We start from the raw sequence: 72,089 nt of genomic DNA on the forward strand, positions 1-72,089 counted from the left end.
GCAGAAGCTGAGCTCCTTGTCTTCTCAGTTTATACTATCCTACTAGTTTTAAAAATCTGAAGCTCAAATTTAATTAGAACTCAAATTCAAGGCAAAATGTACTTCCTTGTCCTTGGCTGAACCCTAGAAAATGTCTTCCAACACAGGGCCTAAATCAGGAAACTCAATATTGAGAGGAGAGACTTCATCAAGCTTCAGAAATGACTGCCCTTCTCCTGTTGTGTAATGGCAACTTATTTTAGATTAAGCCCTTCTCGATATTTGTAAAAGTAGGAATAAGATGTTTAGAGTAAGGAGAAAACCTTTAAAAATGATCATGTCAATATTTTAAAGACATTCATTTACAATTATTTTATTAAACAATCATCTTTTACATGTCATTAGACCTTACCCCTGAAATGCAAAAAACAGTTTGAGGTATTAAAACTGAAGGAACATTTCCATATATTTCTTAAGTTTTTCACACTATAGCAACCAGGATATTTAGTAGCACTAGATATACATATGTTTTTATGGTAACTATAAATTTAGAAGAGCAAAGCTATATAAAATAAACTGGGTTTTTGTCATTACAGCTCCAGTTCCTCCATTTATGATGAAAGAGTGGCAAAAACAAAATGAGACAAAAATTGCTTGCAAAATATGTCCATTATTTAGTTTTATAAAATTGAGTCTAGACTAAAAAGTCAACCTCTGACGTAGTAGCCATCCAAAAAGGATAAAATTCAAACTGACATACTGGCTTCTATGAAATGAATAATATTCTATTCAGAGAACTTAATCTTCAGGTCAATGGCTTATTTTCACTTTATGTCTTGAAATAGAAAGTTGAGGCAATTATGTAGTTAGTTATTATAATATAAACACTTTCTCCTGAATATTCAGGAAAATTGGAGAAAAGGTGTTTTTTTGGAGGGGGGGTAGATACTCCATTTTAAACAAATCTAAAATCCTATAGTTGAATAGAAATTAGTTTCTCCAGCAACTCTTTATAGTTAATGCAGAACTTCTACTAACTGCTAGCTGTACATGCTAATTTTGGTGTTTGTCATTGAATTCTTTTATTTATTCAATTGTGTAAATAGTTTGAACAAAGGGAAGGTTGACTTGTTTTTTTAAGAACATAGATTGCTCAAACTTGTCTCTTTTTTTTCAAAACCGATAAAGGATCAAATGCTTCTTGCAGCTTACTATCAGAGGAAAAAATTATTTATTCCATGGCAATTATGACACTTATGACACCTTAAAGAAGACACAGAATACTTGTTTTGTCTAGTATCAGAAATTTGTTGGAAAAGGAATATTTTTTTCATGTAGATGCCTAAAGAGGTTTGCAAAATATACTATTTAACCTAAGCTTCCTCTCCATGCTGGGAAAAATAGGAACCAGTTTGTAAAAACCCAGATAGGAACACTATGCTAATGTGTTGGTGACAATGTCTTCTTTCCATAACCACTGTTTATTTCCCAATGTCATGATCTGGAATTAAGAATAATCTTTGCAGTCACCTCATGCCTGGAAACACAGCTGTGAAAGCAGCTGAATTGTTTACCTGGAAGGAAAGTTAACATGTGGGAGGATCTCACATAAAGCAGAAAAAACTGATCACAGACATTCTTATACAAATGAATAATGATCTAGGGTCACTTTGTATTCTTTGGAGATTTTAACTACTTGCAACACAAATGGATGTTCCAGGTTAAAATACATTTCCCAAGAGTTTTTTTACAAAGAATGTGGTCAGGCGTGGAAATCAGCCAAAACACCTGAGGTCATAGACTGAGTAATTAAATCTCGGGTGTTTAAACCCGCCAGTTCAATTAAAACAGAGCCCCAAACTGGAATTAGCTGGAATAAAACAAAAAGCAACCTTCATTTCAGGACTACCATTGCAAATCTAAATGTCATCGCATTGGGTATAATGCTTAGGGGAAAAAATGTAGCATAGTCCTTTTTTTCCAATACCCTCCTTTTATCTCTATAACCAAAAATTAAAAGAAAAGTCATTAAAATGAGTACTGACTCATCCTATAAGATCTAAGTCCTGAATACTTTTACTTATTGATAGTATACCCCTTGGTGCCAAACAAATAGGGCTGACCACATACCCAAGTGACAAAAGCAATATTATCCAAATTTTTCATTATCATCATGTTGACAGTTACACTGCAAAATCTAGCAAATCTACAAATCAAGTGCTGCTTGGCATTCAGTTCAGACTGGAACACTGACTAGGATCACAAACATTAAGGTCAGTGAAGGATACTCCCAAGAGCAGGGATCTGTAATAATCAGTCAAAAACTGGATTTCTTATGCCATTCAACACCAAACTGGTGGGTCCATTCCTGTGTAGAAGGGCCAGTGAGCATAGGAGAAGGGAAAAACTCAAGACTCCCAGAATGACCATTCCTGATATCAGTGCACTGGTGATGGCATTCAGCTGGAAAGGACGTTCAGTTGGTGAACCTACAAGTAATGAAAGACACACAGTTATAAAGTCCAATATCAAATTTCTCCTAGTTTATCTCAACTTATACCTATAAAACAGCTGTCACCAGTTTCTTGCAGAATAAAAGTAAAGCACTGGATTACAATCCATTTAACTATAATTCAATCCAACACCCAAAGAACCCATGGGTAGCCAAAAAAATCTATAAAATGCTAGGAGAAATTGACTAACAGACCACAAATGAGTTCAAAAATCATCGATGAATGCTATTTAAAATATACCAAACTTGTAAACCAGGGCTTATTACATAAAATTGTTCATGATTTTGTAACTGATCACCAAAAAATACCTAAAATTAAGAGAATATTGTACTTTTATTATCATTATATTTAATTATCTTACCAAGCTGTGAATTGTTGGTGGGAGTTTCATCTGGGGAAAAGAAAGCAAGAAAATAAAGTGACATTGTCTCTCCAAACATTTACTTTGTTAATTCTGACTCTATAATTACATCTTACCTGTATCTCCCCCCATCTCCACCCACAAACTCCATGGGAATAATGAAAGTCCTCTAAAACAAGTCTGCTTTCCCACTCTGTGTTCCATGTGTCCTAGGTTTCATATTCTATCTTTTCCCAATCCCACACCCTGCTGCTACCCTGGTATGCAAATGTTATCTGAAAATATATTATCCTGTGTTCTTTCCAGACAACTTTATTCATCATTATCTCCCAGGCAAGTTAGTGGAGGCAATAATTGTGAACAGCTATTCCATTTTTTCAGGCCCCGTAACCTAACATTTGTAATTCTGTTCCAGAGAAATATTAATTATTTAGTGCCACTCTATTTAAAGTATTATCAATTTGCAACAATTTAGCCTGCAAAAACATCACTTTAAGTTCTAAGAATATGAATTATTTAAATAATTAAACAGAAGGAAAACATGACTCCAGAGATTGAGCTGTAGCTTTATTTTTATCTGTGAAGTAAAAGATTGAGGCTCTTGATTTTTTCACTTTTTCTTGACATGATGGATTCAATAAACACATTCTCTTGGTTCCACAAATTTTTTTTGCCCATTTTATAAACGTGTAGCTTTTTAACCCTTGAACTTGTACAACTAGTAGATTTAATATGTGTGTTTTAATATGTTGGTGTGTATATGTGTAAATGTTACTCATTATTTGAACCACAAAATGTGTATGGTTGATTCTGTGGTGTATTGTTACAATAAATGCGTATGTAATGCTCTATATTTTATAAAGTGCTATTTCATATGTTATCACATTTAATCCTCACAACAGACATATGGTTTAAATGTTATTGCTACCCCCATTTTACAGATAAATAAATTTCCATCTGTCACACCCTCCATGCTAATGTAAACATATGTTTAAACCAAAGCTGAATCTCTGTCATTTCTGTAAAAGACTATAAACTAGCCAAGTATGGAAAATGTTTTTGGTTATAGAGATTAATAATATCTCAAGATAGGAAATTCCAAAATTAATATTTGAAACATTTAGTGGGAGAATTCAGTGAACTGTTTATAAAACATCTGATGCCATTTCTTTTCAGACATGTGATCTTGGCAGAAACATTGATTCTGCTGTCTGATACTGAAGTGCAATGCTCCAAATTAAGCGCATTCATTCATATTCATAGGATTCTTTAGAATGATGCAATGCACTGCAATAGGGCAAAAGGGGAAATAACAGAAATTGTCAAATGAGACATCACAGGAAAATCCTAACCTCCAACAAACAGCATTTTAAGAGGACATTTCCCCCCTATGGAATATAGATGGGGTAAATGGACTGTGAGCAATCTAACCATCCATAAGATCAGACTGCCCCTTTCCCAAGATAGCTGCCTCATTGGATCTTGGGAGAAGGATATGTAACACTCTAAAATTCCCCTTTAAATGTTATTCTTTGTTTATAAATCACATTCATTTATTTTTTAAAAAATTGTTTCTATTAAGGGATAGAAAGCCCTTTCCTGCTAAGTGTCCAAAATAAGGCAAAAGTGCTATGACTGGATGACCCTAATATTTTCTCTACTCTAAGGATAATAAAAGCCAGAATATCCCCTTTGCCCCCACATTACCACTAAAATCTCTATAGGAACAAAGGGACTTAGCTGTGATTAAAAAAAAAAAAAACCTCTCTGTATAGGGACAGAATAGTCCCATTCCAGTGAATGATTGAATGATACTAGCTCCAGGCTACATGACTAAAGAAAGAAAGATTGCATCCTACATTTGGCTGATGACTGAAATCAAAGGGGGTAATATTTGAATATTGTTTGGAATTGTATTTAATAGTGAATAAAGATAGATACGAATACTTTTACTGGTTGCTCTTTCTGGTATCCTGCAATTGCCATACCATTACAGTTGTTTTGGTTTTGTTTTTAAATCAAAGCCCCGTGCATCATAGAAAGGGATGTAGACATTTTTCAGGTGCCTTTTGTTACCACATACTTCAGTTTTCCCTCATATCAACTTGGTCTTAACATACACACAGCTAGAAGAAGCAAATTATGCCTTCTGAAATTAGGGAAAAAGAGATTGGGATATTATACTAGGTGAGTTCTTCGAAAAATATATAGCTAGCAAGAATCTGAGGAAAGCAACAGCAGCGGTGCCACTGCATTTGGAAGCCAGAATGGTAGATATATTGTCATTTTCTTCTTTGCTTTCATATAAAGTATAAGTGAGTGGGATAAAATGAACACATCAGTGCAAGATATATGCAGAATGAATGTTTTCCCCTCTTAGCACAATCAGAGTATATATATATATAAAATCCTTAACTACCTATGTGGTAGAATGGACCGTATATTTCAAGTTAAGAACCTCAAACTTTTTAGTTTCCATTGTGTTTTGTTTTGTTTTTTCACAGTTTTTATCTCTGATCTCTAAGATTCCTGAGGGAGAAACTATGGCCAGGTTTCTATTGGATTCTTAGTTCCTAGCAGTGTGTCTGTCTAGGTACGGTAAATACATATGCCGGGGCTTCTCCATTGGAATTTATGAAAACAATACAGTCAGGTGCTATGTGTTTCCATTGTTTGTATGTTTATATTCACAGAATTGTACCACATGATAAACATTCCCCATGCTCTGCAGTTATAGCATTTGGGAGCTTTAAATAAGAACATCTCAGGAATTTTGAGGATTTTGGAGTCTGAGGTTGTAAATATTATCCCCAGATCAACTAACAAGAGGACTAACAATGTTTGGTAAAAATAACCAGAATGGATTTGCTTTCATTGAGAAGAAAAACCAAAACTGTTCAGAGGTTCAACAACTTACGGAAATTCAGTTAAGTCAGGTGCCTAGGGGAAAGGCATGGTTCAATGAGTAAACAAAACACCAACGAGCTTTGAAAAGAGCAAATCAAGCCTGAAATAGACATTTCTCTATAAAATTGGCCAAAGGAAATGGAGGGGTAAATTCTAGCTTCTTAAGGTAAAAAAATAAAATAAAAAAGAAAGAAAGAAACTAAGGAAAGAAGGTAGTCCTAGTCATTAAGTGGGAAATTAAATTTACACGGGATTTGCCTGTGGATGGGTATGGTTTCAGTACTGAGAATCCTCACATCATATTAGGCTGGACCATATGAAATTGCCTACACCTCACGCCAAAATGATTAGATACTGGCAATTCATATGGTTCAACCTAATATCAAAACAGTTCTTGAATTCTAATCTCTCAAGTAGAACTGAGAAAGTCTGGGTTAAAGTAATAATAGCATTAATAACCAGCATTTTTAAGTGCTTGTGGTGGGTCAGGACTCACTCCTAGTGTTCTATGTATTACCTAGGATAGCCCTAACAGCAACCTGTACATGTTGAAACTGTTATGGTTCACATTTTATAGAACAGAAAACTAAAGCATGGAAAATTTATGAGCTGTTTAGACATAGTAAGTGATGATTTGGGAAACTGAACCCAGAAGACTAATCCAGAGCCCACATGCTTAACCACCACTCTGTGCACCTCCACCTTAGTCCAACTGCACGGCCTCCAGCCAATCACTGCAGCTTTCTAAGACTGTGTGCTCAGTTGAATTAGGTACTCCAACATAAGGCATGTTCCTAGCCTTAACACAGGTTCCTCTGGGTGTGAACCCATTTGTAAATAGGACCCTTTGAAGATGTATTGTCAGTTAAAATGTGGACTCTTTCGTGAATAGCATCTTCTAAGATCCTATTTAGATGTGACCAAATTGACTCAGGGTGGGCCTTAGTCCTTGTTACTTACTGGAGGCACTGTGAGAAGCTGTCCAGACAGCAGTTGAAATGGGAAGTCTAAGATTATGTATATTACCAGAAAAAAAGCTAAAAACTGTAACATGGGGCTATATAAGATAGTAAAACCTCGTGTAAAACCCAAATATGGGTGATATTGCATACGTAAGACTGTTTTTACAAAATATAAATATGAATATACTAGAGAGAAGGAAAAAGAATAGCAGCTATGTACGGCAGGGAAAGCATAGAGAGATTGAGAGATGATGAGTTTTGTTTGTTTTTTGTTTATTATTATTGGAATAATGAAAGTACTCTGAGAGTGACTGAAGCGATGAGTGCACAAATATGTGATTACACCGAATACATTGATTGTACACTTTGGATGGATTTATACTTCATTAATATCTATCAATAAAAATTATTTGTTAAAAAAAAAAAAGAGCTGTCCAGAGGAGCCAGAAGTGAGCAGAAACCAGATGAACAGACCCAAGGAGAGAGGGATCACCATGTGACAGAGACAAAGACGCAAGCCAAGGAAACCCAAGGAGTACAGCAAGCCAGCACCAGAATGCTACAGACTTTGGGGAGAAAGTATGACCTTGCTGACGCATTAATTTTGGACTTTTAGTCTCTGAAATCACGAGCCAATAAATTCCTGCTGTTAAGCCAACCTGTGTGTGGTATTTGTCATAGAAGACCTGACAAACTAAGGCAGTGTACTCAACTGTAAAACAGAGGAAATAGGTATCTTCAAATGAACCTGTGAATGAGTAGCTAAAAGAAAGTGGGTGTGCATTCTGTGGAAAAAATAGGGTGTTGATAAATATACAGACAGCAAAAGGGTGCATCTGAGGTCAAAGAAGTTTAGGAAACTCTGAGTTCAAAAAAGATAAACTGTCTTTTATTAAAAACTGCAAGAAATCTCAGAGCTACTTTTAACATATCTATGTACAGAAAATATTTCCTTACCATATCTGATAGATGGAAGCTTTTTGAAGAACATTTTGAGGGATTATTGTTCCAAGAATCACATTGCAGGGAAGGCTGATATATTGCCATATTGCTTTTTGCTGTAACTGCTATTGTTTATTATGTGTTGTGGTTCATGCAAAAGGATCAAGAAGCAGGACTCCAAGTCCCCAAAGCTGCCCTCTGAAGGAAAAACATCTTTTTGCTTTTGAGCTGTGGGTATAGAAGTTCCTATCACAAATACAGACAGTAAATGTCTGTTTTATTTGACATTTTTAATATCATGCTGTGCTTACTCTATGTGGAATTAAAATATATTTTACATGGCTATTATACTATTAATATTATAATTAAAGCATTGCTATTTATGGGCCCCTAAGCAGGGAAGTAACCACAATCATCAAAAAGTGAGGGTCTTCCAGGGAAGCGGATTTGGCTCAACTGATAGAGCATCTGTCTACCACATGGAGCTCAAACCCAAGACCTCCTGACCCATGTGGTGAGCTGGCCCATGCGCAGTGCTGATGCACTCAAGGAGTGCCCTGCCATGCAGAGGTGTCTCCTGCATAGGGAAGCCCCATGTGCAAGGACTGCGCCCCTCAAGGAGAGCTACCCTGAGGGACAAAAGGGGAACCGTGCCCAGGAGTGGCGCCGCACACACAGAGAGCTGACCCAGCAAGATGATGCAACAAAAAGAGACACAGATTACTGGTGCCGCTGACAAAAATGTAAGTGGACACAGAAGAACACACAGCAAATGGACACAGAGAGCAGACAATGGGGGAGGGAGGTGAGAGGAAAATAAATAAATAAATCTTTAAAAAAAAAAAAAAAGGGTGAGGGTCTTTCTGCTGTTGTTTATCAAAACTGTGAAAAAAATAAACCCACAGAGAGATAGAGAGGAAAGGGGTCTTGAAAGTTTGAACATGATCCTTTGGGGGCTTTCCTCATAACTAAGAGACACCCCCAGTATGCTGGCAGATAAAATGCCATCCTGAGGTAGAGGCAGGTCAAAAATAGCAAAGGAAGAAAAACTGTATTATCACTTTGAGGGACTGGTGTAGTTCTTTTGGACTACCAGACATAGTATGGGTAAAACCTATGAAGCTGGTTAGCTGATTAGTTGGTTACCTATGGAAGAACTAGAAACTTTTACTTGGTAATATTTACTGGTCTTTTAAGTTTTGGTCTTTTAAAAAAAATTACACTACACTAACAAATTACTTAAAATTGGTTTGGCTCAGGTATAAAGGATGCAGGTAAGTTATTAATGAGGAAAAGGTTTCTACCCAAGATAGACATGAGAGATAATGCTTTCAAGGTTTTCTTATAGCAAACAAACTCTAGAGCTTTTCTATAAAAATAAAAATATTTTCATTGTGTCTACCCCAAAGCATTCCTAATTATTGTCAATAAGAACTCAGTTTCCAAGGAGTATAATTCTATGAGCTATTTCTGACAGCTGGAAGGAGATAAGAACTGGGCCTTTCACAAACCGCAAGTCACATTCCAACCCATTTAAGACATGTACATATATCAAATCCTCAGGGAGTATGGCTAAGTTTGAAACTTCTATTTAATACATAACTACATTGCTTAAAAGTCTTGTTAGTTTGTTTTTTTAAAATGCTATGTCTATACAGGGAGTGAATGATTAAAACAATTGTCTGGATTTCTTAGGCCCAAACTACTTTTTGCTTGATTATTTACCTATTACAGGCAAAACTTTCTTTTCACTGTGGAGTGGGAGGTGTAGGAGAAAAGGTAAAAGCAATCTAACTGAAATATAATAACTACCTAACAGTTATTGTGAAACAGAGAAAATATTATTAAAATATAATCCAGACCAGAATTCTTAAAAAAAAAAAAAAATTTAGAAGTATAGAGTTAGAAAGAGTCTTGAAGACTATTTTTTTTTCAAATCCCTCATTTAAAAATGAAGGAACTTTTGCACAGAGAAGCAATGGAAAATCTCAAGTCATGTGGTGTGTTATAACAAAAGGCAGAACCAGAACCAGTTTTCTTGGCTTCAGTTTCAGTATTGTGTACCCAGGCATCTGTTTTATCCAGCAAACTCTCGAGGTCTCTTCGTTCACACTGACGTTAAAGCACTATCTCTGTGGAGAGGGTCATTCTTTGGCGTCACCCTTTGGGGACAGAGAGTAGGTCAGAGAGTGGATCTGGAGGAGTAAATGAAACATGTCCCATGCGGTTTATGTTCGTGTGCATGTGTGTGTAAGAAGTGGAATGTGGTCAGGAGAATATTGTCTTTTGTGTGAAAGTTGAGTAAACAGGAAACGAAGGTAAAATTAAAGTTGCTTAGTAGTTTATCTACTCTCACAGTTAATTGGTGCTGCTTAGGAACCACTTTGAGTTCTCATCAGAAGTAACAAGCCCTTCTGGAAACGTCTATTACTACATACAAAAGAAGGAGCACTCCTACCACTCCGAGTGATGATGGGACCAGCAGAGAGGACAGCATTTCCAGAAGTGCCCTGGGGGTTCCAAGTCGTCCTCCTCTCTGCATCTCTCCTTTTTCTGTTGCCACAAATCTGAGGTGTTAATGAAAACAAATGAAATTCCACACCGACACAAAATTGTTTCTTTATGGCCATTTGGAAAGCAGATTCTTTTGGAAGAGATACCACATGTTTAATTTTATTCATTTCCTTCTGTGCATTTATTTAATTACTTTGCATATAACTGTTACAGTGCTTCTTATCCTGGCTTGGGCCACATTTCTTATTTCCTCTCCCCAGTAATTGTGCTTTGCCTCATTAATTTACATAGCTCAATGGCTCTCCTGCAAAAGAGCTGTGTTTATCAAACTTTTCTACTTTTATTTCTCTCAAGCCTTTAATAAATTCTTTCTGAAATGTTAATCAGCACAAAGGCGAGATAATGTGGACTCTCCGTTTAACCCAATTTGATATTGCTAGTTAAGACCCAAGTAATCAACTACTATGAAGAGATAGATCCCCACTTTTGCAAAAATTGAGCGTAAACATAAATATGAAAACCGTTTCAACTTTTTGTAAAAGTATCTGAATTTTTCTTAGGTTAATATTGATGTGACGCTAGGGAAGCTTTCAGAAATAGAATTTTTTAATTCACTAGCAAATGGATCTTTATTTACATGGTTGCTGTGCCTTTCATCGCTTTTAACATCAGAAAGACTCAATCTAGTTTTTTCGCACCAGTCTTGCCCCCACCCCAACCCTTCTCATCATCCCATATACACTGCTCCATGGCCTTACAAAGGGACTGGAAGTTCTCTGATCACCCTGTCTTCTGTGTCTGTAATTTTGACTATCTTTTGGCATAGTGTCCTTCAAACGCAAACTTTTTTTTCCCCTCTGGAATTCATGCCAGAACCCCACCCAGGGTTCACCTCCTTTACATTCGTCCCACTCTCTCCAGCTCCATTTCTCTTACAATGGATGAAGGGCAGTACTCTCTTATTACTACTTACATATCTGACTTTGCAGCATATGTTCTGTCTGGTTTTCTTTCATATGATCTCATGCACCTACAGTATAAGCTAATTGAATTTCAAATCCATCTTCATCTCTGTATCCACAGTACAATGCTTGGCAAAGAGTAATCATTCAATAGATGTTTACTGGAGGAATGAATAAGTCCTATTCCAAACAGTTTGACCTAAACATATCCATTTGCTCTACAGAAATTAATTCCTAACATTTTTAACCCTTCAGCTAACATCAACTGAACAATTTAAAATGAAGTTGCTGAAAACATACTGGCATAAGGAAGTGGCAGTCATCAGCTCTGCAGAGTTTGGTAACACAGTGCAGGAAGACAGTGGACATCTTCTGGTTCTTATGTTTCACAAATCGGAACACTTCAAATGAAAACCGACCGTACTGGCTTCTGCCATTTTCAATGACTGTGGTCTGAGGGTCTTTGTCACAGCTACATTTCAGAGAATGTAAAAACAGGACATCACTAGAAAGTACCAAGATGCTGGGATTTTTAAATTCATTTCTGCAGTATTAAGGGTGCTCCATTTTATTAAAAGCTAACAAAACTTTGCCATGTTATACAAATATTTAATAAGAACCTAAGCTAACTCAACAGATATGACGAGAATGTCTTAGATCATAAAATTTAAACTGAACAGTTTTTTTATTATATCAGTGTAAAGTTTTAAGGGGGTTATACTTTCATATGGTTCAAAAAGCAAAACAATATAAAATTTACATTTTGAAAAATTTTTGAAAAGTCCTACTCCCATCTTTGTCCATGTCTATACCTTTCTACATATACATATAAACCAGTAAAGATGTTATAGCACTTATTAATGCATATACCCAGGGTATAGCCACATATGAGCAGATGTAATATATTCTTATTGTTCACCCCCACTTAAACAAATTTGTGCCTTGACTCATTTTTATTTAACAAAATATATTAGAGAATCTCCATTTTCTCATAGCTGCTTAATATTTCATTGTTTAACCAGTCCCTTTGCATTGTTTTGAAATTTTTCTTTTTTACAAACAATGCAATAATAAGTAACCTTGTACATAAGTCATTTTGAACATATGCAGGCTTAACTATAGAATATATTTGTGAAATCATTTAATTGATATTGCCATATTCGCTTCTATAAGGGTTGTTTGATTTTGAATTTTTCACCCACAATATGAAAAAATTCTTATTTCCCCAAGAGCTATGTTAACAAAGCATAAGTAAATTTTGGATCGTTCCCTATTAGGGGGAAGAGAACTATCATCACATAATTTTCATTTTCATTTTTCTTGTGATGAGTAAAATAGAAGACTGCAACAAACCAAACACAAGTAAAGACACCAAAACAGTCATCAAAACCTCCCAAAGAAAAAAAGCTCGGTACCAGATGACTTCAAAGGTGAATTCTACCAATCATACAAAGATGATGTAATACCAGTATTGCTCAAGCTCTTCCAAAAAATTGAACAGAAAAAAACACTACCAAATTCATTTTATGAAGCCAACCTCACCCTTATACCAAAACCAGATAAAGGTAGTACAAAAAAGGAAATTATAGACCAATATCTCTAATGAATACACATGCAAAAGTCCTCAACAAAATATTTGCAAGCCCAATCAATTACTGTAATAAACCACATTAATAAATTAAAGAGGAAAAATCATATCCTCTCAATTGATTCAGAAAAAGCATTTTACAAAATATGTTCTCTTTTGTTGATAAAAAACACTCCCAAAGATAGGAATAGAAGGAAGCTTTCTCAACATGATTAAGTTCATATATGAAAAACCTACAATTGGCACTGTACTTAATGATGAACAACTGAAAGCTTTCCAACTGAGATCAGAAACAAGACAGGATGTCCACTGCCAAGACTGTTATTCTATAATGTGCTGAAAGTTCTAGCTATAGCAAGGGTTCTTCACAAGCAGTCCATAAGTTTGAATTGAAAATCAAAAAAAACAAAAACAAAAAACAATATTCTTGTGGGGACATGTAAATGGGAGTGTGATATATTTATTAAATAATACACAGTATAGTGTGGACTTAGTAAGGGGTCTGTGGTTTTCACCTGACTGGTAAAGGGGTTATAGAACAAAATAGGTTATAAACACTTGAACTAGGGCAATGAGGCTAGACAAAGATATAAAACGCACCTAAGTAGGAAAGGAATAAGTAAAACTTTCATTACTCACTTAAGATATGATCCTATATTGAGAAAGTCCCACAAATTCACAACAGAGCTATGAGAACTGATAGACGAGTTTAGCAAAGTGATGAGATGCAGGATTAATAGCAAGAATCAATTACATTTCTAAACACTAATGATGACAATGTGAGAAGGAAATTAGAAAAAAATTTCCTTTTATTTTATAGTCACTGAAAGAATAAAAAACTTAACAAAGGAAATAAAAGTCCTGTGTTTTAGCAATGTTTTTATAGAAAATTATGAAACATGGCTAAAAGAAACTGAAGAAGACTTAAATAAATGGAAGGACATTCTGTTATCATGGATGGAAGACTAAATATCATTAAGGTATCAATTCTACCAACTGATTTAGAGATTCAACACAATCCAAATAAAAACCCCAACAGCCTTTTTTTTTTTTTTTTTTTTTGGAAAAGCTAATTATCAAATTTATTTGGAAGGGTAAATATCTTAAAAAACAAAATGCCAAAAATCTCTTTAAAAAGTAGAACAAAGTTGGAAGACTCTCACTTCATGATTTTAAAGCATATTACTTAGCTACACTTGTAAAAAGAGTATCGTGCTGGCATAAGGACAGTCAGATTGACCAATGGAACCAAATCAAGAACTCAGAAATAAACCCTTATGTCTAGGTCAAGAGATTTTTGACAAGGCTGTCAAGCCCCACCAACCAGGCCGGAACAGTCAGTTCAACAATTGTGCTGGGAGAACTGGAATAGTCATACCCAAAAGGAAAATGAGGACCCCTATCTCACATCTTATATAAAAGTTATCTCAAAATAGAACAAGGACCTAAATTTAAAAGCCACAACCGTAAAATTCCTAGAAGAAAATGTAGGAAAACATCTTCAAGATCTTGTGATAGGTAGTTGTTTCTTAAACCTCACACCCAAACCATGAGCAACAAAAGAAAAAATAGATAAATGGGGCCTTCTCAAAATTAAACACTTTTTGTACTTCAAAAGGTATTGTCAAGAACATAAAAAAGCAGTAGACTCAATGGGAGAAAATATTTGGAAAACACATATCAGATAAGGCTTTGATATCCATGTTATATAAAGAGATCATACAACTCAACAATAAAAACACAAGCAACCCAATTTAAAAATGGGCAAAGGACTTGAATAAACATTTCTCCAAATGGAAAATACAAATAGCCAAAAAGCACATGAAAAAATGTTCAGCATCACTAGCTATTAGAGAAAGGCAGATCAAAACTACAATGAGAACCCATTTCACACCTTATAGAATGGCCTTTAGCAAATAGTACAAAGGCTGGAAAAGATGTGTAGAAGCAGGAACATTTCATCACTGTTGGTGGGAATATCGAATGGTGCAGCTTTTGGGAAAGACAGTTTGGCAGTATCTCAGGAAGCTGAATGTAGAACTACTGTGTGATCTGGAAATCCCATTACTAAGAGTGTATTAAAGAGAACTGAAAGCAAGAATGCAAACTGACATTTGCACTCTGATGTTCATAGCAGCATTATTCACAATTGCTATACTATGGAAACAACCCAAGTGTCCATAAACCTTTGAATGGATAAACAAAATGTGGTGTGTATATATATATACACACAATGGAATATTATTCCACTGTAAGAAGAAATGAAATTGAGATACATGTGAAAACATGGATGAACCTAGAGGATATTATGTTGAGTGAAATAAACCAGAAAAAAATGACAAATATTGTATGGTCTCACTCCTGTGAACTCAATACTATGAGGAGTAAACTCACAGAGGTAAACTCTGGAGGATAGGTTACTAAGAAATAGAATGTGGATTGAGAATGTAAACTGATGCTTAATGTAAGAAGAATAACTAATAAAGTTAATTGTAAAAGTATGGAAATGAAGAAAGTTAAGAGTAACACCTTACAGTGAGTATTACACTGTGATTGTGGGTGAAAGGGAGTAGTTTATGGACATACATGTCAATTGAAAGGACACTAGAGAATAATGTAGGAAATGTATAACAGTGATTCTGGTGGTAGATGAAGACTGTGGTTAATAGTATGAATATAAGAATGGTCTTCTTTTACAAAGTGGTAAGAATATGGTGATACACAGGAAAATTACAATTGATGTAACTTATAGACATTGGTTTACAAAAATATTGTAATATTTTGCAGCATTGACAAGAAGATAGTATTTCACTACTAAGGGACAACAATAGGAAGTTAATAAGAGGGTATGGAATTTTTCTTTTGGAGTAATGAAAACATTCTAAAATTGACTAAGGTGATGACAGCACAACTCTGTGATAAAAATGAGAGCCACTGTGTGTACACGTCAAATGGATTGTACAAAACATGGAACTCTATAACACAGGGAATTCAGAGGTGGATGATGGACTGCGGTTAACAGGACCAAATTGAGAATGTTTTCTCATGACCAATAACATGTAACACTTGTTAGGTGGGTTGGGGGAAAATACACCACATGTAATATGGGCTATAGTTAGTAGTAATGTTTTGATGGTGCTTTTTCATAGCTTGTAACAAATGTTTCACAACAATCCAAATTGTTGGTGATGGGGAGATGTATGGGTGCCTTATATCATGATAAACATGTTTGTTTTGTAAATTCACATATTTTAATATACACTTATTGTTTATGTATGTTCACATTTGAATGATACACTTCAATAAAATTTTAACAAACGTATATATTACCAGAGAAATACATATTTTCTATGTTTTAGACTCATTTGTATTGCTTTGTCTGAGAATTATGTCCTTAGCCCAATTTTCTATTTTGTTATTGCATTTTCTTTCTGATTCTTGTAAGTTCTTCATATATTAGAACTTCTTTGTTTGTTAAATAAGTTGCAAATATTTTTTCTATCTTTGTTGTTTGGCTTCACACGTTACTTTCAGTGCATATGTGTGTGTTTACACAACACAGAAATTTTAATTTTCATGTAGTTGAAATTTTAACATTTTACATTCTGGCTTTTTCTATTTAGGCTAAAGTTAGGAAGATGCTCCTCACCACATTTGAAAGGTCTTTTTCTTTCTTCTACCACTTTTTAACTTGTAGTTTTTACATTTAAATTGATAATCTATTTAGCTTACATTTGGTGTATTGAGTGAAGTATAGAACCAACATTATTTTTTTCTAATGGTTACCCATTGTCCTAGGACCATTAAAAACTAGGAATTTTTAAATTAATTAATTAACCCCTCTAATTTGTGACAACATACTCCATTATATATTAAGTCCTCATATATTTGGTTATCTAGTTCTTGACTTACTGTTCTGTAATTTTGGTCTATGTATCTAGTCTTGCACAATACTACATTCCTTCAATAAATGGAGCTTTTCAAAAACTTATGACATCTGGTAGAGCCATAACCTCCCTCTTTATTTCTATGGTCACTTTCCCTGTGTCTTTTTGTATTTTGAGTATTTGTCCTTTATCTCCTTATCCTTGATTAAATTAGTTCCTGATTATTTATTTTATTTATTTTTCTGAGAAATCCCTGTTTATTGCAAAATAGTCAATCATATTTTCCTTTTTGACCCAAGTGTTACTTAAGAAAAAGTTTTTAATTTCCAAGTGGTGGGGACTTTTTGTTTTCTGGTATTGTTAATAATTGCTAGTTTCGTTGCATTGTGATAAGAGAATTATGAATTATTTCTACTTTGTAAAATGTATTAAGGTTTTCTTTGTGGTCTAATACATGGCCAGTTTTCATGATATCATTATGTTAAATTCTTTATTTTTCAGGAATCATTCGATTAGATAGATAGATGATATATAGTTAGAGACATAGCATATATTTATAAATATGTAACTCATTGGTTATGTTATTTAGATCTTTTATACCCTTGATTTTTGACCACCAGCACAGTTTCCTGTGAGAGATGAATTAAAGTCCTCTTTTTATTAAATATCAAACTATGCTTCATTATATTTCTCTAGTTTCTATTTTATAAAAACTTCAGTTTCATCTGGGACTTATCTATTGATAACTGTTATTTTTTCATTGTGAATTAAATTCTTATCATTAATAAAGTGGCTTTCTTTTCTTTTTTACACATTTTGCCTAATTCCATCTTGTCTGATATTAAAATTAATACACTACTTTTTTTTCTGTACATTTCCATAGTATAACTATACCCATCCTTTTATTTTCAACTTCTCTAAATCACCTCATTTTATATTTTTATATATACATTTGTTTTACAGTTATGCATATTTTACAGATTTGTGATTTTATTATTTTATTTGAAAATGATTTTATTTTAAGAGGTGACAAGGTCATTTACATTAATTACTATGACTTATCTGGTCTCAATTTTGTTATATTATCTTTTATGCTCTCTCTTTCATAATGCGGTCTATTTAAATTTTTATGAGAGTTCTTCTTAGGTAGACTTTTATCTCTGTTTTATAATTATATATACAATAATTCTGTAGCAATACCATTAGTCCCCATTATTAATTTTTTTAAACTTTCTTTAGTTCCCTACTAAGAACTTTGAAACAATTATCTTGTGTCCTCTTCATTCTTCCTACCTTCTCTATATATCACTACCTAGTTATGGTTAAGAGTATTATCTTTTTAATATTTGACAGCTAACTATTCTTATGTTTCTAATACTTGATTTATCTGATATTAGTGATATCCTTTGACTCAGAAATTATGAGACAATGAGCTAATTCTGCCCCACCCACTAAGACCCCCCTTCAAACTCCACATTTCCCAGTCCTGGTGCTCTCTCACTGTGGTGCTCTGTCCTGCTAGGAATGTTTTTCTCCTGGCCATTACTAGTAATCTGCTGCCAGGAAGACCTTCAAACTTCAAGTCAAGAGAACATTCAGGTCTAAACTGTTCCTATATTCCCAAATCTAATTATGGTATACCAGATTATCTATTAATACATGTGATCTCTATAGAACTTTTGGAAAATAATAGTAATGTCAAAACATAATGATCCACAAATTTAGCACACTTAAAGAACCACTGTGGAATTTTTGGTGTATTTCTTATAGTCTTTTCTATCAATATTTCACATAAATCAGGACAATTGTACATAAAGGTGCATGTGTTAATACTTTCACTTCGCTTTTAATAAAAGCATTCTTCCCAAATTATAAAGAATTTTATATGATTATAGTGCTTATGTGATCTGTAAACTTGCTGGTTCTATGTAATCTATCTAGCCAATTCTTTATTGCTGAGTATCCAGCCTGTTCCTAAGTTTTGCTATTTTAAATATCACTGATAGGCTAGAACAACACAAATATTTTAGAATATTTTCCTACTTTGTATACACAGAATCAAAGAATATGAAAACTTTTGAGTCTTTTGATTCTTATTGACATTTTTTCCCCCCAAGAATGTTGTCCAAATTAACATTTCCAGCAATAGGGTATCAGACTGTCAGTTTAATCATCTCCTCTGAATACATTCTTAACCTTGATTAGCCAATAAAACGTATTCTTTTGGTTTCCCATAATATTACTCCCATCATGTGTCAATAAGCTACAGTGAACTGAGCCAAATGCATTTTATAGACATGATTAGAAGCCATTGCTTGACTCTCTAGTCTGTTCTGCTGTCAGATAAAAATGCTGAAAGGGAACTGGAGTGATTGAAAGTTTTTATGATCAAAGTCCCCTTTTCCCCAACTGTACATTACATTCACTCTATTGCTCACTATTGGAAATGATGTTAAAGTTATTTGCATTGGTAGAAAAGGAGTAGTAGGTTATATTATACTTTCATATTAAATACTGATAAATGAACCAAAGCATTTTGGGTTCTAAATTATCCAGATCATTACTTTAATTTTTACTCCCCTCTTGACATATGATGAGACAGTCTAGCTGTGGATAAGCCATACCTTCCCAATACCTTTCTCTTATTAATAATAATATCCTAACCATGCTTTTCCTAAGTCAGTGAAATATTCTCAAATTTCCTCCACATGAATAAAACATCTTTGATGGATCTAACTTGCTTGCAACTCTCATTCAACAATAGCCTTCTCAGCATTTCATGCTGAAAACTGTTCTTGACATTTATATTTCCAGCTTTATGAGAACTAAAAGGTCAAAATGTAAAACCTTAAATTCAAACACTGTAATGGCATCCTGTCATTTGTTTGTCAGACTTAGACTTCCTATTTCTATTAAATACAACTGGCTTTTTTATATCAATACAAGATTTAGACACCTACCTAAGGAAGAGATCATACCGTATATCATCATTTGGGTTCCCTGATGGGGTGGTATAGCAATAATCCATTAAGACATTCCATCTGCAGAAGGATGAAAGGATAATCTAGAGTCAAAATCTCATTTTGGGTGTCAGTTAATAATCCAAGGGAAGTAAATATTGGCAAACATATTAGCCCAGAGAAGACAGTAATTTATTAGTTGTTACTGTACAGAAGCTTCTTGCTTATTAGAATTTTCTTCTAAATTCAAGGTATTTAAAACTCTGCAACAAAGGATTGTCATCTCCACATCAAGCAGAATTAAGGCTAATGCCACAAATATCTTTGTGCTAATGGTGCAAAGATATTTGAGGACAGGAAACTGGTCAGAGTTTGAAGGAAAGGAAAAAAAAGTAAACTACATAGATGCTTATGTTCATTGTGAACACTATCCCTTCATCTCCAGAAGTTATAGTCTCTGTCAGTAGACAGACAATATTGTAATATTAAATACAACAAAAAAAGAAAGAAAAGTTTAGAGCATATATGGTGATTAATAGAGACTCAAGGTCCAAAAAGATCATGATAACATGTAGGAGTGAGCTGAATCTGATAAGATGAAAATCACTGGGGACAAATATTCCTGCAATTGGGTCAAAAACCCCTACTCTTCAAGTTCTGATGTTTGAGTCAATTGAATTTGTGACCCCCACAAACGTAATAGGGCTATTAGGCTATATTAGTGGGAATGTGTTGCTTCAAAAGAATGAACTGATAGTACTCTGAGCTGGCCAGAGCATTCCTGTGAGCCAAATAGAGTGGCCAAGTTGGTAAAGGAAATCAAAGTAGTGTCAGGTGGAAACAAAATTTGTCATGAGCTGATCATTGTTAAAGCTGGTCAAGAGTAAGTGGAAGTTTGTTACAATATTTTCTTTACATTTGTGAACATTTGAAATTTTCCATAATAAAAAGTTAAAAAAGAAAAAAAAACACTATTTAATCCATGTAAAGTGAATGCCAATAAAACGAAAAAATATGCATTTTGTAAGAAAATTTTGGATAATCACGTATTTCCAAGGATGGAAAAACCAGGAGACAGAGACGAAGAAGGCAAAATAGCACTAAATTTCTAGAGTACATCAATCTCTTTATATGCAGAGTTTAAATTACAGTACACAGGAAATCCAAAATAAACCACTTACATGATACAATTTTGTTTTTGTAGGACAGAACTGGATTTTCAGCTTTTGAATTTCTTTTTTAATTTTAACCTGTCTAAATCGTCTAAGTATCGGAAGAAACTTAAGTAATTTTGTGTTTGACAGAATCTTTCAGACCTTTACAGGGATGGATCTTTTATTTCTTAAGAAATATTCACTTTTAAATTAGCATACATACAGTGCACATATTATAAGTGTTTAGAAAGTGACACTACATCTAGTTAATCACCACCCACATGAAATAAGGAAACATTCTGGCATCCCAGAAGATCTTCTCTTGCCCTTTTCCAGTTACTACCTCTCCATAATTATGGGAAGAATTCATATTTTCCAATTAATAACATAAAATGCATGTCACCCCTTAATCTTTGTAATTTACTTCTATTTGCATATCTAAATGGTAAGGCAATGACAGTATATTTGTTTGAATTTTAAAATGAATGAGCTATCGTTATGACTCATGAGACTTTAGAGCAACCAAAGTGTTTTAACTAGCAAAAGATAAGAGTATAAAAATACCTGCCATCCAAATTAGTAGCTTGTACAGCTGCAAATACTTTGGTTTTCAAGGGTAATCCTGTGCTAGGGATAATTAACTGCTGACTGTAGGTTGAATCCTAATTACGAAAATATAAACAATCCATCATATATAGCAGCAACAGTACATTACTACTTACAACAACATGCTATGTATAAAAAATGAGGGGGTAAATCAACCATCTTAAGACACCACATAAATCAACAGAAGCACCTTCAGAAAGGATCTAGTTAATCATTTGGTTTCTTGAAAGAACTGCCCTGAAACCATATCCATTCATAAATTCATTTCCATTCATAAATCTTGTTTCGATAACTTTACCGTATATGGTGCTTAATTGTTGATTTACTTAAATTATATTAGATTGCCAACAGTTGGTATTAATCTGCAGCTTAATAGTCAGTGGTTAATATTTGATTTATTTGAATTAAAATTTTATTTAAATTATATTTAGCAGGTAATATTTGATTTATTTAGGTGAATACTCCATTTATTTAAATTATATTAGTGGTCAATATTTGGCTTATGTAATTATGCCTGCTTAATTACATTGTGGCTCTTTATTCACTTGATAATATCTAATTTACCCAAAAATCACATATCTGACTATTTGAAATTACCAAAATTAAATAGAAAACCAAAAAGGAGATCAACAAACACTCTGAGTTGCCAAAATGCATGCCATAGAGGTTCCTGCATCGAATTTCTTGTTGGTTACTTAGAGAAGAGTGTCTTAGGCCCTCATTTAACCTCTTTACCCTTACTTTAGACTATCTAAAGAGCTGATTTATATCATTGACCAATCTACTGTACATTAAAGCAGCAAATTAGTAATTTAGAAATGACAGCCATAATTTAATAATAAATAAAACACAGAAAAATATATTAAATACACCAAAAAAACAACTCTCAAAATTTAAACGGTCTTGAGTCATTTAGTACAGAGGCAAATTGTTTCCCCAAAACTTAGTAACCCTAAAGATATTGTTTGTCTTGCAACAAAAGGAAGTTTGTATTGTTCATTATGAAATCCCAGAGTCATCAAGGAAAGCTAAAACACAGAATATATTTTGTTTAGGAAGGCTTGGAAGAATGAAACATATTTTGAATTTTTTATTAAAACAATAATAGTTTGAATGAATCATTTATTAATAAATTGCATTTTATATAGAACATTTCAATCCCATATAGAACAGATAGATGAAATACATGCTATACATGGAAACTGTTACCGTTCAGTCTTTGCTTTCTATAATTTTGTTGTAAGTGACAATAGTTTCTCTAATCATTTCTGATAGATAGTATTCTTATTTAATTATCTTTTTTGGCATTCTTTTCCAATTTATTCAAGTAATCCACACTTCATTAACTATACATCCTTTCATCTTATACTTGCATCAATATTGTCCAGAAAATGCTTAATTTTTTTACCAGTTTTCCACTGCTGAGTTACTTGCAAGTGATATATGAGCCAGCCATGATTTAACCAAGACCATCAAACTTTTTCTCCTGAAATTACCTCTAAGAGATAATTTTCTGACTTTATTTTGTGCAGTTGCCTTTATTTTTCTTAGTACTACACTTATTCTTAAAATTAATCATATTAAATTTAAATTATTCTCTAACTTTTAAAAAATATTCGTAATTCCATTAGCCTCATTTCAGATTTACAAATATTTAGTTATAATTCCAATATACAAAGACACTCTCACTTTCTATTTCAACGGAGAAAAAACTGCTATATGTATATTACACAAAATTAAGGGCCAGACTAATTTGAAATAACATGAATATACGGATAAAACAGAGTCAAAAGTGTCTTTGTTTTTTATAACTACAATTTTCCTGAGTACATTTATTTAAACCCAGACCACCCAGAAATTAAGTCATGCTGCCTCCAAATCTTTTCTTCTTCATATAATTACACAGAGCATAAGGGTAGTTGGTATGTAACATAACTTCCCATCACACCTAAGGGTTAAAAATCAAATACATGTGAAATAGGAAGACATGATCCCTAACGGTTGCAAAAAAAAATACTTAATTTGAAATGCTACAGTAAAATTACATTTAGGTAACTAAATGTAGGCATTTCAAACAAATAATAAATATGATTCAGGGTCAATTAGTAAAAGTATACCATATTTTAATTTATTTGTTAATGTCCTATAACATAGAAAAAATACTTCCAGGTTCAAAAGCTACTTTGTTGGCAAATGCTTGAATTTTACTAAAAATCTGTTTTTTTAGATTCAATTTTATTTTTCAAATTCAACCATTAATAATAATTTTATCACAAACTTTCAAAATAACTATTTTGGTAGTACTTATTTCATTTGTTGTCTGATATTAAAATTGGTTTTAATTTTACCATAGAATTAAAATCTTAAAGTATTCAGCAAATTATAGGCTTTTATTTAACATTTAAATTCTAGAAACTCTTTGATGGATAAATGTCATTTCTGCAACCAGGTTACAATACTATTTCTAATGCCAAGGGAAAGAATTTAACAACAAATACCTCCTCAAATCCACACTTCTAAATTTTGGTTTTCTACTTTGCAGGTAAAAGAACAGTTTAATTTTACAGAAAATAATGATATCATTAAATGCCCAGGGGATTCTTCTTTTACTTTTTTAAGATCAGCATTTTCATCTTTGTTTCATGCAATTACACCAAATAATATTAAATCCAAATGAGTCACCTCAATTCTACTTCAGAGAACTTACATATATAAATTGACAGAAACTTTCTAATTTAAGGTGATTAACATAAATATTGCTCACAACAATAATAAATAACTGGCCATATCAGAAACTAATATTGGCACATACTTGCAGAGTACTGTAGAACCAAGAAACTTGGCAGCTTCTCCTCACAGAAGTAAGTTTAGAAATGACAGAAAAGCAATCTTCATTCCTAACACATTTTAATTTGTTATTTAGAACTCTGTGGTGTCAGACTACAAACTTATAAACATGATTTTTTAAAATGCCTTTGGAAAATGTCCTACTACAATATTTATAGCTCATTATATTCAAAGTACAAAGCACTGACTTTTAAATCAGTTACATGAATTATAACTCAGTGCCATGATGACATGAATAATAATGTAAAAATCAGATTCATAATTTACAAAAATGTTGGTTGATAGATTGAAAAATTGATATTTAAATCAGGCATTTAAAATGTATGAATAAAATTTTTAATCAACATGAAAATATCATTTGGGGGATTAATGTTAGTTATAAATAGAAATCCATGTATTTTTCATGGTTTGCTGCCACTGTCCATATTTACGTAACAAAAGTTTAAACAGTGCTATGTAGTCAATCCAAATTATTTTAGATGTGACAGAATTGCCATCAGCCTAAACCCATATTGAACATATTAACACATTCATCACCAAGTGTGCCTCCAAGTGAAGTATCATTTGGATATTTCCTATATTTTTATTACAAAATTATTATTCCCAAAATCTTGGTGATGACTATGACTATACACACATATATATACATAAGCATATACTGATGAATGTAGATGGACACTTTAAGTAACTATACAGACTGGCATCTACGATATAATATTTAAGTTATTTTCCAACTTTTAGAAAATAATGAAGTTTTGAGTATACCTTTATTACAAAGATATATGAAAATGATAGTAAAGAGGGATAACAGTTACCAAAGTGTAATGGGGTTATTGTGGCTTTCAATAGATTCTTATATAAAAGCCATCCACATAAATGGCTCCTCACAACAGTGAAAGAGAAAATGACACACTTCACCCATCAACTTACGTTATAAAGCAGCAGGTTCAAAGTGCTGACAAATGTGCCATTGTTCTCTCTCACAGAAATAGCAGCTGAGGACCTAAAACAGGTTTAGGAAAAAAAATAAGAAAGCACTGATGAGATTGTAAATTAAAAGTTTCAGCTATAACTGAATATTGGATGTAAGCTTCTAAAACTCCTGGGTAAGCCTGACATATAAGATACTTTTAACTGGGCCTGGAGAGGAGTATAATGTTTAAAACTCTGAACAAAAAAAACAAAAAGGAAAAGGGACCAAGTAAAGAAAAAACTGTTCTGCATGGTCTTTTTATTTCTAAAGCCATCTTTTTCTTTCTTTTTACATTCCATAATTAAGACTTTTTGCAGAAAACTTTATTTCATAAGAATTTGAATCTGTCTGCTGCACATACATATTCATCAGTGCCACTAGAAGTTAAAGAGTAGGGATTCTGTTCTACTTTGTTCACTGTATGGCACAATAGAAGGTATATAGGCAATATTTGTTGATAATGAATGAATCACCCTGGACATTGCAGTTCAGGAATGTGATTAGTGGGATTAAGATGTGAAGTGGGGAGTGAGAAACTGGGATATCCTAGTCACCCACTTCCCTCTATGCCTGTATCCTTCTCACTCAAGACCATTTTTTCTTCATTCTCCACATTAAAGTCTTGTTTTTGACCAAGGTGTTTCTCTTCAATGTGCCACTAAAAGCAGTCATGAATATTATTTTACGGAAGCAGGCTGTGTCCTCCACATTCCCTTGAGTACCTGGTGGACTAAACAATAACTAGGTCTTCATGATATCAAACCCCAAAGGTTGAAGAGGGGTAGTTTCCATCGTTCACCCCATTTTTTGTAAAAGATATTGCCAAATCCAAATGATTACTTTGTCCTGTGGAAGTAACCCTATCTTAGAGTATGTGCTTCTGGAATAACAAACGGATGCGTGACTGCAAAGGCTGTAACTTCAGGGTCACAAGTCTGGAGCTCCTCCGCTCCAAGTCATGTTGTCTTTCTTAGAGAACCATCAACACCCAAGCAGGGGGCTGGGTAGGCAAGGGCTTTACCTTACAGAAGGCAGAAGGGGAAGGCAGGCTGTGCCTCCCAACATAGTGATCAAATATTCTAGGGGTTACAGATAAGGTGGGACCTTCTGGCTGCTTATGTACCTGGGCTTCCTGAACAGTTCTGAGGGGAATGAGGGAACCCAAGGCCTGTAGATATCTGACTTTTAATTAATACAGCAGAGTTTGAACCAGTTTTTATTTGGAGAAGGGAAACAGTCATATATATATATATATATTCTGAATATATATTTTTGAGCTGTCAATAAGGTTCAATTATATAATTCATATTGTTTGAGTTCAGCCATTCTCAACAAATCCAGCTATCTTCATAAATCCCTCAATGATAAGAAATGACTCAAGCATAAAGACAATATGCGAAATCAAGAGCAAAATGCAAACTTACGAAGCAAGTTGGGTATTATTAACCAGGTATTCCAATGGATAACTACAACTAAATTTGTAAAGAAGGCCAGGTAAATAGCTGATGATTGTTGGTGGGTCTGGAGTATCAATATATCCTGAAATATTTCCTATTTGAACAGAAGTTGCATTTCCATAAGCACTGACTCCAGGAATTGTGGATACCTGTTGGAATGGTAGATCAATTTCAATTAAATGGCTCTATAAAAATCAAGAAGCTTCATTTGTGAAATAAAGATATTAGAACAGATTATTTCTAGGTCTGTTTCAACTGTAATATGGCATGATTTTGAAATTATATTTATGTAATACTATTTATAACTGATTAAATGAAAGTTAATGTTTTTCAGATGCTTTATTCAGATTTCACAAATATGAAAGGAGACATTATATAGATTCAAGGTGCTACAAAAGTAACTTGAGAACACTCACAGATAAAGTCCAAATTTTGTGGAATGGCTTATAAAATCACTGTTAATCTGATTTTGCTTTCCACTTTAGCTTCATATCTCCAAGCTCCACCTTGGATTAATAATGCTCCTGATATGAGGCTCCACAAACCGACCATAGCCCTCTTTGCTCCATCTGGCTTTTCTCTACCTCATTTCACCATAATACTCTACTACTCCTCCCCTAGATCTCATCTAACCCAGGAACCTCTCCTCACCTGCCTACAGTGCCTATCTTCATCATTGGAGTATTCACTTTCTTGGCAGTCCTCTCAGCCTCAAGGGAGCTTTTTGTCAGTTATGTTCACCTTTGCATCCTGAGCATAGCAGAGTAACCAGCAGCTTGGGGCCCCATAAATAATTTTTGAACAAATGAATGAAGGTGACATATTTCTGAGGATTGAACACCTTGATGTGGTCCTCAGTAGTTCGTGGAGATTCTCATTCCAGAACTCGTTGATAGATGTGGCAGTTTGGGATTATATTTATGAGTACCAAAAAAACTGACAAGAAAGGTCACGTTTATAAACTGACCTGTTTCACTGGGTGTGATGCACTTTGATTGTAGTAGATTAGGTGAGGGGTCACTGACTAAGTTTGTTACTTGATAAATCAATTTAGGGCTTCTGATTGAGCTATGTAAGCAAGGTACAGCTCAGGTTGAGTCTCCGCCCCCTTGGTGGGCCTATACAAATGGACACTTATGGGGAAAAGAGAGCTCCACAGATGCCAGAGGAGAGAACTTTGTCATGTGACAAAGAACAAGGCTAAAACAGCTGAAACCCCAGGGAGAAATGAACCATTCACCTGATAGTTTGCAGCTGAGTAGCTGACAAGGCCTGAGAAAAAAGAGTCCTTGCCAGAGACTGATACAGGAAGCTCAAAGAGACCAGGGATCTTGCTTCAACACGTGACAACTGACTTTGGTGAGAAAGCAACCGTGAGCTGTACTCTTTAAGGTCTTATAACTGTAAGCTTTTAGCCCAAATAAATACTCTTTATAAAAGCAACAGATTTCTGGTACTTTGTATCAGTACACCTTTGGCAGACTAATACAATGGATTTCAGGGAGGTCATGAACTCCCAGATATTACGTAAAAATATTGTGCATATGTGTATTTTCTAGATACTTCTTAGCTTTTATTAGATTCTCTAAACCTCCTAAAGTTTAAGAACCATCATTTTAGAAATAACCAGTAATGTTCTTAACCTTTATATGACAACAGAGGAACACAGATTCTTCTACCATGTTAAGTATGATACACACTTAATAAAATCTTTTAGTAGTCATTACTAAGACCTGTAGTACTTTATGTTCAGTTACAGAATAAATTCTATGCAAGAACTTAATGGCACATGGGCAATTTGAGGCAATTATCTTCACATCTATGAATGGGACAAATATCTTAATGGATGGAAGAAGTTTGACTATAATCCGAAGATTTGAAAGTCCACTAGATTTTGCCCATCTAGGATTGCCCTTGGAGGATACTCCATAGTTTATGACATCTGTGACAAACATAAAAAATAAGAGTCTACCCCTCCACTCACTGCTTAGCTGACTTACTACCTAAAGATACCAAAATTCTGTCTGTGGAAAGACAGAAGAAAGGAAGGAAGGGAGGAAGACATAAATACAGCAATTTTTATATCAGAGTTATCTGGCTCTTCTAAAAAGTAAAAAGCACAAATACACAAAAGCTTTCCCTGGATTTTCTACTAAATTATTTTCTAGGTAGCAGAGCAGGGTGACAACTCCAGAGAAGAAAATGCCATTGAAGGTGTGTAGTATAGTAGAAGGAGTGAAATGCTGGCGGTATCTACATAAACACTCTCCCTCCACAAGGAAACAGACGTATAATAATCAACCTGGGTCTCTCTCCCTGGCTCCCACTTCATAACCTCTCTGCACACAACTCAGAGAGATGAATAAATGTTTTTAATAAAAAGAGTCAACAATACCCAAGCTGCAAGGGAAAGGGTCATAGGCTCAATATTCTAACTGCCCTCTGGGAAAGGATAAAGAAGGAAATTCAAATCAAACTCCTATAACTTTGTCCGGTCTGCTACCAAGCCTTACAAATCCTGCCCAAAGAACAATCAAGCCTTGGTCTTTAAATCTGAACAATAACTTGTAAAGAGTTAAAAGCCAATTTCTCATTCTTCACTGAACTAAGTGAACATGCTTATTGTTACCCCTCTTCCTTTTTTACAGGATTTATCAATAAGGTTAGAATTAAATAAGCAAAATGAAAAATAGTACTAACTGAATTACAGTATAATTACTTTCTCCAAAAAATAATATTCTTACTTCAATTAATTTAAATTCCCTGGAGGCTTGATTCATTTTTCAATTTTATTTTTGAGGGTTCAGAGCATAAATAAATAAACAAATTGGGTAGACAAGTGATTCTCATTCAGCGTGGAAGTGCTTGGAGTGCCATCTTGATTTTCACCATGACTGGAGAGAGTGTGCTATAGAGATTTCAATGGGTAAGAACAGAAATAAGAAGTGCAAAGGGCAGTCCTACACAATGAAGCATTTCACCCCAGAAATGTCAACATCCTTCTTTACAAAGCACTGGTGTCGATCATTCAGTGGTAAACATCAAATCTAGAAGATTCCATGTTTCCCATCCTATCTTCCATCTTTCTTTCTGAATGTGAGGTCACTAAGAAGCAGAGGCCAAGTGGTTCACTGCCAAACTAACTGGAACAAACCCTTTTTGTATGATCAGACACTTCCATAAAACACATGAGGAAAATGGCTAATGATAAACTGCAGAGCAACATCCATCAATGTCACTCACACAAAATAATGTTGCTTAGAGTAGCACAGCCCATCTCGGTCTCCTCAACTGCTCAGCTGCTACAAAGAGAACCATTATTGCAAGATAGAATTGTATGCTTGGGAGCAGAATCCTCAAACAGGCAAAGGGAAGTACTTTGTTCAGTTTTATTGGAATTTTTTTTTCTGAAAGATAGATTGGGCTTCTGATTATTTCATGGTACGGAGGGAATTTTAGTTATAACCCCAAACTTCGCACACAATTTCACACTAATCTTACCACTAAGTTGTTTCCACAGCCCTCCAAGGTGCTGAGATTGATGATGAAAATGACCACTGCAGGAAAGGTGTTGTTATTTATGAATCCCCTGCAGTGGGAATCCCCATGCCTTCCATTCAGTGCCAGATCTGTTTCAGAATAACCCGAGAAAAGTACTGTGCAAAAATTAATCTTCATTGTAATGGCCTGTACCCCACAGTAGACACTGATGTCTCTTTCAGCTGAAATAAAAATACATAAAAGACAAATGTAAGATGCAAAAGCACAGGAAAGTGTACAAAAATAATTTTAACATCCCTTATTTATTCAGCTCCTCAGTCTGTTTAACTCATTTCTGTATTTGGATACACTGTAGATCACTATACAATTTATCCAAAAAAAAAGTAACCAGGAAAAATAGTCTTTGGTATAGTGATTTAGGGAAATATCTTTTGGTATATAGATTATGGTTCATCTCTGTTTCCTTGTGCTGGGTACACAGCACATGTGCACTAAATGTCAGCTGAGTTTTGTTGAATGATTGGAGAATTCAGTGGGGGAAAAAAATCAGCTTACTGAGGAAATTGAGAACTAGGATAACTGAATTATCCAGATCACCTGCCTAGAGTAGTGAAACTCACTACAAACAATGCATTCTTCCAACTATAAGGAAGAAGCAGCGCAAATCCATCCTACACCAAATTGGTAAGCACTCCAGTATTTGGATAATCCATTTTACCCAATATGTAAAAACAAAAGCCCTTCATCATAATTTTAATCTGTTTAATCACACTAGAGAGAAAGATAATGAAAAATGTGATATTATGAACTAAAATGCATAGCCTAGTCTAAGAAAATTTTGCCAATGATTCTGTCTCAATAAAAGGGATGAACTAGACATGGAAATGTAAAACCTAATTGCATAGTTCTCAATGATTCCGTCAGTTGTCAGTGATTAGCATCCATCCCAGTTCTGTAGAGGTGAAAAGACACACATTCTCACATAATGTATTCATATCTCTGTTTAGTAAAACCTTCAAGTAATGGAGAAAATATACGTAGAAAATGGAGAATTTGCCTGAGGGTTAAATTCCCGGTGGCAGAAGCTTTTACTTTACAAAAGTTTTGGTAACCTTCCCACTGTTTCAACACTCTTTTTTACCATTTAGTGAGTCCGAATTAAAATCCAGTTTTCAAAATGTGAAAACAAGTAACAACAACTAGGTATTCATTTTTTTAGGGCTGCTTTAACAAAGGACCACAAACTGGGTGGCCCAAAACAACAATTCATTATCTCAACACAGTTTTGCAGGCTAGAAGACTGAAATCAAGGTGTCAGCAGGGCCATGCTCACTTTCTCTTCAAGCTGTAGGAGAGAATTCTTCCTTGTCTCTTCCAAGTTTTTGGTGATTACTGGAAATCCTTGGTGTTCCCTGGCTTTAAGAAACATAACTCCAATCTTTGCCTCTGTCTTCACATGGCCTTCTTAACTGTGTGCCTGTTTCTGTATCTATTCTCTTCTTATAAGCACACCAGTCGTATTGATTAAGGGCCCACCCCACTCCAGCAGAACCTCATTTTAACTAATCCCATCCACAACTAGTCTATTTTCAAATAAAATCATATTTTGATGCACTGACCCCTAGAACTTCATCAAAGCTTTTGGTGGGGCACAATTCAACCCATACAAGCTCTTTGTAGAAATGAACTTGATTTTTTACAAACAGGAAGCCAAACAGAATAAAATATGGTTTTGGTTAATGATAGGATGTTTACCTTAATGATACACAAATGTCTTTCAAATATTTTTGGCATATAATTAATTTGCTTTAATAACTCAGTCCTAATCGAAGAATAGATGTGCTCAATAGCTTATATCTTTGGAGTGTTATTCTCTATACTGGGTTTTTGCAGCAAAGTGAATCATATTTTGAAGATGTGAAAGTCATTATGTAAATTTATCATTTTATTTATGATTTTAAAGTCATTACAGGGAAGCAGGTTTGACCCAATGAATAGGGCATCCACCTACCACATGGGAGGTTCAGGGTTCAAACCCAGGGCTTCCTGACCCGTATGACGAGCTGGCCCATGTGCAGTGCTGATGCGTGTAAGGAGTGCCATGCCATGCAGGGGTGTCCCCCCGTGTAGGGGAGCTCCATGCACAAGGAGTGGTCCCCGTAAGGAGAGCCGCCCAGCGCGAAAAATGTTCAGCCTACCCAGGAATGGCACCACACACACGGAGAGCTGATGCAACAAGATGATGCAACAAAATGATACACAGATTCTGGGTGCCACTGACAAGAATACAAGTGGACACAGAAGAACACACAGTGAATGGACACAGAGAGGAGGCTCCTGGGGGGAGGGGTGGGGAAGGGGAAAGAAATAAATTTTAAAAAATAAATCATTAAAAAAAAAGTCATTACAACTATCTACAAAAATTATCATTTTCATGTCCAAAAGAGAAATATTAAGTTAGTTACCATAGAAAATTCCAAGCAATATTTTCTTTTTGGTGGAAAAATAAATTTTAAAGTGCATTTTGCCAACATAAAAAATAATAGGAACCATATAAAATTGGGGGGAAAATTGTTCAGTCTTCAGTAACATTGACAGCTTAAATGCCAGAACTTTTAAATGATGTTCTTCATTCAATTAATATAGCTCATTTTAACAAATGATTTCTGAGACTCCACAAACTTCAAAACATATCTTTAATCTATTGATTTTTCTACATCTACAAGGTAGTCCTTGGTCCAGGCTGCCATCATCTTTCCTTTGGAATATTACATTAACGTCCCAGAGTGGTTCCTTTTTTCCACTCTTAACCCACTCCAATTAGTACAGCTGCCAATATGTGAATTGGATAGTGTTACACTCCTGCTCAGCTCTTCAACAGTCACTCATTTCACTTAGACCAAAAGTCTGAATCTTGAACCAGATCCTCAAAACCCTCTCTGATCTGGCACCTGCCTACCTCTGCATCTTCCTTTCCCTTTTCTATCCTCCTAGCTCCCTACATTCATCACACTGACCTTATATCATTTCTCTAAAAGCATCACACTGGAAGATAGTTTAGAGTATTATCTCTGGGTAGAATTGTCTAGACTAGAGACATAAGGAAAAGACTGGGAATGATAAAAATGTTATCTACCCTCATTTGGGTGGTGGTTACATGGTTGTATACATATGTCTAAATTTCAACCTGTACTCTAAGGATTGGCCCATCTTATCATAAACATACATAAAAGGATAACAGATCCAATGGTGACAAATGGCACAATGCAAGAACTAAAAAATATGTTATGAGCATATAATAGCAGATTTGAACAAGCAAAGGAAAGAATTAGTGGTATCAAAGATAGTACATCTGAAATCACACAGATAGTAGAACAAATAGATCAAAAGATTTTAAAAAATCAGCAGGGACTTGGGGAACTGAATGACAACATGAAAGGCACAAACATACTCATTATGGCATCCTAGAACAGAAGGGAAAGGGGGCAGAAGGAGAGTTGGAGGAAATGGCTGAAAATTTCCCAACTCTTTTGAGGGACACTGATGTACATGTCCAGGAAGTGCACATCAAACAGTATAAACCTTAACAGGCCTACCCTGAAACATATACTTATCAAATTGTCAAATACTCAAGACAAAGAGAGATACTGAAAGCAGCAAGAGAAATGTGATCCATCATATACAAGGGAAGCTTAATAAAATTAAGCTTCAGATTTCTCATCTGAAACCATGGAGGCAAGAAGGCAGTGGTATGACACGATTAAGGTGCTAAAAAAAAATGTCAACCAAGAATTCTGTATCCAACAAAGCTGGTATTCAAAAATGAGGGAGTGTTCAAAATATTCAGGATAAGCAGAAAATAAGAGAATTTGTCAACAGGAAAACCTGTCCACCAAGAAATACTAAAAGGAGTTCTGAAGTTTAAAAGGAAAAAACAGGAGAGAGAGGGCTGGAGGAGAGTGTAGAAAGGAAGAGTATTTGTAACTAAAAAGATAAAAAGAGAAATAAGAACAAAATATGGCATATGTAAATCAAAACAGAAAATGGATAGCTTAAGTACTATCTTGACTGTAATAACATTAAATGTTCATGGATTAAACTCCCCAATCAAAAGACACACAATGATGTAAGTGATAAAGAAATATAATCCATTTATATGCTATCTACAAGACTCACCTTAGACCCAGGGATGAAAGGAGGTTTCAAGTCAATGGTTGGAAAATTATTTTACATGCAAACAATAACCAAAAAAGGGTGGGAGTACCTATCCTAATATTGGACAAAATAGACTTTAAAAGAAAAATTACTGTAAGAGAAAAGAAAGAAAGATGTTATATATTAATGAAAGAAGTAATCAGTGAAGGGAAAAAAACAATCATAAACATTTATGCACCTAACCAGGGTGCCCCAAAATACATGAGGCAAACATTGGAAAAACTAAATTGAGAAACAGATGCCTTCACAATTATAGTGGGGGACTTGAATACACCATTATCACCATTAGACAGAACATCTTGACAGATGGTCAATAAAGAAATAGAGTCCTTGAATAATATGATAGAGGATCTAGACCTAATAGACATATAAAGAACATTAAACCCCCAAAAATGGCAGGATGATATACATTCTTCTTGAGTACACATGGATCATTCTCCAACTTAGACCCCATGAAAAGTCACAGAAGAACTCTCAACAAATTCAGAAAGATTGAAATTTACAAAGTAATTTCTCTGACCACAATGGAATGAAGCTGGAAATTAATAAAGGGCAGAGAATCAAAATAGGCACAAAGATATGGAGGTTAAACAACACACTCTTACACAATCAGTGGGTCAAGGAGGAAATTGCAAGAGAAATCAGTAACTACCTTGAGATGAGCAAAAAAGAGAACACAACATATCAAAACTTATGGGATGCAGCAAAAGCAATGCTGAGAGAGAAATTTATAGCAATAAATGCCTATATTAAAAGAGAAGAAAGAGAAAATCAATGACCTAATCGCATATCTGGAGTAATTAGAAAAAGAATAACTAATCCCAAAGGAATTAGAAAGAAGGAAATAACAAAGATTACAGCAGAGCTAAATGAAATTAAAAATAAGAAAACACTAGAAAAAATAAAACCAAAAGCTGGTTCTTTGAGAATATCAATAAAATTGATAAACCCTTAGCTAGATTAACAAAGAAAAAAGAGAGAAGATGCAAATAACATAAAATAAGAAACAAGGAAGGGGATATAATCACTGATCCCACAGAAATTGAGTATTATAAGATATCATAAGAGTATACTTTGAAAAATTGTATGCCAACAAGATGGACAACTATAGCAGTTTGATATTGTTTATGAATTACAAAAATAGATTTTGGATTATGTTTGTAAACTGGTCTTTTCCTCTGGGCATATTAGATTATATTGGATTCAGAGGTTTCACTTTTACTTGATTAAATAATGATTAAGGTTTTGATTGGGCCATGTCCATAGGACATTGAATCCCCACCCCTTTGGTGGGTGGGGGCTCACAGAGAAAATGACAAGGCACAGGAGTTAGTTGGAATTTTGAGCTGGAACCCCAGGAAGTAAACACACAGGAAAAGAACACAGAGGAATGGAGGCAGCTCCATAGACACAGCAGAAGCCCTGGGAAGAGAGATGAGCTGTTCACCTGATAGTTTACAGCTGGTCTTATGGAGAGAGCAGAGCAGCTGAGTCCAGAGAAAAATGAGCCCCAGGAAGGGAGGAACCCAGGAAGCCTGAACACTTGCAGATGACAGCAGCCATATTGCTCCAACACATGGCATATTAGTCAGCCAAAGGGGTGCTGATGCAAAATACCAGAAATCTGTTGGCTTTTAAAAAGGTTATTTATTTGGGGTAGAAGCTTACAGTTACCAGGCCATAAAGCATAAGTTACTTCCCTCACTAAAGTCTACTGCCATGTGTTAGGCAAGATGGCTGCCAATGTCTTCCAAGAGTTCAGGTTTCCTGGGTTCCTCTCTTCCCAGTGCTCTGTTTCTCTCTGGGCTCAGCTTCTGTACTCTCTCCACAAGGCCAGCTGCAGACTATCAGGCAAGTGGCTCTGTCTCTCTCTCTCCCAGGATTCTGCCATATCTAAGGAGCTGTCTCTTCCTCTGTGTTCTTCTTCTGTGTGTTCATTTCCCTGGTTCCAGCTCAAAATTCCAACCTCCCTTCTCTGCGGTCCAGTTTCTTTGTGAGTTCCCACCCACCAAGAGTCAGGGATGCCACATCCTACTGACATGGCCCAATCAAATCCTTAATCATTATTTAATTAAGTAAAAGTAAAACCTCTGAATCCAATACACTCTCTTACACCCAGAGGAAAAGACCAGTTTACAAACATAATCCAATATTTCTTTTTGGAATTTATCAATAATATCAAACTGCTACCCATTGCAACAGACTTTGGTGAGGGAAGTCATGTTCACTTTATGGTCTGGTAACTGTAAGCTTCTACCCCAAATAAATACCCTTTATAAAAGCCAAAAAAGATTTCTGGTATTTTGCATCAGCACCCCTTTGACTGACTAATAGAATAACTTAGATGAAATGGACAAATTTCTAGAAACACACAAGCAGCCTATGTTGATGAAGGAAGAAATTGATGAACCCAACAAACCAATCACAAGTAATGAGATTGAATTAGGCATCAAAAACTTCCCAACTAAGAAAAGCCCATGACCAGATGGCTTCACAGATGAATTCTACCAATCACTCTGGAAAGAAATAACACCAATCCTGCTTAAACTCTTCCAAAAAATAGAAGTGGAGGGAACATTACCTATCTCATTCTATGATGCCAACATCACCCTAATACCAAAGCCACTTAAATACATAACAAGGAAAAAATATTATGGACCAATCTTTCTAACGAACTACATGCTAAAATCCTCAACAAAATACTTGCTTATCTTATTCAACCACATATGAATTATACACCATGATCAAGTGGGTTTCATTCCTGGTGTGCAAGAATGGTTCAGCATAAGAAAAAATCAATGTAATATACCACATTAAGAGATCAAAAGAAAAAAAAACACATGATCATCTCTATTGATGGCAGAAAAAGTATTTGACAAAATACAGCATACTTTCTTGATAAAAATTCTTCAAAATATAGGAATAAAAGGAAACTTCCTCAACATGATAAAGTGTATATATGAAAACCCACTGCTAACTTCATATTCAATGATGAAATGCTAAAGGCTTTCCCTCTAAAATCTAGAACAATACATGGATGTCTACTGTCACTGCTCTTATTTAATATTGTGTTAAAAGTACTTGCTTGAGCACTTAGGCAAGAAAAAGATATAGAAACATCCAAATAGGAAAGAAAATATTTTAAATTTCACTATTTGCAGATGACATTATCCTACACATATGAAGCCCTGAGAAATCTATGACAAAGCTTCTAGAACTGATAAAGGAGTTCAGTAAAGTAGCAGGATCTAAGATCAGCATAAAAAAAATCAGTAGCCCTTCTCTACACCAATAATGAGCACTCTGAGGAAGAAATTAAGAAAAAATGCCATTTACAATAGCAATGAAAAGAATCAAATACCTAGGAATAAATTTAACTAAGGATGTAAAGGACTTGCACACAAAAAACTATACAATATTGCTAAAGGAAATCAAAGAAGACCTAAGTAAATGGAAGAATATTCCATGTTGATGAATGGAAGACTTAAACATCAAGACGTCTGTCCTACCCAATCTGATTTACAGATTTAATGCAATCCCAATAAAAATTATGACAGTAGTTTTTACCTGAATTGGAAAAGCTGTTTATGAAATTTATTTGGAAGGGCAATGGGCCCCACATAGCCAAAAACATATTGAAAAAGTAAAACAACATTGGAGGAATCATGCTACCTGACTTTAAAACATACTACAAAGTTATAGTGGTCAAAACTGCATGGTATTGGCACAAGGATAGGCATACTGACCAATGGAACTGAAATGAGAGTTCTGATATAGATGCTAACATATACAGTCAACTGATATTCAGCGAGTCCACCAAACCCAATCAAGAGGGACAGAATGACCTCTTCAACAAATGGTGCTTGGAGAAATGGATATCCATATCCAAAAGAATGAGAGAAGATCACCATCTCATGCCCTAAACAAAAATTAAGATCTAAATATAAGAGGTAAGACCATAAAGCTCCTAGGAGATAATGTAGGGAAGTGTCTATGAGATGTTGGTAGTAGGAAATGGTTTCATAAACTTTACACCAAAAGTGCAAACAATGAAAGAAAAAATAGATGAGTGAGGCCTCCTCAAAATTAAAAACTTTTGGCTTCAAAGGAGTTTCTCAAGAAAGTGAAACAGCAGCCCACTCAATGGGAGAAAACATTTGGTAACCATTTATCTGCTAAGGGCCTAATATCCAGCATTAAAATGAAATCCTACATTTTGAAAATAAAAAGACAAACAGCCCATGTAACATTTATGTAATCTAAGTATCTTTTTTTAAAAATTAAAAATATATTTTTTTAAATGGGCAAGAGATTTGAAAAGACACTTCTCCAAAGAGGAAATACAAATGACTAAAGCACATGAAAAGATGTTCAACATCACTAGCTATTAGGGAAAAGCAAATCAAACCTACAATAAGATATCATCTTATACCCATTAGACTGGCAGCTAATTAAAAAATAACAACTAAACAGAGAACTACTATTTATTTTAAGATTTATTTTTTATTTATTTCTCTCCCCTCCTTCCCCCCCCCCTCCACAGTTGTCTGCTCTCTGTGTCCATTTGCTGTGTGTTCTTCTGTGACCACTTCTATCCTTATCAGCAGCACCAGGAATCTGTGTTTCTTTTGTTCCATCATCTTGCCATGTCAGCTCTCCGTGTGTGTGGCAGCATTCTTGCGCAGGCTGCACTTTCTTTCGTGCTGGGCAGCTCTCCTTACAGGAAGCACTCCTTGCACATGGGGCTCCCCTACGTGGGGACACCCCTGTGTGGCACAGCACTCCTTGCGTGCATCAGCTCTGCGCATGGGCCAGCTCCACATGGATCAAGGAGGCCCGGGGTTTGAACCCCAGTCCTCCCATGTGGTAGGCAGACACGCCATCCATTGGGCCAAGTCTGCTTCCCAGAGGAAACTACTATTGTTGGAGAGGTTGTAGAGGAAAGGGAACCCTTATCTACTACTGTTGGGAATGTAGAATGGTGCAGTCATTGTGAAGGATGGTTTAGAACAGCAGTTCTTAAATCTTTTTGTTCCATGGACCCCTTTGCCAGTCAGGTGAAAACCACAGACCCCTTACTAAGTCCATGCTATATTGTGCATTATTTAATTTATATCACAACTACACCAACACGTCCCCACAAGAATAATGTTTTTCTTCTTTATTTCAGTTCAAGCTCACATAAACTGAAATTCTAAGAAGTCAAGAAGCTATTATATTCACTAATGCAATTCAGAGTAGTTACTTAATTAGCTAATTATATAAAGTATTTGTGGCAATAAACCTTGCACTGAGAATTCAAAATGGAGTGGTCCTTGTTTTCAAGTATCTCAATCTAAAAGGGCGGATAGATAGAATTATGTGGTACATATTGCCAGAAAGATAGGACAAAGTGCTTTGGGGTGTCATAGGAAACAAACCTAAGCCACATCAGCTGGTTGGGAAAGGCTTCCTGGAGAACACAGTATTGAGCTGAGTTTTGAAGTATCAGCAAAAGTTAGCAACGTAAAGGACTGGGAAATTTACAGCTCAGAGGGAACAGCGTGAAAAATGTCCCAGGTGTGAAATAAGCCCAACCTGAAGGGCAGGTGGCAGTTCTGTTTTCAGAAAAATATAAAAAGCAAGAGAGGAAATAGCAGGGAATGGGGCCAAGTGGAAGTTGGGAGTACAGGCAAGATTACAGAAAACCTTTACACAAAAGTTGTGCTGAATAGATGACTTTTGTATTTACATACAAAATGATGTTTTTATATTAACAGAGTATCTACCTGAATGATAAAGTCTCACTAAGAACCCACTTTGAGTTCATTGGAATAGAGAATGGGTATCATTGTATTACTTGGCATATCATTAAATGTACCAGAGTACATATCAATAAATATATAACAAAAGAAAGAAATCATTCAACTTAAAGACTTAGACTTCTTCATCTCTGTTGGTGAGGATTAATTGATGCTTGGTATTTCCTAACAAATGCCAATTATTACTGTGTCCAGATGTAGAGCTATCATCCATTTTCTGCTTTATATCTGAAGATTTGTAATCTCTGCAAGGGAACTGAATTTGCTATAGGTTGATTCCTCTTCCAGATATGATAACAAATTAAAGGCTTTTTTGCAGCATAAGAAAAGATTTGTTCAAATCCATTCTAACCCAGTTTTCTAAAGACTTTTCACTACCCCTTCAGAGGAACATATTTTTTCCTGGTTGTAAATACAAAAGACAAGCATTCAGCACAATTTTACCATTTTTGAGGCTTCGAGGGGAAAAATGATACTTCAAGTTGCAAAAGGGCAACTTCTGTCAGAGGGGAAAGAATTTTTCAGAGTTACTGTATCACAGTTGCTCTCAGCAATTTTTTGAAATTTTTCATTCCCTAACCCTAGTCTGAAATGTGACACACCTTTGAATAATAATTGAGTATTAAATAACCTAGTTAGTACAAGTTGACTACAAACAATTATAAATAAATACATTTAGGTTTGGAGACTTTTAGTGCTTTATTTTTAAAGGTATATATGTTCAAACCAGTGAGCCTGTTTACCGAGTTTACATACAGTAATATTGCCAAAATGGCCATTTTCCCCTATTTTAACCAAAAGCTAAACTTTCCATAGGAATAAAATAAATTCCAGAACTCAATTGTGTTCTGGGTAAAATGAAAGATGTGTTATATTCCTCTCACCTGTCAATCAGGAAATGGATGTTTCTGTCTTCAATTTTCTAAAGTGGAAATTTTAAATATCCTGTCACACTGCCAGCCATGTATAAAAATGTACAAAAATGTGTCCTGATTTGGGGTTCACAGTATCACAGTACAGAGCTACCATATAAATGGGGGAAAGGAGGAGACAGATTCTATTCTATATATGTGGGAAAAAAATATCACTTTATCTCCTTATCCCCAGTATCCCAGTGAAGTTCCCTTCCTAAAACACCAAAAATAAAATGCTAAAACCTCTTATTGTACTTTTCCCTTTAGACAGAATTCCTGACAATAAATTTTTATCACGTCACACACATATCTAAAAAACATACCTAACTTTGTTCTTTTACTCAACAATTCCTTCTTCAACTTGCAAAAATCCATCAGCATCCAAATGAAGCTAAGATTCCTAGCTTTTGATACAATGAATTATTTTCATCTCATCTCAATACTATTAAGTTTGAGACCTACATTTCTTTTCATTAGTATCAGAATGCTTATTTTAACATTTTCAAATTATTTTATAAGCTAGTAAGGGCAAAGGCCAATGCAATTATCCAAATAATTTGCACACCGATATTCTGCAATACAAAGATGGCGACGCACTAACCTGGGCTATAAGCTGTTACTCAGCAGTGCAGCACAGTGGCTCAAAATATTCCCTCATATTGACAAGCAAAAGTAAAAATCTATGAAAAGCAGTTCTGGGGATCAGTGTAAAATGTAAAAGAAAAAAGGATAGAGTGGTGCACAAGTCTTAAACATACAAAATCATTGCCATCAGTTTTGTACAAGGCTAAGGGCTACTGATCCTATTTATTCTACAAGAGCTACACTAAATACCACTTCATGTTAAAAGTACTCCAAAAATAGCATTCACTGTATACATATTAGGTTTCAGTCCCTGAACTAGACTCTGAAGATAAAAAGATTAATAATAGACTCCCTTACCTCAAAGAGCTCATGGTTAAGTAGAGGAGACAGAGAAAGCAGACAATCACAACACAGCTTGATAATAATGGGATAGAAGTTGTACATAAGCCAATACAATCTCTTCTTGAAAGGGGAGAGCTGCTGAGGGGAGCTATGGGGGAGAAATGAAAGAGCTCCAAAGAGGTAAATTTTAAGAGATTGGTTAGATGAGGGCATGGTGAGAAGCCATAAAGGGTATAAACCATGAAGCTCAGGTTTCTGACTGGAGTGACTGGGTGGATTTTACCCTGAGCTAAAGAACATGAATGATGAGCTTTGTTTTCAAGAGTCTGAGGTACATATGGGACACTTACTTAGGCATGCACAGCAGGTAGTTGGAAATATGAGTCTAATATTTGGGGGAAAGATAAGAACAAGAAATGCAATTTTGAGAATTACCTAATACTCAGCATATCAATAAAAGCAATACAATGTTAGATAAAATATTATGAGCGCCTTCAGATAAGGGAAATAGGCAAGAACAGAAAAATAATACCTAAGTTTTCCTTTGATGAGATATTCCCTAGTTTCCCCAATGAAATGTAAATATCCCTGTGCTTTCTAACATATCACTTGAACTGTGGCATTACTAAATTACTTATATTCTTTTTTTAACTTTTTTTTTTATTTTTAAAGAAGTTTTAAATTACAGCAATGTTACATAAAAAATATAGGTGATTCCCATATGCCCCTCCCCCCTCCCATACTTTCTGATATTAACAACATCTTTCATAAGTGTGGGACATTTGTTGCATACATTTTGACATAACCTATAAAATTATGCAGGACAGAGTGTAAACCATAAGGTAACCTATACTCCACAGTTAGTAGCAATGTTTCAATATATGTTCATCAATAACTTATATTCCAATCTATCTGGGAGTGCTCTCCCAGTAGATTGTAAATTCATTGAGAGCACTGAGTTTTCCCAGAGTGCCTAACAATGGATATTCAACAAATGTTCATAAAACTATATTCAATTCAATTCTTTCATAAACTGAATGTATAGTTTCTAACTGTATCAACTCTATCAAGTTCAAAGATTCACAAATACAAGTACAATTGATATGGGTTCATCTTGACTCTGAACCACATCTGTGATAGATCCTCTCTCTGTTCAAATGGAGTTTTAGATGAACATCAAAATCCCTAGTGCCAGATATTTTCTAACTTCAAATTGATAAAAGTCAACCTATTAAATAAAATGAAGTTTTGCAGTTTTGTTTGTCTTTTACCATTTTGAATGCACTAATCTTGATAATTATCTTGACCCATTATTAAAAATGCTTTTTTTAAAGTAATTTTCCCTTAATGGTGATAGAATTGCTGAGTCCTAGTATCATTAATAGCCAGCACTTATATGATGGCCAGGTAGAACTGGCATAAATGCTGGCCATGAAACAAGATCATATGGAATGACTGCTTACCTTTCTTGAGTACCATGCTCTAACTAGCACTTCTCATACTGGGCTGTACATGTGAATCATCAGGGAATCTTGTTAAAATTCAGATTCTGATTCAAAGGTTTGGAGAGGAACCTGAGATACTGCATTTCTTCTAACAAGCTCCCAAGTAATTCTAATGTTCAAGTATCTAAGCAATTGAGTGGCTCCATCACAACTATATATTTTGGCTGGATGGAAGCTGAAACTCAGATGGATTCCTCCTGGTGGGATTAGGTACGCATACCAAGTATCCATTTGAATGATCTACATGTTTGGGTCCAAGAAAGAGGGAGATGTTTAGATATAAAAGGGACAAGAGGGAAGCAGACTTGGTCCAGTGGTTAGGGCATCCGTCTACCGCATGGGAGGTCCACGGTTCAAACCCCAGGCCACCTTGACCCATGTGGAGCTGGCTCATGCGCAGTGCTGATGCGCACAAGGAGGGCCGTGTCAAGCAGGGATGTTGCCCACGTAGGGAGCCCCAGGCACAAGGAGTGCGCCCCATAAGGAGAGCCGCCCAGCACGAAAAAAAGTGCTGCCTGCCTAAGAATGGCACCGCCCAAACGAAGAGCTGACACAAGATGACGCAACAAAAAGAAACACAGATTCCCATGCCACTGACAACAGAAATGGACAAAAGAAGATGCAGCAAATAGAGAACAGACAACCAGCGCGGGGGAAGGGGAGAGAAAAAAATATATAAATTTTTTAAAAAATAAAAAAATAAAAAAAAAAAGGGACAAGAAAGAGAAACAGGAACCATGAAGTAGATGAGAATTTGACTCCCTTCTTTGTCTGAGGAACTAATTGGTTTCGAACCTCAATGAAAGGGCTCATGAAAGGCTTTGTTAGACTAAGCCTAAGTAAATCTACTTTAGTGCTCAGGTGGCAACATGTGAAGAAAATTGGGAAAAGGAAAAATTTTCCTCGGCCCCATTCCTCAAACCATAGCAGTTTAATAACTGCAGAATGAGGACAACCTCCTTTGGAGGGCATTTATGCCAAGTGGAGTAATGTTTTCATAAAAAGCACTTTTAGCAAGGCCGTGTCTGGGAAACTTTGGCAAGGATTCCAGTGGAAAAGATTATGAATAGATTCTTCCTGAGCATATGTGAGATACCACCTGGGGGACCCTCTGACTCAACAGGCAGAGACATGGCATGGAGGTGGATGAGTCTTATGCCAACAAGCTCTGTGCAGTTCAGATTCAGGTATTCATGTGAATATGATTCCGTCTATATCCGCAGGCTGATATATATGTACTTAAAAATAGTATTGGTTTAAAACTAATAGAATAAACAAAAACTCATTCAAGGTAGGAGAAATCTTTTCTGTATGCTGAAGAAGACATTGCATTTTAGTGCCATAGAAATCTCACCTGAAAATAATTCACTTCCTGGAATCCAATAAATGTTCCAAAACTAATTTATATCATCTTGGTAGACTGTAAGAGTAATTTATATATCATTTCCACTTCTATCTCTATAAAATGAGTGTAGTAATATTTGGCACCACATAAGCTTACAAATTGCTTTAAGAACAGATGTTATACATTTTGTTTTACTCATTTTTTAAAGTTACATTTCCTCTTAACAAATTTTTATACAATATTGAGGTTTTGGTGCAAAAAAAGCAAGAAGTCCTAAAGGAGTATTAATATTTCATCTACACAGAATACTAACAGCTGATGAAGAATTTTAAATGATTAGTAATTCGAGTTCCCTCTCTATACTGAACAGGTTTCTTGCCTCCTCAGTTTTTTATCACCACATCTGTTTCTCGTTAGCAAAAGCAAGCTGTTGTTTTCCAGTGCTTAAAGGTATTCATATGCAATCTGATGCGAACTTTAAAACTAAAATCTGTACTTTCTGCTCCATGTTCTTTGGAACCAGAAGAGTTTGGTCATGTTTTTTTTTTTTAATCAGAAAAAAAAAGCATTTGGGCTATACTTAAACAAGAAGAGGAAATGATAAATACAGGCAATTAGAAACTTCACTATTAAAAAACAGAGTATGAACCCTGAATTATTCAGTATCACTGAACTTGCTGACTAATTGCTCTCCTTTGCACTGCACTTTATTGTTATTGATTAATCAGAATGCGATCAGCAATCATTGCCTAGATCTGTTCTTCGGCCTCATCTGATCTAGTCATTGCAGTCACAGGTGCAAAATGGAAAGCAGACATCCTCCTGACAACTTGACAGCCAAAACACTATTAAGCAGGAAGCGGGGGAAAGGGGCTTTTCTCATCTACATAGAGGGCCTGAACATAGTTCCAGGGACAATTATTCCATTATACAGTCTCACTTTGTTTTTGGGCACAGAACCCTGAAATGGAAAAGCAAAGCATAACACAATAGGTTTGGAGAGGCAGCTTATTTTGATTGACACACCCACAAAGTCTATCCATTAAATCAATTTTTCTCAATAGTTTATCCTGTGGAATACCAGTGTTCATTGAAATACTAATAGGTATTATTGGAAAAAATTTCCATAGTCAAGTAGGTTCCGAAAAAGCTAAATAATATTTCCCAGTCATATGGATTTTAAGGTTCTTTAATGTCATAGTTTCCACTGTTACATCTTTACATTTTTTTTTTTACCTTTGCATTCAATGTTCTTTTTAGGCATAATGGTTTGGTAGAAAGTATACTGGTTTTATATCTTTGTCACTTGCTAACTTTGCAACATTGGCCCAATTCTGATCCTGTTTCCCCATCATAACATGAGGGTACAGGGAAATAAAAGTATTTTGTAGGCCTGTAGTAAGGAATAAAAGAAAAAAGCGTATAACATACCTATTACTCAATACATGGCACTTATTTTCATGTGATTAGGTACTTCACCACAAAACTGTCAGTCCACAAACATTTTTTTTGCCATAAGCCATATTTAGCTGTGCCTTTATCTTTAAAGACTCCTCCAGAGGCCTGAAAGTTTAGCTCAGCCTCATAAACTACTTCTTTCCCCAAAAAGGGGGTAGTTTAAGAGACCGAGTACATTTCGCTTGGCCTAGTTCACTCAGGCCAAATAATTCCTTAGTATTCTAAAAGTTAATTGTGTTTGTTGAGTTCTATTCTGGAGCAAGTACAACTATAATTTCAGTTGTTCATGAATCTTTTCCGTGCCACTAGCTTGGATAGCTAAGAGTTAACTACGTTTAAAAATAAGTGGTATCTCTTCAAGCTCAAAAGGAATTAGACCATGATAGTTCCCTTGGTCTAAGGATAAATGCTATCGATATTAAAGAAAATAGTTCTAATGTCATGAAACAGCAGAGGTCAGATAGGGTGAGATGATTACTCTCATAATTATTAATATTACTTTGCATTTAGATAGCCCGTCTCCTTTGCCAGGCTCATTCATATTCCATTCCATTGCTTAGGATCTGAGCAGAATGCGGAGCTCCCGATGACATCAAGGTGATCCTGATGTAGAAAAGAAGTCGCAAATGAAAACAGAACTGAGAAATCAACCTTATAGTTTATGTGCTCACTCTGATCTGCTATCTGCAAACCTGCAAAAATGGGCTTAAATGAAAATAATATCCATACAAAACTTAAATTTTGTCCTGTGACTTCTGCTTTCTCTGGATTTGAGGTTTAAAAAAGATATAGATCTTAAGTTGCAACAATGTTTGTGTGTGTGTATGTTTGGAAAGTTTGAATGTTTATCTAAATCGGACATTATAGATGTGCTAACATGTTTGTACTTTTAACTGGAATAATGGACTCAAGAAAATAACAGAATACACTATGTTAGTTGTTCAAAATTCTAAGTGTACATTATACTCATTTGCAGGTTTTAAAAATGCAGATTCCCACTACCAAATTCAGAGACTCTGATACTACATGTTTGGAGTGATGCAGTGGAGTCCACATTTTAAACAATCACATCAGGTAAGTTTTGATGGAGAAGGACAGTAGACACCATTGTAAATGGATATTTTACTATAACTTCTTATTTACCATGTAATAAATGCTTCCTTCTACTATCCTACCCACTTCCTGGCCTATTGACATGTTTTCTTTAAATGTGTACCTACAACATTAGCATGAGCCTTTCTGCAGAACATCTTTTTACTTTGGGGCCTTCTTAACAATCCATAAGAGAATTGTGGCTTGAGCAATGGTTGTCACACCCCACCCCTGCTTCTGGCCCCTCACACTCTCCAGGGTCACCATCTTCCCTTTTACTAAGTGGGAACTATTAGGCTCCCTTGTCTTCCTTGCCTGGACCTTTTTCTAGCCACCTTGCTTAAATTAAAGAAACAGCTACCACTTTTACTGTGTTCTTTATGTCATCTGTATTTTCCTTCCTCATTACATCAGTTATTTCTTTATTTATAATCTCTGGATACTTTTCCTTTGCTCATGTATGTTCAGGTCTCTCTATTCCCCCCAAGAGTCTTTCCTCATTCATTGACTGAGTCAGGTTACTCTTCTCTATCCCCTCACCATCAAAGTTATACAAACAGTAGACTTTTTCATGACTTTTATTTCCTATCCCTGTTCCTTTTTCACTGCACTGGGATTCTGCTTTCACATAGCTCCTTGTGCTTTCAACTTCTCTCTTCAAACATAGGCACTACCACTTAGTAGAAATTGCCTCTAGAAGTTCCGAAAAACATGTCAAACTAATTATTTCCAAACCTAAACTTCCTTTCAAAAACATACAGATATCCTATATTTTGGGAGTAAGTTAATAGTATCAATATCCTGTTGTCCAAGTTCAAAACCTCCTCTAGTCTTTTCTTTTCCTCACCTCCCAAATATAATCAGTTCTCAAGTTCTGCTGAATCCATCATAAAAATATCTTGTAATATTCTGCTTCAATTGCTTCCACTGCCACCGCCTTCATGATATTTTCTGTGTCTAGTCCCTTTTAAGTTTTTTCTAGCTTTGACACTTTTCCAGAGTCATTTTATAAAACAAAATGTGGCCGGCCATGTTATATATACCCTTATTCTTAAAAAAATCTCTAATGGCTCTTCATTACCTACAAAATAAAGCCAAAATTCTTTCATTATACAGAATAACACATAATACATACTTTCCAAAACAATTGAACCTGAATTTATTCAAACCTCTAGCTCTAATTTGTTTACAGAATATACAAAGAGAAGCATGTTAAATGACACCTCAAAGTTACAGTCAGCCAAATCCAAAGAATAGGAATTCTACAAGACCAATTACCCAATTGCTTTAAAGAGATACATATTACATTTTTTTAAAAGCAAAGGCAAGAAGGGGGTTCTGTTAAGAATTAATATGCAATATGTGGTTGTTTTAGAGGCAACTTGACTGAGCATTAGATTATATTAAGGATTATTAGATGCAGTCATACAGTTTAGTTATATTTTATTTTTTTTAACTTCTTTTCATTAGGTATGTAGACTGAAGTATGCACAGATAAAATGAATTTACTTTAAAATATTCCAGGGATGGAGGTGGTAAAAAGGAGAGAGAGAAGAAACAAAATCGATAAATACTGATAATTGATGAAATTGGATGAGCAGTACAGGATGAGCTCTCCTTTTGTGTATGTTTAAAATTTCCCATTATAAAAAATGAAAAAAAAAAAATCCTGTTTGTGGTATTCAAAACCGTTAACAATCCTGCCTCACCATACTTTCCTAGCCTTACCTTTAGGCATTTACCACCATTACCTCTATATTTTACTTTACATACCAAGTACTTTCATACTAGATCTGGGTTCTTGGTGACAGTCTTGCTTGCACTGGTCTTTTATGGAGAAAGTCAAATTACCTCTTTCAAATAAATTAGAAATCTAACATAATTTGTGTGACTACCTACTCATTGCTCTATGCAGGTGTCTTGTTGTCCAAGCATGTTCCAAACCTTGGGGTAATGACAAGTTTGGAGAATATAAAACATGGTGGAAGTTCTTTCTGTTTGCATGGCAGATGTAGAACGGTAGCTCCAACTTGGCTAGTCTTTATTTTATAAATGTTGAACTGGGATTCTATAACTTTAAAATGAAATGGTAGATACTTAAATGAAGTGCTGGGTTCCTTCTCAGTAGGTACAGATTTTAGGAACCTGTGGGGCATGTCCATCAGTATGGTCAAATTCTCTTATCTGTCACATTATTGTTGGACAATTAGCTATTATGCTATTCACTCAGAGGCTGGAATGTGTACTTTGGTGTTGAACATTTCATTGAAATTGTATTTTCAAATATTGTGTAATATGTCACATTAATTTTTTAAAATATTATTCCTAAATCTATTAGTATAAATGGGCAGTTTTTAAAATCTGAATTAACTTATGAGAAAAAAAGAGACATCAATTAGGCAAATTTTTGAATAAAACTTGGCTCTCCCAATTTTACCACTTACTAGCCAATATTTTTCAAATCTATGAGCAGCAACTATGATAATATTAACTATGATGAACACTTTGTATGTTAATATGGATGTAAATTGAACTCCAGAAAAATGGCTTTTGTCATTTGCCATTTGTTAATATCCACTTAACATAAAGGAATAGCCCTCCATTTTCCATATGTATTTAAATAACTTACTATTCAAACATAATCACTCTTTCCAGATGCAATTAGAGAAAAGATTAGGTTCAGACTTACCAGGAAATCTACTGTGGAGGTTGGCATCACAATTGTAGCTATTGAATTGTGCAGACCCCGGAAGCACTCTAATTGTTAGAAGCAGCAGCAACCATATTTGTTCCATTGCAAAACCTAAAAAAGAGTTATTATTATGTGGACATCATCAACCTTCACTGCTACTCACTGGAAAGACTCAGGCTCTATCTCAACCTTACTGATCTCAGTGTTGAATATACATTTACATCCATGCATTTAAAGTTCATTAAAAGCCTGAGAATTAAGCAAAATAATTTTCAGCCATGAAAGCAGAAATTTGAGTTATAGTTTTCAATATTATTCTTACTCTTTGGCTTCAGTTTCCTAAGAATGACAAAGCCAGGTTTTTGTAATGGACGAGCTAAGGTATAAATCATGGATAAAGTTTCACAAAAGAAAAACTGTTATTATACATAGATGTCAAACCTAGTATCTGACAGATTATACTTGCATAGCTAGACAGACTGGCCAATATGGAGACAACTCTGCATTTTATAACACCTGTTTACATGAAGGGAGGGAAATTCAAACGCTTGATACTTCCTTCTGGGAGAATTCTCAATTCTCTTAATGACCAAACAATATCAGAATACTTGTCTTAATTACTAAATAATGTCAAAAAAAAACCCTTTTTATTCCTCAACAGTGGAATTCCAGACTACTGTCACCTCTCAAAATCAATGGTTTATGCATCATTTTCTCAGAAAATATATATAAAGCAAAAGGAACCTGAAAACACTATATTTGGAAAGACATCATAGTTCCCCCAATGACTGCTCCTTGGTGAGTAATAACAACAGATATAGATAAATGAAAATATTGAATTCTTATGAGAAAATAACGGAGGGTGGTTTTTTTTAGATGTCTGTGGTGCATTCACTGAACAAATAAATAGGAATTGACTTTAATATTTAAATGCCAATCAGTCTTATCCTTAATGAATATTTTTTTCCTGATTGTCTTGATAAAGTTAAAGCAGCTTTCAGAGTGTCCAACTTATCTTCCGAGCACAATTTGGTCAGTGAAAAAAATCTTTTGAGTTGTTGGTTTTAGTCTATGCATAAAAAGCAGAAAGAAAGTAAAATCGTAAATGATTTAATCAAATACTTTAGTGCATTTTAAAAGCTTGGAACTTTCGGAAAAATGGCATTTTAGCTGTCCTTAAAATATCTGTCTGTAGATGATTAATCAAGTCTTCAACAAAAGGAAGGAAATATACATAGCATTTGAATCATTTTAGAATACCAAGTTTATGGTGTACAAAGTCACTTTGGAGAGGATGTGGGAAAGGAAAGCATGAGTTTACTATCAAAAATAGACTGAAAAGAATATGAATTCAACAGGAGCTTCCTTCCTTCAGCATTACAAAGTACTACTCAGGGACAAACCTAATGACTTTTGGTAGAACATGCATATGTCTGGTTAACTCTGATCCCCTGAGACAGTCCATCAAACAAAAGCTCAAACAGATGAGTGAGCTAGATCACGGCCTCTCTTGGCCATACGTTTTCCTTCATTGTGTTTCAATAGAATTAGAAGGTTCTGCTCTTTCTTTGGAAGTCTTTGGAAGACTACCAGGAAAGGGAGCAGCTTGGTTCTGAGTAGTACACACCACCACATACTTATTCTCTGCCCTGCCCCTTCTGTCTCATGATGGCCCTGTTAGCTCCCAGAAGGTATTAGAGATTCTGGACCCACACTTTTGTTTCCTAACATAGAAGCCACAGATCCCCAGGGATTCAGAGACCAGAATTGTAGTTAGTGAGCTACTTTCATTATTCTGAAAAGCTTTCTAGCTTTTACCTTCACTCAACAATAAGAGAAAAGCAGTAGAGAAAGCACTGTGTATTAGAACATTTACCTAATACCTAGTATTATATTCCCCATAATGATAGGGTGAGGTTAGAATTATTTCCCCATTGTACAGAGAGAATAAAAGAATCTCAGGAAGTTTAAGTGACATGGAATACAAGTGGAGAAAGTAGCAGTCAACCCCAGGTCTTTCTAGTAACGAAGTTTACTGCACGTGCTACCTAAGTATTATGTGTGCTATTAAATAAACTTAGTGTTTTTCTGCTTGCCATTTATCATCTGGTTTTTTAAAGCAGATGTTTTCTGTTGCTTTTTTAAAATTGTGCAACCTATTTAATAGATATTTTTATTTGATACTCAATAAACAATTCCTATGCAATGGATGTGATTTGCTTAATAGAATTATTTTATAATATGGGAATTTTAAGAGAGAAAATTATAAAAAGGAGTCCCTCATTGTGAAAATATAGATAAAACTGGATGCTGAATGTCTGCCAAAAATGCTTGAGAAATTCATGCGGGAAAAGAGCTTGAATTTGAATGTGGGAACCTGACTTGAAGTTGAAACATTTCCATAAAGCAGATAAAAAGTGTGGGCTTAGGAACACTAGCCTTGACTAGATGGAACGCTGTCTGGTCAGCACAAAAATTGTTTGCGTGGGGTGGCATTTGAACTTTGTATGGATTGTTCCCTAGTATTACAGGTGTTGCAGCTTTAATAACAAGCAGCCTTGAAAGTAATCTTAGATAACTATTGCTTTGTAATTTCTAATAAATACGATGTGGAAACTAGGGTCAAGGCTCTCAGTTCCAGAAGCTGTCGAGTCCCCTGGTACCATCTTTATTTTCTCTCTTGTGTCTTTTTTTCTGCTTTTATTTCTTCAGTTCTGCATCACCTTCCCTTCATGCAAACCTATTGCTGAGCTGGTCTCAGCAAACCCATGCCAAGTGAAACAACTTATGAGAGTATTAGGCTGCTTTGCATTTAAGATCAGACCTAAGATTGTCCAAAAGAGGTTTGCCTCTGTCCTTCATCCTTTGAACAGAGCCTTCAGCACCTTATGAAGATTAAAACCCATAATAAGTTGTTTTGTTTTGTTGATGAAAAAGTGGTAGAGATCGAAGAAGAAAATGCATTGCTTTTGATATCAGCAGGCATTGATTCCAATTGCTCCTCAGCTATTCACCAGATTTGTCATTTGAAAATCAAGATTGCAGTCATAAAATTCCAAAAGTGCAAGTGCATAAAGAGCATGTCATAGTCTGAACATACAGAAGGCATTCAAGTATTAGTTTCAGGGCCGCCGCATTGATGTTCAGGTCATGCGCTGCACAAGGGCATCCAAGGTAGGGGGATGATGACTGGGTCTGTGCACCTTTGTTCAAGCCACATGCTCTGGGACGAGGTTGCTCCACACAAAGGCATCCCATGTGTTAGTAGCAGCCCTGATCAGTTGAATCACATTTCTATATTTACAATGATATTTGTACTGATCCATGTTTAAATATCAAAGTACCTTAAGAAGGGAATTTTAACAAGACACCCACAACTCTTGTGTAGGCAGTATCCATATTTTGAATTCCTATAATATTGGCAGTGCTTATGGAATTGTCAAGACTTCGGGAGACTCATTATTTCCACAAAATGGTTAACTATTTGCTTAAAACATCCCACCCTCAACTCTATCTTCATCATTTCCACGGCATGTAGAATACCTGAGCATTGATTCACAGTACCAAGTTTGGAGCTCCTACCTTGCCACAGTCACTAAAACTTTTTTCTGAAAGTGGGTTTGCTTGGAATTTGTAGACTGTGTTGAGACTCATTACACTCATCAAAGCAACAAGCTCTGGTTGCTCAGGTTCCCTAACTCCTGGGTGGATGCAATTATAGACCAACGTATTACAGTCTTACAGAAAGTTAGTGGAGTTCCAGAGCAGAAGGTAGGACCAGATTTCTGAAGTTTACTCCGGGATGACCTGAGGTACTTGCTGTCCTGTGGAGCTCCAGTGAATTCTGGTTAGAAAACCTGAGCAGAAGCGTTGTCCATCTTCTCCACTAAAGTGCAGCAACAAGGCCCCTACTTTGTTCCTAACGATAGTTTGCAGAACTGCATTATACTCCCACTATTATAAAATATTGCTAACAAAATACTTGTTTCTTAACTTAGCATCTTCATAAATTCTCATTTTTTGTACTTAGTATGTATGAAAACTAAGTTGATGGGGAGAAGGAGGAGAAAGGAGAGTGAATGTACCATATTGAATTTCAAAGAATTTAGGAGTATTCATTTTAAAAAGAGACATCCGCATCTCTTAAACTGGGACTAATAGGCCCTGTGTTTTCTATTAAGCAATACAAAAGAAGTGATATGTTAGTGTTTTGCTGTCAAATATGTCAATATTTCTCATATTAAATTTTCTTTTAAAAATGATACCTTGCATTTCCTTCAAAATGTGAATTTCTGAGTTATTTGCCATAGAATTAATTTGGAATCAGAAAAAAATATTTTCACTGTCACTTGTTACTCAATTTTATGGAAAGTGATATAATTCTGTCACAAACTATTCTCAAGATTTTATATATAAATAATCTTTTTCAACCTTTCACTTACTGAGATCTGTTATGCACCAAGTACTACACTGTTTAATATTTAATATTTAATATTACTGACATAGATATAATTTTTACCCATGTTACAATGTGGAAATAGAGTCAAAGTTTTTAATTGACTTTCCCAGGGTCACAGACCTAGTAAATGGCAAAGCAGAATTCAAAATCAGGCTCAGTCTTTGGAATTATTACACTACTCTGTTTGACTTAATTGGAGTTTGTCAAATAAAATTAATGTCCTGTTAATTTTCAGGAATTAAAGTATATTAATAATACATATTGAAAATATGCTTTTAATTAAGTGATTCTAATGATTGAGGCAAAATAAATTTTAATATCTACATTATTGGCATAACTCTATTTCTTTTAAACTTTGAGTGCCTAAAGAACATTATTCTGCTTATCATAAACTGATTTAATGATAGTATTAGTGAGTGTTAAGAGCTGACATTGTATCAATTTGTCTTAAGCATGTCATTAAGTATTTTCTGACTATGAGAAATGAAATATTATTCTCTTTAGTCTGGGGATGAGAAATCTAAAGCACAGAAACTTAAGTCACATTTCCAAGATTAAACAAATAGCAAGTGTTAGAATCAGATTCAAAACCAGACACAATGACTCAAGAAACCACCCTGAAACATTGTAGGGTACCATCTCCCCAAAAACAATTCACATGACCTTAAGCAAATGGAAATTTTGCAAATACTCCGTAAATTTGAGTCCCAGCATGGATTTATTGATGTACTCATTCATCAAATAACTATTGAAAGCTTCTCGACGCCTGGTACTCCCAAAGGGCTAAGGTAAAACAGTTAGAAAAAGTTTTACCTGAATAGAACTTACATTCTAGTGAGGGAAATTAGGAACCAACAAGAGCTATAAGTAAAAAGCACAATATATTTGTGATAAGTGCTTTGGAGAAAAATAAAGCAAGAAGAATAATAGGAAGTTTTGAGGGAGAGGGAAATGGGTGCTGCAATTTTAAATAGGGTGGTCAGGATGTGTAATTCATCCATATAAATGAAGCCTGGGGAAATGAAAAAAAAAAAACAACTTTAGTTATGAATTGCCTGATTAATCTGTCTTTAATTTGTATTTCACTTTTTTTTTTTTTTTTGCTATTTAGGCACTTTCCAAATACAACAGACTTTTTCAGTGCATAAATTATTCTCTTGGAATAACTTGAAAAGCTGCATTAACCTTTTCAGATGAATAAATGTGGCTCTTAGTACCTGAGAAATCTAATTTATTAAATAGGACCCTTGTGACCTGAGAAAAATGTGAGCATGTTCAAAGTGACTTTACTCTCAGGAAATAACTTATGGAGAGACAAACAGGCTCAACAGTGTATCAAAGTTTCATATTTCCTTAATTTTAATAGCTTTCATGTAGACAGGTCTGTTTCAGTTGGGAGGAAAACAGAAAATTCAAACCAAATATCTTTTCTTCAGGTATTTAAGCATCAGTTTAAGAATTATGCATTTTTCACTAAAGTTAATTGTTTAAACAAATGGACTTTTTGGCTTTGGTGCCCACACTGCTCCTCTCATCCCAGCCTCTCTCTACACCTGTTGACCAGCTACTTGGCACAAGCTTGGCGCTCCCTACAGGGGAAAGCCCCTCATTCACAGTGCTTGTATCAGAAATGGTTCATAGGTAGCTTTAAAGGCCTGGAGTTTTAAAAGTTTCCAGAAAATGGGAGGAGAAGAATTGTATATAATTTAACAGAGATCAAATTTTAGTTAAAGGGTTGGGGTTTAAGATATAGTTAGGGGATTTGAATCTCTGGACTGATAATGTGATAGCCAGGTCCTGAGCCTCAACAGACTCCAGCACCTACAATCTGATTTATTGGACTTACCACACTCAGCTAAGATGGAGTTGAAGAAGGACAATCACCACACCATGGAGCCTAGAGTGATTACAACTGAAAATGGGAGGATGGCAGCCAGCATCCATGTGGAATCTGAGCCTCCTCTTGACATAGAGGTGCAATGGACACAACCAATCCAATGTCCACATAGAAGAGGTGGCATTGGATTGGGAAAAGTGGACATGGTGGACGATGGGTATGGGGAAGGGCAGGAAGAGATGAGAGGTGGGGGCGTATTTGGGACGTGGAGCTGCCCTGGATGGCTCCTCGGGGGTGATCACCGGACATCGTGGATCCTCACAGGGCCCACTGGATGGAATGGAGGAGAGTATGGGCCATGATGTGGACCATTGTCTATGAGGTGCAGAGGTGCCCAAAGATGTACTTACCAAATCCAATGGATGTGTCATGATGATGGGAACGAGTGTTGTTGGGGGGGTAGAAGGGGGGGTGGGGGGGTGGGGTTGAATGGGACCTCACATATATATTTTTAATGTAATATTATTACAAAGTCAATAAAAAAAAAAAATTTTAGTTAAAGGAAAGAAACCCTACTCTGACCTTTGAGACAACCAATAGGACTCCAGTAAGATCTGCAGCAGAGACACTGACATATAGTATTACACAGAATTGCCTCTAGAAAGAGGACATATTAGCTTGCCCTCCAATATCACTGCTTTTAAAGTGCTAAGGAACATGACTACTTAATGTAGAAATAAAGTTTCTGATGGGGTGTCTAGACAGAAGCTCTATATTATTTCTCTATTGTGCTTGGACTAGAAGAAACCAATATTACAAAGGAAAATGAAAATATAAAACCTTCATTAGAAATATCCAGGGAAACGGACTTTGGCCCAGTGGTTAGGGAGTCCGTCTACCATATGGGAGGTCCGCGGTTCAAACCCCGGGCCTCCTTGACCCGTGTGGAGCTGGCCATGTGCAGCGCTGATGCGCGCAAGGAGTGCCGTGCCACGCAAGGGTGTCCCCCGCGTGGGGGAGCCCCACGCGCAAGGAGTGCGCCCGTGAGGAAAGCCGCCCAGCGTGAAAAGAAAGTGCAGCCTGCCCAGGAATGGCGCCGCCCACACTTCCCGTGCCGCTGACGACAACAGAAGCGGACAAAGAAACAAGACGCAGCAAATAGACACCAAGAACAGACAACCAGGGGAGGGAGGGGGAATTAAATAAATAAATAAATCTTTAAAAAAAAAAAAAAAAAGAAATATCCATGTATATACATATGCATATGCAGTCTTTAGTGTATTTAGTGTAGAGTATAAGTGCCCTTGCCTTGTTAAACAAAGAACAAAACACAGGATGTACTTTCAGAATCATGCCTCAGACAAAGAAGGAAATAAGTTTAGCCATTAAGAAGACAGTCAGAAATTTTATGACTTTAAAGATGCTGATGTATACTATACGGAAATATGAATTCTAAAGGCTGTTCCCTAAGGGGAAAACCTCCAATTTTCACTGATACAAAGGGAGTGCTCATTTATTTGCCTTTGTCTGCCTTCCTCATTTATCTTTCTGATGAGAGTTTCTCTAGTAATCTATGGGATTTAAATGATTTATAGTTTTAGTATAGAACATTTATTTTAGTACCTTGGGGTTGTTTTTGTTTTTGTTTTTTTGTTTTGAGGTGAGGAGACTAACAGAATGCACTAAGTCACTTTAAAAGCTTATTCTTAATAAATCACCAAGTTCATTTTCAGGATACTTGTACACTTCATTCTTCTGAAACAGCTTTGAGGATATGTTGATGTATATTGATGTCCTTCTTCCATTCCCGACAAATTTATAAATAAAATAATTTAATTATTTATATAAATTCTCATCCTCCTCTAATTGATTAGACAATTGACTCTTAAGTATGATTATTTCAGAATGAAAATATTTCTTTCAAATTAGAGATGTGATTCAAAATATTTATGAGCAGGCACAGCACAAGAATTGACTCATTAGAAGGGATTTATTCTGGGTGAATATCAATCCACTTCTCAAAAATCTAAAGTATTTGCATAAGTACCAAAAATGATAATAGAAAGATAACCTTATATCTTAGTCACCCCTTGCCTATGAATAAAAGAGTCCCTTTCCAATAGTACTCCACTACCTGAAATTCCTGTGTTAATTCATTTATTTATTCATACATTCCACAATATTTATTGATCACTTTCTAAGCTTCAGACTCAGGGTATTGGGGATCCAGTGTAGACAGATATAGTCTTTTTTTTTTTTTTAAAGATTTATAGGGACTTATATAAATAAAATTTGTACAAACAAGAGACTGTTTCTAACGCACTCAGAGGAAAACCATCTCATACTTAGGGTCTATAGTTACTTCAAATCATCAAAATTACCTGTGAAATCCCTTAAAATGTCCATCCTTATATGGAATTCATGAGCAATAGAATATTATTTTGAGTGAGATTTCATTCCTGATCATTTTTCTTGTCTCACGGTTCTCTACCATTTGAAGCAGAGGAGAACAGAATTCTGCACAACTGTGACTTCCAAACAAACTCAAACTCAAAGTGGATAAATAGCTATAAAAATTCATGGTTTTGACTGGTAGAGACAAAGGAGACATTGGTTCGCCAAGATCTAGGCTGTAACTTTAAGAGCCAGGCTTGGACGACTGAGCATGAGGTTTGCATTAAAAGCCACAGAGAGGATGTGAGATAGGATATGTAATAAATGCAATGCTCTACCCCACAGGAAAGCACTGGTAGAGGAGTGGGAAAACCATGAGTGTTTAGACTTTGTCACGGGGCTTTCTTTCTATTTCCCCCTGTGGATAAGAAACCCAAGTAGAAATGTGGAATCTAGAAGCAGAAGGGAAAACAAATATGCCCAGCCTATTTTTTAGCCTGACACCTCACAGAAGGTGTGTCAAAGTGTCCCATTCTAAAATGGGGAAGACAGAATTGAGAGTCAATGGTGGCAGGACACATGTAGACAGAGAAAAGGCCTGAGATAGCTTCCCATACAGCCCTCCGACTGCCATGGAAAATACCTTTAAAATCCTCCATAATCTTATCCTTGTAGCAATTTTGACCTTATTTATGAATTCCAAAAATAGATATTGGGTTTTGTTTGTAACCTGGTTTGTTCCTCTGGGCATGTTAGATTATATTGGATTCAGAGGTTTCACTGATTAAATAATGATTAAGGCTTTGTTGGGCTACCTTAGTAGGCCATTAAGTCCGTGCCCCCTTGGTGGGCAGGAACACATAGAGAAACAGCACAGCAGAGAAGGGAAGTTGGAGTTTTGAGCTGTAGCCCCAGGAATAAACACACAGGAGAAGAACACAGAGATGTAGATACCTGAGGAAACAGAAGACTCCATTAGACACAGCAAAGGCCCTGGAAAGAGAGAGACAAGCCTTTTGACTGCTAGTTTGCAGCTTTAGAGACCAGAGCCCTAAACAGCTGAGCCCAGAGAGAAATGAGCCCCAGGACAAAAATGAGACTTATGCTACACTGCAGTTGATATTGGAAGAAGCTGTTTACAGAGGAAGAGGGAGGCTGAACCCTCTCAGACATTGTCCACCATCTTGCATCAACACGTAGCAACAGACTTTGGTAAGGGAAGTAATTTATGCTTTATGGCCTAGTAACTGTAAGTTCCTACCCCAAATAAATATCCTTTGTAAAACCCAAAAGATTTCTGGTATTTTGCATCAGCACCCCTTTGGCTGACTAATATACCCATCAAGAGATCCAGAGACAATAACAGAAAAGTGAGATGTGCTATATCTTGGTGGGGGCCAGGAGGTGCTCAGTAGCTACAAGATGGACAGGCTAAAGCCAGGGGAAAGCTGGGGGATGTGGTAGAAGTCCTGAGGACCAGAAGAATCAGTAAGACATTAAGTATTAGGGGAGGATGTATGTCACTGGCAGAAAATGGCACACATCATTGTGTTTTCCCCATTTTAAGGAAAGAGATCATAAGTTACGCCAGCCACAGTGAACACAGCAAGACTAGTGACGGTATCCAAAGACCAAACAAATGAGAATTCTTAGCTGAGGACAGTTAGACAATAGGATGATATATACTAAATACCCTCAGCAATGTCAAGACAATAAGAAAAATAAATATAAAAGTAGCTAATGTAAACCATAATTACTATGTGCCAGGCACTATTCTAAGAGTTTATCAATGTTACCTTTTAATTCTCATGACAACTTTAGGAGATAAGTATATTACCACCATTTTACAGGTGAGGGAATTTAAGCACAGGGATGTTAAATACTTGGATTGTTACTCAGCTAGGAAGCAATTGAGATGGAAACTGAACCCCTGCAGATCTCTGGTTCCAAAATGTGTGCGCTTAAACCTGAACTGTATTGTCTCATTACCCTCTCTTTCTGGACGTGAAAGTAAGGAGAAGGGGGATGAAAACACTGACTATCACAATAGTTACTCCCAAAGAAACTAAATTTTAAAACAGCAGTGACATAATTTTAAACCAGACATCTTAAAACAGCAAGGTTATGTGCTTCCTACAATGACTAGATAAGCAGCCTTTTGTATAAATTGAGCTCACTTAAGGAGAAATAACCAAAACTTCATGTGGGTGTATCTAAGATGTAAATTAGTTTTTAAAATATATTTTTTATTTATTTTTAAAAGATACATAGATTACATAAAATGTTACATAAAAAATTTAAGAGACTCCCATATGCCCCTTTCCCCACACCTCCCACTTTTTCCACATTAGCAACTTCTTCCATTAGTGTGGTACATTCATTGCAACTGATGAGCACACTTGGAGCATGGCCACTAAAGCATGGTTTACATTGTAGTTTACACTCTCTCCCACTCCATTCTGCAGGGTATGGCAGGATATATCATGTCCTGTATCTGTCCTTGCAATATCATTCAGGACAATTCCAAGGCCTAAAAATGCCCCCATATTACACCTCTTTATCCCTCTCCCTGCCTTCAGCAACTCCAGTGGCCACTGGTTCCACATAAATGACATAATTTCTTCCATTGCTAGAATCCCAACAAGTCTATTGTAGAATACCAGTAACTCCACTCTAGTTCATAGTTTATTCCCCAGTCCTGAGGATTCTGGGGTGGTGATGCCCGCTTTACCTTTAATTGAGAGGGGGCTTTGATCCCGTTTGCTGATAGATGGGACTCTCTTGCTCGCAGTTGTAGACTCTCTTGGTTCCTTGGTGTGGTGGTTGTCTATCCTCACCTCCTTGTTAGTTGACCTGGGTGAATCCAATGAACTGGAGAGTAGGTGTTGAAACTCTGCTGAGGCTCAGGGCCCAGCTGACACATGGACAGCCCAGAGATTCAAGTTCCTTGGACATACACCTACCCACTGCGGCACCAACTATAGGTTCAATAAAAATGACAGAAGAGGCATGTGTAGAGAAGTCAGATCTGAGTCCAACTCTGTCACACTCGAGAGCACAAACTCCAAAGTTGGGCCCACTGGCAGGGCACCTAACTCCGGAGCTATCTGCCATGACTGTAGGACCTGGGTGTCTCCGTAGCACCCAGGAACCCAGCTATTTGGGGTAGTATCTATTTTGGCTGTCTATGAAATCCTCCTAAGATATGCATAATGTACAAAACCGTGTACAGAGACACACAAACTCTCAAAGAACTCTCCATGCTAGTTTTTCTTCTCACAATTGAGTAGATTACTAACAGTCTTTGTTTCATTCTTAGAAACTGGCACCACCACAGAATCCAATGCAGCCTTGAGATATGGAGATTCCAATCAAATATTATTTCCTATGTTTTTATTTTACTTTCTCTATCTATTCACCCTTCTATCTATGTTGTTTTCATTGTTGAATCTTTTGGAAGTAAGTTTTAGATATTTTGGTTCTTAATGTTTTAGCACACATTTCCTAAAATTAAAGAACTTCTCCACATAACAATAATGCTATTATCAATTTTCTTTAAAAAATCATAAGAAAATTAATTAATTTATAATAGAATGTAATACCAATTCCATATTCAAAATTCTCTACCAAAAATATACAATATAGCTTTTTTCCTCCAATAGGATCCAAACATAAATACTAAACAGATAAAATGACTAAATGGAAAGTTTTATCATTGCTTTTGATTTCATATCCCTTTAGTCTCTTGTAATCTAGAGAATTCTACTGTTTAAATATTGTTTTGCCTCTGTAAGAATTGTTTGGTCCTATCAGACAAGAATAATATGAGGAAACGCAAGATCTAGTCAAATTAAGAAATATTTTAAAACTGAATGAAAAGATATTCAAATATCTTAAGAGTCAAAAAATGAAAATTCAAGCATTGAGAGTGGCATAGTTAAGAGTTGCAGGGAAAATGGGTAACTTGAACCTAGAAGACATTATAAATTCAGGTTATATGGGCATATGGACGACGTGAGCGATGTGACTATGACAGCAAGATCAACCCCTTCTCTTATCAAGTTCTTGTATAGACCATAAATAGGGTTATGTTGCTTGATGGTCATAAATAAGACACAAATCCAGTGTCTAAGCCAAAACTATTAAGCAATGACAGTTTAGAAGATAATTGCTTTCCTATTGGGTTGATAACTCTTAGCCCCAGGAATATTTAAGCACAAAAGTTTTTAAAAGAATCAAAATTAGGGAATTCTTTTTATGTGTTAAGGAATTTATACATATTTGTATGTTAAGTAGTTTAAATGATTAAGAAAATGTGACCTACTTAAATACAATGAGTCTTCATTCTGTTCTAAAATGTGTAACTGAGCAATCAATTCAGACATTTCGTATAAAATTGAAATCCTACCAAGATTATATATATTACTGAGATATTTAAGAAAACTTCTAAATCAAATTCATAAATTTATTTTTTAAAAATTAGTTAATTATTTGACATGGTTTGTATGTTATGGCAGATAATTCTTCCCAACATTTTAAAACTCCTTTTATAAATTTAGTATATTTGATTTCCTTTTCAGTACCCCAATTAACTACTTTTGTATATAAAATCAAACATTATTTATAGACCTCTGAAAATGATTGTTAAAGTCTACTGAACTTAAAGAAAAGAAGTTAAACTTAAAAGCCTTAGGAATAGCTATATTTGGGGATTTATAGCTTTATTGAATATTAATTCTTAAAATCTTTTGAATATATTTTCCCAACATTCAATGTGAGACATAAAAAAAAAAAAAACACCTCACACTAAACACAGAACAAGTAATTGGCTTGCCTACAGAAAGCCTGTAAAATAAATTCATGTCTTTAACTCTAAATCATATTCAACATACTTAGATTGTACAATAAACTAAGACCAACTGAAGGAAATCAGTTTGATGTTGACCTTGTCACAATTATACAGAACCATAAATAAACTCATTGACTGGAATTTCAGGAAGACCATTCGTACTATTTAAATCTATTGAATTTCTCTCTCTTTTTTCCTCAAGAATATATAGTTGATTTGTTCAAGTTAAATGCCAAATTGATGTGCCTCCACTAAATGTACAGAGTATGTGTTTCTGTCCTCAAAAAGTCTTTAATAAAAATGGAAACACTTCAGCTTCATATAAATTACATTATCAACAATAAAACTTCTCGAAGATCATTTAGGAGAACATCTTTATGACCTTAAGATAATATAAGAAAGACTTCTTAGAGGAAAAATTGCTTTATCATCACAATTTGTAGACTGAACTTCCCATCAGCTTGCTTTTAGAGGCTCACTAAGATATTGTGTTGTCTCTGTAATTCATTTAACATGACACTTATACCACGTACATTCACATACCTTTGAACAAATATAACCATAGACCTGGGCTCTGGTTTCTCATTTTGTCACTAACCATCTGTGTGGCTTGGAGAAAGTCACACAAAGGACCTAGTTTTCAGTTACCTTATGTGTGAAAAGAAATGTTGGACTGAAAGATGATTGAGATGGCTTCCAGCTATAAAGAACCTGTGAATTCATGATGTTTTAACAACTTTAGGATAAAATAGTGATAAATTCCCTTGGGCCTTCTTTCTAAAATCACTTCCCTTTTCAGAATTCAGACCTTACTATATCACGAGACTTTAGAGATCTGCTCCTTTCTCCTTTCCTTATCCATGATAATCGATGAGGTGGCAAATGTTGCACCCAGAATACCCTCATATCCATCCTCTATATGTTCTAAGAAATAAAATCAGCAAGGGACCCTTCAGCTGAACCTCTATGGTACTAAAGAAAAGAATTATCCCTCCACTTTTGGGCTGTTTTATGCTACCACAGACAAAAATGGTAAAATTAAGATTTAAGAAAAACATAAATACGTTTATTTCTCCTTGCTTCCATATTTTTGTTTGTATCCTCAAAGATCTTTAGGAACCATAATTGCAAAATAAAATAGGTAATTTATACTAGCACTTTATTCTGCCTCAAATACATTTTTCAACCATGTTCCCATTAACATTCAGGATTTTTTATATTGTTTTCTTGGTCTGCTTGGGGAGCTGTAATATTAACCTTCATGACATCTTTCTGAGAAATAAATCAAAGCAAACAGAGCCACCTTTGTCTTCAGATGTAAGAATTGATGCCAAATGCCTAAATAATTTTCCTGAGTACTTACACGTTTTGTAGGTAATAGAAAAGAAGATAACTAAAAGTAGCTCCTGAAATAATAATTTCAAATACTTCTAGGTTAGCTATTTCTAATCAAAAATTGTATCCACAAAGTATGATACTTTTGGATATCATAAAATCAAATCCACCAAAGTTTCAGTCAGTCAGGTCAATTAGCATATATACACAAAAGGGGTGCTTACAAATCAATGTTAAAATCATGGAAATTCTAAATTTTAATATATTTAAACTTACACCAAATGTAAGATATGGACTATAGTTAGTAGTAATATTTTGGCAATGCTCTTTCATCATTTGTAACAAATGTTCCACAACAATGCAAGGTGTTGGTGGTGGGGTGATATATGAGAGTCTTGTATGTTATGCATGTTTATTTTGTAAGTTTACAACTTTTACTATACTCTTATTGTTTATATACATTCATAGATGAATGGTATACTTCAGTACAATTTTTAAAATGAAAAAAATGTGTTGGCAAACTGTTAAAGGTTATACCATTATTTTGATTTTTATATATTTGGAATTTATTATAACAAAAATTCAAAAAGGGGTGACCTACAGATAACCTATTCTAACAATGGCACTGGGAATAAGTCATCTTTGCGCCTCTTGATCTGCCTTAGTATCTATAAAATAAGGACTTAAGTGATCCAAGAGACTAAATAACTATAGCTAGCTTATAGAATCTTTAAAATAGACATTCCTTCTTTTATATGGTAGTATTAGGGAAAATTTTTAGGAAGCAATCAGCTTAACATTTCTAGGACCAAAGTTAGAGGTGCCAAGACAGTGGAGAATGGAGAATGAAAGTTCTAGAGAGGAGGACAGTTACAATTTCTTGAGAAGATAACTTATAAGTTCTTGTGCCTTGAGTGAGATGAATATAGTTCTAACAAAGTGATAGCACTGCATTAGCCAAAGTTGGAAATATAAGGTGTAAATCTAGACATGTCTTCAGTCCCTACCTCATTAAACAAAATAGTCTCTGGGATCTGAACCATCATGCAAACTCAAGAAATGGATATGGCTGACATTAGGCAGAATAAGTTGGACGAACAGTATATCTCACTCAAGGGTAAAGTGACCTTGGGGAAAAAAAAAAAAGGAGGAAGACAGAGGGGTTTATTTTTGAAGGTGAAATAGCAGATAATGTTGATGGCCACTCTTGAAAAAATTGAACACAAATTCTAGCAAGCATTGGAATTTCATCTCTTCAAGACTATTTATTTCACAATATTTTGATAAATGTTCTGATTAAGAACAGTAAAAAAAAAAAAGAACAGTAAGAACACCAAGGTTGATCATGACAAAAATATCTCTGGCTCAAAGATTTACACAAAAGATTTCACCAGCAATGCATTATTAATTGCCAAATAAGTTATAATGAGTGTTTGGTTTGGTTTATTCATTGGACAGCGCTATGAAAATGATGAAATATAAATGAGACCCAAAAAAATAGTGGGACTTAGCACTTTAAAATACAAAGTAATCCTGTTTTCTCCTACATGTGATATTTGAAAAATATAAATAAAGTAATGTTCTTCACTAAAAAAGAAGTCAAAACATTGGAACAAAGAACAGGTTTGTTTTCAAACTATTTTAACACACCTGGAAATTTTTACCAATCCCCTTAGGATAATATACACCTGTAGACCCTATTGAAAATCATGGGTTTAGATTAGAACAATATTTTCAATCATTATTGTGCTATGATATTTTAGTAGGTCAAGAAAACTGTTTTTCATGAAATAGAATAAGATACAATAGGATAGAATGGAATGGACAATATTGGAGAGTACTGTGTGTAACCTATTGTGTAAAATGTATATTTGCTGTGAGTGTAAGTATATGTCTGTCTACTAGATCACAAGGTAAAATGTCTTACTGTGAGTTATGGTCACAAAGTTTTAAAGTCCCTGATTTAAAATAAGGTAGCAGTATGATGTCCGTGGGCTGAGTCTCCTAGCCACAGACATGTTTTGATTGACCTCACAAAGGAAGCAAATGAAAGAAAAACAGCATCTGAGAAAATAAACCACCCGTAAGAACAATGTTGAGAAAGCATGTATTTCCCTGGTTTGGGTCAAGCACTCAATATTGGATTATAGAGTTTGGTTGATTAGGAAAGCATTCAAGGTCCTAGAGAGAAGAAGAAAATTTAGAAGAATATGTTTTCTCCTTTGCCCATAAGTACGTTATATAAGTAATCCATGGGGAATAAAGACTGAGCCTTCTTTTCCTTTCAAATAGATAAAAAATGGTCAACTCCTTCCATAGAGCATGTAATTAATAACCATTTGTTGAGTAAACAAAGGATCAGAGCTGACATTTTTAGTTATGTTTTCAGGGATGAATTAGAATCACTATAATCAATTATCCCTGTATCTCATGAGGCAAGAAAAACCCACATTTTCAAGGCAGCCTGGGATGGCATGTATAATTTGTAGCTACAGAACAGAGAATGAGCTATGGAAGAATCAAGCTCCCAGCCTTTCATTCATTCACCATGCTTACTAGCCACATTAACCAACCAATCACAGAGCTGGGTAATACAAAATTAGACCTTTTTAGGAGTAGAAATATCACTCTTTAAAAACTCCATGTTTAACTTTCTCATTAATTCACTGCTATCTGAAGAAGACTTATCCACCTTGAGAATTTTACGGAAGGAATCACAGACTAATTCCCTCTTGCATTAACACTGCCAGCAAGCCACCCTTTGGAAATTGGTATGTGCTCAGAAAATGCAAATTAATATGATGAAAAATCTAAAAAAAAAAAAGGTATCATTACAAAACCAACTAAAAATGTGAGTTTAATGTTTTTTTAGCCTTGAGTTAAGTGGTTCTTCATTCTGACTAATTTGAATTACCTGGAGAGTTTTAGGAAATACTGATGCCTAAATCTCTCCCCCCAATGATTCTAATAAGCATCCAGAGTTAAGAACCACTGAGATAAGGGAACAAGTGTTTACAATACTTGAAATTCCATTTCCAGTTGACCTTTTTTCATTGGTAAGCAGATTCATTTTTCCACACCATGACTCCACAGTAGGAATCTGAAAGCAAAACTTTTAAGGAAGAACAATGCTGCCTGATGCTATGACATAACAGCTTATGCTCTCTGGAGGCAGACAATCAAGCACATACCGTTATTTGGGAAACTCCTAAAAATGAATTAGGTTTTCACTTATTTGATATAGTTCTGACTATTAAGTAAAAGATATTGAATCAGAAGCAAAACATTTACAGGATAAGAAAGAAGTCTCCATTGGGAGACTTTCCCTTCCATGATTCTTCTCTAGTAAATGTTATAGGATTTTCTGTTTCCTTAAATAATTATGACCCTTTGCACCATGGTGGGGAGGGAGGAGTACTATAAATAGGCTGCCTAATCATGTCAAGTCTCCGATCAAAACCTTTCATCATTGGCAATACCTTTGAGGAGAAAGTCTAACTCCATAACATGGGGAAAAAAAACAAAAGCTTCCAGGATAATGGTCCTACTTACTCACCCAACTTCAAGTCTCTAGGCCCCCATAGTCTACTATGTCCTTTAGACTTCATACATTTACCAAATGAAATAAATTATTTTAAATACCCATGCTCCTTCAGTTTAGAAAGTTCATCTTCCCAACACCACCTCATTTCCACAAAACATCTCTCCATTCAGCCTTTCAAAAAACCAACCATCCCAAAGCTCTTGTACCAAGACAATTTTACAAACAAGACCCTCTTGCTTGTGAAATTGACTATTTCCTCTTCCATGATCTCAGGAGACTCTGTGCATCATTTTATAATATCAACTCGAAAAATATGCTACATTTAGATCAAGCCTTCTCAAAGTTGACCTTATTGGTATTTTGGACTAGATGATTCTTTCTTTGGGGCAGTCTTTTTCTTTGTAGGATGTTTAACAGCACTCCTGCCTTCAGCCCATTAGCTGCCAGGAGCACCGCACTCTTTAAATTCTTACAACTAATAACGTCTCCAGACGTTGCCAAATGTCTCTTTATGGGCAAAATCACTCCCAATTGACTTACATTTGCATCTTTGTTCTCCCCTAATAAAACTGTAAACCTCATGGAGACTAGAAAAGTATTATATTCATCTTTGTTCTTTAGGGCCCAACAGAGTACCAGGCCTATGGCAGATGCTCAAGAAATGTTTATTTAATAAATAATTATCTTGTTGCAAATAGGGATCAAAATATGGAAGTTCAGGTATATCAACATTTAGTCCTGATCAACATAATACTTTATGTTTTAAATTGTGCATCGTTCACAAAATTAAAATTTTCACTTTTATCTAAACATCAATTACATTAAATCTTCAAATCAAACCACTCATCACTAGAAATACTTTCTATTGTTTTTTATATGTTTTCGTATAAAAGAAGTGGGGTTTGGAGTCTAGACCTTGATTTGAAATTATAGCTATATACGTAAAACTCTTAGATGAAAAATTGTTTGAAGCTACTTGATTACTCAGCTTACTTAAAAGAAAATTCAGATAGAATTTTTTATGTCCTGTAAATAACACCAGTTAATTGGTTCACTGTAAAAAAAATCATGCCCATAAATACCTTTAACTTCTATAAACTAAGAAACATCAAGCCTATCGATTGATTGAATTAGCAATCCCTTACTAAGTCTCATATTCACTCCATTAACAATTATGGTACACATTTCTGAGATAGAACAGATAGAGCAAGGAACTTAAGAAACCAGAAGTATATTATTTTAATTTAAAATATTTATTCAAAGTAAGTTTTTAATTAAAGCTGCTGTGCTAGAATTCAAATACATATGGACTGCTTTGCCTTTTAGACTTAAATGCTAAGCACAATAAATGTTTTAAAGTTTTAATAATGCATATATTCTACAGATAGGGTTAAACTCTATAAAAGATTAGTAATTTTTAATTATGCAATTTTTAAAGCTTCTTATATCAAAATTATTATAAATTATATTTAAAATAGAAAAGTTTGCCATGCATACTTTATAATTCCATCATATTTATTATCTAAAGAAAAATGGTTTTATGTGAAAAAATAATTCATGGATTAGACAGAAGATTTATATGCTGTAGTGTAATGATGATGTGTTCAACTGAGTGATTGTCAATTGTATGAACTCTGACTATTTGTTAGGTAAGCATATTTGAGTAAATATCATACTTTAATATCATACTTTAACTTATGACAATAAGTAATCTTCATTTGTTTTTATTCTCCCAAATGATACAATTTCATATTAAATGACTACAATGTTAGTAAAAAGTTCAAGTTATCTTCATTTTATAGAAGATCTTAAATTTACAAACAAATAAAGCTACTGGCATTTTCATTTGGCCTCAATTACCTTTTAAACTATAAATATCATTTGTATTTAGCATCTTAATTCTTCAAATATATAGCAATGGAAATCACAAAAATGTCTTATTAATCTAACTTTGGCTTTGCTGTTCTTGTGACTTAATAACTAGCTTTTCTAACTTTGCATCCATAATTTTTTTTAAATATCTTTGTCATTTTTGTAAAAGAAATTCCATTAATAATATAAAGAATATAAAGGTTTCATATTCCTTTATTACTAATAAATCTTATTGCATGCCCTAGAAAATTACTACTTTAAAACAGGGGACACTAGACTACAGCCTGCAAGCCACCACCTATTTGTATATAGCCTACAAGCCAAGAATATTTTTTACATTTTTTAAGTGGCTGAAAAATATCAAAAGAAAAATAATGTTTCATGGCACATGAAAATTATATGAAATTTGGATCTTAACATCTATATGTGGAGTTTTATTAGGGCACAGCTATATTCATTCACTTATTTATTCTTTATGGCTGTTTTTATGCTACAATGACAGATTTAAGTAGTCACCACAGGGACTTACATAGGATTTACTATCTGGCCCTTTAGAAAAGTTTGCCAAGCCTGCTATAAACAATTAGTATATGACTGCACACACATACATGCAAGTCTGGGGATAGGACACAATATATTTCTTCTATGATTTCTTTCAGCAAATGTCATTATTTTATTATTTCCTCATTTATTTTTATATAAGTCTTGGTAAAAGCCATTGGTCATTAGCAATAAAATATTTATTATGACGGTCAATCCATATTTGGAAAAGTATTGCTGAGCTTGTAGAATTCATCAGTCTTTTTTTTTTTAAGTAGGTCCCAATGATTGAACCCAAGACCTCATCCATCAGAAGCAGGCACTCTACCACCGAATTACAACCGCTCTCCAATGAGAGTTGATCTTTTCACTTGTTTGTTTTGTTTGTTTTTTAGGTGATACGGGGTATCAAAACGGGACTTCATAAATGCGCAGCAAACACTCAACCTCTTGAGCTACATCCGCTCTCCTCAGCAGTCAGTTTTGTAAGGAGAATTAGTCTTTACTAATCACTAAATTCTTGAGATTTCCCACTTGAAATCAACTTAAGTATCTAATAATAATCAACAATGGCTCTGAATCAATAAATTTCGGTCTGCTTTATCTTATCATTTCTTGGTAAAGCCCTTATATTTTGTTTCAGGTACAGCATTTTGTAATGAAGATAAAATGTAGCAAACCAAGTGAAGCTTAGTTTATAGTCCTGACCCAGTTTACATCTCAGCTTAAATCCAGAAAAGAAATAAATCAAGCATTTGGTAAATTAGTAAAAAGAAAAAAAAAAAAAAGAAGTTCTGTGCAAGTAAACATTATTAATCAGTACTTAAATGATACAAACTATTACCACTTTTTACTAATACAACTTAATGTTATTCAAGCTATTGAAAAGGCTACAAAAATATAAATCTTCAGTAGTTCATTGTTTGGTGCCATAAATAAATAAATTCGAGTCTGAACATATACTCAGGATTTGAAAGTTACCTTTAAAATAAGGTTTCCTAGAAGAAAAAAATGTAATTATTTATTACCTCTGTATTAATGTAGGCCTTCAGTAAAAGAAGGGGAAAAAAAATGCCTTGAAAATACTGTAGAACTTTGTAACAGTATCCCCATGATCTTGCCACCAAAGTATTCAGCCATTAACAATGAGATGACTATAATTTATTTTGAGGAAATTTCTGGAAAGTTACTAAAATG

General features: G+C 35.0%; 1 protein-coding gene across 1 annotated transcript; it reads right to left on the reverse strand.

The window, feature by feature from the left end:
• Positions 1–2,284: 2,284 nt before the first annotated feature.
• On the reverse strand, positions 2,285–53,613 carry ZPLD1 (zona pellucida like domain containing 1). Its single transcript, XM_023591408.2, has 11 exons — positions 53,565–53,613; positions 50,060–50,173; positions 30,114–30,334; positions 26,580–26,761; positions 25,113–25,185; positions 21,294–21,391; positions 19,576–19,656; positions 11,441–11,612; positions 10,123–10,231; positions 2,854–2,883; positions 2,285–2,468 (listed from the first exon to the last, which is right to left on the reverse strand). The coding sequence occupies exons 1-11, from the start codon at positions 53,611–53,613 to the stop codon at positions 2,293–2,295; spliced, it is 1,305 nt and encodes a 434-aa protein (XP_023447176.2). The 3' UTR covers positions 2,285–2,292.
• Positions 53,614–72,089: the final 18,476 nt, after the last annotated feature.

This window comes from Dasypus novemcinctus, chromosome 4 (genome assembly GCF_030445035.2).
Source record: "Dasypus novemcinctus isolate mDasNov1 chromosome 4, mDasNov1.1.hap2, whole genome shotgun sequence".
Lineage (NCBI taxonomy): Eukaryota > Metazoa > Chordata > Mammalia > Cingulata > Dasypodidae > Dasypus > Dasypus novemcinctus.

Coding starts and splice junctions, on each gene's coding strand:
- ZPLD1 (XM_023591408.2), bottom strand. CDS start 53,613: ATGCTCAGGTATTCTACATGCCGTGGAAATGATGAAGATAGAGTTGAG. Junction 21,392..25,112: donor TGAACCTGCTGCTTTATAAC/GTAAGTTGATGG, acceptor TTTCGTAATTAG/GATTCAACCTACAGTCAGCA. Junction 19,657..21,293: donor GCTACTAATTTGGATGGCAG/GTATTTTTATAC, acceptor ATCCTTCTGCAG/ATGGAATGTCTTAATGGATT.